We start from the raw sequence: 72089 nt of genomic DNA, 5'->3' as shown, positions 1-72089 counted from the left end.
TCCCTATTAAAACTACTCAACTCAGCTGTTGCAATGCCAAAGCAAATAGAAAATACACAAGCAAATGAGTGTGCTGGGCATGATGTCCTACCTAAAATAGGGAATAAATGTGTATGTTTCTCATTTCCCAGTGACAAAAAGTCAGCTATATAATATGGTCTATATAGCATAGTCTTGGACCTATATTACTTTGTATAACTCTTCAAATTCTGAAGGCATCATGTTCTACAGTTGTGAATAATGTTAAAAAACCATTTACCACATGGCATGAGAAATCCTGCCCCTCAAATTTGTGTGAGGCCTAGAGAAGGAAAGTCCAGTCCCGGTTGCAGTATAAGTAGCCCTGCCTCTTGACCTTCTAAATGTTATATTACTAGAATGTTCTATGGTTTGAAAGGTGATAAGTGGAATTTATGAGGTAGCCTTAAATCAAAATGTAGTCTCTTAGGGTTCAAGGCCATGTCATCTGCATCAGAAAAGTATATACCATTTGAAAACCAGCTCCTAGAATGTGGGCTCAAGTTCAGATGGAGTAGCTAAAAATGGATCATTAAACTACCCTGCAGTGGAGAATATTATAGGAGCTAGTTCTGTTAGATCCACAAAGGCATAGATCAAATGGGTGAGATGCAATTCAGGATTTGGTAGAAGTGTTATATCTGGTGTCAGACATGAGCAGAACCATGGGACCTGGGTATCATTTGTAGCAGGAACCCCACATGTCACCATTGCTGCTTCACTAGTGCCTCTACCACTGCTCATTTCCATGGCTTTATAGGAGATGCTTTATGACCAGATGATGGAGGATGTAAAAAATCTAGCTTGGCACAAAGATGAGTCAATAAGTGTGTGTAATCCACAAATAAGTATGTGTAATCCATAAGCTCAATAAGTGTGCATAATCCATAAATGGATGTGGTTGTACTACGGCCCTCACTTGGAAGAACTTGGGAGACTGCTGTGGGATGATGGCCTCCCAAGTTGCTGCGATGAGCAGTGCATTTGGTCATCCAATATGTAGGAAAAGACAACAGACACATGGTAAGTACACAAATACACTGACTGGTAATAAATCGTGGCCTGACCAGTTGGCCATAGACCTTAAAGGAGAATTAAAGATTAGAAAGATCCAGGAAAATAAAGTAAGGGGAGGAGCCATATTAGATGGAATTATGAAAATATTCATGAAGTGTGAATAACTTTTTAGTTCTTTTTTTTATAAACACCTGAAATGATTAACCAGAAGAAAGCACTAAAAAATTAGTCAGGATGTCAGGACGACTTATTTATTTGACATCAGCCAACTTCTATCATCTGCCACCCCATGTGCCATAATGGGTGAGTGAATGAAGTAATTATTATGTCACAGATGAAGACATAATAACCTGTGTTTACTCACCAAGACTAATCTAGTTATTGATACCACTGAATGTTCAACCAGCTATCCACAGAGACCAACCCTTAGTCCCTAAAATGCATGTTCACCTTTGAGACAAACTATCTACTCACTAGCCAGCTGATTACACTAAACCCTTTCAACACTGGAAATGATCATTTACTATTTTTACTGGAAACAACTTGTATTCTAGATATAAGCTTTTCTTTCCTACCTGTAGCAACTTGCTTAGTTCTACTAACTGAGGAATTACAGAGAGTTTTGCTCAACAACCCAGGATTCCACATAACATCGTCTAAGATTAAGGGATTTATTCAATAGCAAGGAGAAGGGAGAGGGAGTTTTAGGTAGGTAGATAATCATGGAGTACTTGATCTGGTCATATTTCATATCACAATGTATCCACTTGTCTGTTGGAACACTGAAATGTCCCCCCCGCCCTTTTTTTTTTTTTGAGATGGAGTTTCACTCTTGTTGCCCAAGCTGGAGTGCAATGGCACAATCTTGGCTCATTGCAACCTCTGCTTCCTGGGCTCAAGTGATTCTCCTGCCTCAGCCTCCACCTCCTGAGTAGCTTGGATTATAGGCATGCACCACCATGCCTGGCTAATTTTGTATTTTTAGTAAGGGCAGGGTTTCTTCATGTTGGTCAGGCTGGTCTTGAACTCCTGACCTCAGGTGATCCGCCCGCCTCGGCATCCCAAAGTACTGGGATTACAGGCATGAGCCACTGTGCCCGGCCCCTGAAATGCCCTCTTAAAAATGAAGCTGAAATGCCATCTTAAGGACAACTTGTGACGATCAGGCATCTTCCAGGTCAAACTGTATACCCTTAATTATGAGCCTGTAGATGATTATCTGTTCTACATCTACTATGCAGAATACATGCATCTAGAAATAAAAGGGGAGGGGGAGGAAATGAGTTACCACTTAACATTGATCAAGCGGCACACATGGGGAATTTGTTCTTTTTACAAGTTCAGATTTCTGGTTTCCAGAGGGAGAATGTTTCCACCATTGGATACAATAAGACTCTTCTTAAACTTTTCTGCGAAGGGCCTTAAACCCCTTAGTGATGAGGGCTTGAGTGACCTCAATAGTCATACCACCTACATGAGCAGAGCTGCTAACTCAGGGCAAGTGAAAACTTGAAGTTAGGTGACAAGGCAGGTGATAAGTATCAAAAATGGCTTCAAGATCAACTGCAGCAGCATAGCCTTTAGTCCCTTCCATGAAACATGAAAAGGAACCCTAGAGTAGCCCAGTTTAGGACAAATATTAAAAGATACATGTCACTATGAATGATGCAAGGGGTGGACTATAGTGGATACCCTGGTTTTCTGGCCAGATAATCTTCGTCAGGGCTGACACATCCACACTCCTTCCGTTATTTTTTATTTTTATTTTTATTTTTTTTTTTTGAGACAGAGTCTTGCTCTGTCGCCCAGGCTGGAGTGCAGTGGCGCGATCTCAGCTCACTGCAAGCTCCGCCTCCCGGGTTCACGTCGTTCTCCTGCCTCAGCCTCCGGAGTAGCTGAGACTACAGGTGCCCGCCACCACGCCCACGTAATTATTTTGTATTTTTAGTAGAAACGGGGTTTCACCATGTGGGCCAGGATGGTCTCCATCTCCTGACCTCATGATCAGCCCGGCTCGGCCTCCCAAAGTGGTGGGATTACAGGCGTAGCCACCACGCCCGGCCGCCTTCTGTTATTAATATCAGCTGCCAAAAGCTCTCAGTTGCATCCCTCAACAGAAATTAGTCTTAGCCACAGGAAACTGACTCAAACAATGTTTCATTCCTTCCCAAGGTGGCTTTCAGTCATTGTTTGGCTGATGTGGTGCTATCCTATCAAGACCCAGCTGTTTTGCTTCAATTTGAGAAAGACTCAAATCTGAAGAACCATCACAGCTTCAGAGCTGTCAGAACACACACAATTCTTGATTATATTGGTGTAGTTCATGGTGCCCCCAAATAATTAGAATAGTAACATCAAAGATCACTAATCAAAGGTCATCATCAGAGATACAGTGAAAAAGTTTGAAAATATTGTGAAAATTACCAAAATGTGACACAGAGACATGGATTGAGCACATGCTGTTGGAAAAACTGCCACTGATATATTTGCTCTGTTGTGTTGCCACAAACCTTTAATTTATTTAATTTATTAAAAAAAAACAAAAAACAAACAAAAAAACCATGGTATCTGTGAAGCCCAATAAAGACAGGCATGATACAACTAGGTATACCTGTACTTATTTCTGATGGCTTTTTAAGAAGTATATTGCTCCATTTTTCAGTGTCATGAGTCTACCAAATTTTAAAGCAAATATTTTATATTCAGCTACACAGATAAATTTAATTTATAACTTGAAATGCACTCCACAAAATGCTTGTTGATAAAAATCCATTTTAAGTTAGTTGGTACCATGTATTTATAAATAAATGGTAGATTATCTACTATCCCATAAATTACCACTGTAATAGACCATTTGACAACCCTGAGAGATTAAACCATTTGTATACAATTTTCAATTCTTTTGTGATTTTTAGTAATAATTTTTAAAGAAATATTAACAAAATGGTCTTTACTTACTAAAATATGTGCAGTACTATTTCTTTGTCTTCTGAAAGTAATGTGTAGGGAAGAAATGTCAAATTCCAAAACTATCTTAATCTAATACATTAAGTGATTATTTAAAAATCATTTTAATCAGAATTATCACTCAATGTATTACATGTCCTAATATCTTTTCACCATCTATTTTTTCCCCCTTGGCAAAAATAAGAAAAGACAGAAAATGCGGTCCTTTTATACTGAAATGAAAACTTCAAAGGTGTTATTGACCGTTTCACATCACATCAAAACTATATTGATTCTGGTCCGGACAAACTATTGGTAATCAAGAGCAAGTTTAGAGTAATTGTAGAAGATGTGAATTCTTCTACATCAGCAAAAGAAAAAAAAAGGCGAGTCAGGTTTTGTAAGAAGACTTGTAGGTGATACCTCCTTTGTAACGGCAATTTCAGAAGACATTGTGTTTATAAATGTGGCCTCGCCCAAGCAGCACACAAGAGTGTCAGTGCCAGAGATGTGTCCCCGTCACTCACCTGCTTGGGTGATGAGTTTTGCAGTTTCTATACAGACTAAATCTGCTACAGTCTCCAAAAACCTAGAATTTCCTCGTTGCCACACATCATCTCTCTTTTGGTAGGATGATTATAACACCATAGGAAGTTCCTAATTTTGCAATTACATTATTTTTACCATGTAAAGTATGACTCAATTATCTACTGAAATGTCCATTTCTGAATTCTCATATATCCTTGTGAGGCAAAGAAATTATAGCACATTACAGACCCAATATTTAATGAGGTCTAAAGCAATAAAATACCTATAGCTATCTTGTAAAATATGGTAAATTGCGTTTTTTTTTTTTTTGAGACAGAGTCTCGCTCTGTTGCCTAGGCTGGAGTGCAGTGGCGCAATCTCAGCTCACTGCAAACTCCGCTTCCTGGGTTCAAGAGATTTTCACGCCTCAGCCTCTTGAGTAGCTGGCATTACAGGCATGCATCACCAGGCCCAGCTAATTTTCATATTTTTAGTAGAGATGGGGTTTCACCATGTTGGCCAGGCTGGTCTCGAACACCTGACCTCAAGTAATCCACTCACCTCAGCCTCCCAAAGTGCTGAGATTACAGGCGTGAGCCACCGTACCTGGCCTGTAAACTGACTTTAATACTAACATAACATGTCAAAACACTGATAACCACCAGCATTATTTTATAGATTATACATTATATTATATATGCTATGTGTCTCTATTAGAGTATATACACCGTAGTATATTATCTACAAATATATATGCATATGTTTATATGTACCTACATACATAAGTACACCTTCTGTTTCAATCATTCATTCATTTTTTATTCATTAAAAATATTTATTAAAATACTAACATGGGACAGGCACTGAGGTATGAAGTTACCAAGAAAGCCATGTTATCTGCCTTCACAAAATTTACAATTTAGTGAAGATAAGAGTTCATATTATTAGAAGGACTATTACCAGCATATACTCGTCACTGGGTTAAATATTTCCCTGTATTATCTGATAAAATCTTTAAAAGATTATTGGTAAATAATATAACAGAATCTTGGAAAGGAAACCCATCTAGAAGCTTTCAGTTAACAAACAGCATGAAACTAGGTTCATATTAACACAGTCTAGGTGCTCATTCAATAAACAAGGTCTACGGTTATTCAGACCATAGACTGAGGATACTGAGTACCCTGGGCTCAGTAATGAGCTCTAATAATATAAGAATATTTATTAAGCATCTTCAATGTACCAGAGACCATAACAGAATCTGGGAATAGAATACATTAATAAGACAAGTTACTGGTTTTTTTAGAACTTATATTCTAAAAAGAAAGATAGCAGAGTAAACAAATAAAAATAATTTCAGGTACGGATACATTTTATACATGGAATAAAGTGAGGTGAGTGTTAGATAATTTCAAGAAGGTTATTTTATACAGGGTTGTCCGAGGACTCCTCTGTAAGAAAGTAACATTTGAGAGGAGTCCCAAATGATGTGAAGATAAAATTTCTGAGAAAGCCTTGGTGGAAGATCAAGGAGACAGACCTGGAACTGGGAACAAGTTCCCTGTGTTTAAGGAGCACCAGGAAGGCCAGGTGAATGAGTGGAGAGTGATTGGAGATGAGCGACACTCTTCAACACAGATTAGATCATATTGGATCTTGCTGACAATGACAAATGTGTTTAGATTTGACTTAGAGTCAATAAGAACCACTATTGATCAATGGAATTGTTATGACATTCAGCAAAAGGCTTAGTTATATCAGGGCAGAATGAAACAGCTATTGATTATCGAAATGGAAGTAAAAAAATAGGAGGAAGAAAGAGTCATGATCAAAATTATATTTCCTGGATTTGTGATAAACATTTCAGATGATTAATAATAAGAACTAATGATGGTATTAATAATAATAATAGTTTGGATGGAAACATAAAGTCATTGTATGCTAAAAATGCCATATTATCTTCTTTTGGTCACATCATGCATATATGTGAAAAAATATTTCATGACATTAAAAAAAGTTTGCAATGCAGAGAAGTACAAGATAATAATTTAAAAAACATAAAACAAAATAAAATGTTGAAACAGCAACTGAAGCCTGAGGATGGGGCAAAAGAGGTAAAAGAAAACCTTAGAGTCCCACACACTCTGGACTTTCAGTTTTCATGCTCTAGAATGGGGCAGGAAATCTGAGACGGCAAGTAGTTGAAGGCAACTGCTCTTTAAAACTGTGGTCCAGGGCAGTAAAGTAAAGAGAAAGATCTCCCAAAGTGCATGGCCAGGTGTGATGGCTCATGCCTGTAATCCCAGCACTTAGGAGGCCGAGGTAGGTGGATTACTTGGGGTCAGGAGTTTGAGACCAGTCTGGCCAACATGGCGAAACCCTGTCTCTACTAAAAATACAAAAATTTTCCAGGCGTGGTGGTGGGTGCCTGTAATCCCAGCTACTGAGGCAGGAGAATAGTTTGAAGCCAGGAGGTGGAGGTTGTAGTGAGATAGCGCCATTGCACTCCACCCTGGGCAACAGAGTGAGACTCTGTCTCAAAAGAAAAACAAAAAGTGCAGAAAGCTAGGGGTGGGATTAGAGAGCCAGAAAAATTCACCAACTACTCACAAAGTGGTTGTATAGCAGACTCAGTTATAGCCTGTTTTTTTTCTTGCTTATAATGTACTTTCTTTCTTCTTATTCACCATAGGCCTTCATAACACACCAATTTGTATTTTCTGATGAATAATTTTGTTTTTAAAAGAAAAAAAGAAGAATACCATGTTGCTTGAAACTATCTGTTATTCTAGTTTTCAGTGTCAAAACAGCATAGAAAAAGGGTTGATCTTTGGTTGGTGTCATATGAAGCTGGATCTATTATCTGTCTCCCGATTCAGGTCAGGTGATAACTCAGTAATATGACTGGCGATGCCTTTCTCTTTTTTTGACTTAGACAAAAATTCTAAACCTGGCCACCTGATCCTTGAAATCAAAAAAGAACTCTATTGTTACTGTCTAATGTGTCATGGATTATTTAGATTTCTTGTTCTTGGTAGGATTTGCCTCGATTTTCCTGGCCATAAACCTGCCAGAATCTTCAATGAAACCAAGTTCCAGATACTTCACATGTTTATGTTCTGCAGTATTTGGGTCACTTTCCTTCTTGTATGGCAGAGAAGGGGCCAGCCGTGGTAGCCATGAAGATTTTCTATCTTGTTATCTCTCAGGACTAGCTTATTATTGAGCTGCATCTTTAGGGACAGTTAGAAACACTCTATAAGGTTTACATAAGACAAGCACATTGTGATCAAAGTTCTGTAAGTATTTACCTGGTAATTCCCCCAAAAAGTGAGAATTAAAAAAATAAACCAGGATATTCTTGCAGTAGGATAATGGGTTATATTCGAAACTCTCTTAACCTTTCTACTTAAAAAGTGTCATTATTTTGTTTCTTTAGGAGTGTCCACCCTAATCTTCGGAGCCTTTCCAACGTTACTGTTATCTTGCGTTTCTTCTCTTTTGCCTCTTATCGGTAAGGCAGACTGCATAAGGTACACATTTTAATATGGCTTTTCTTATGCTGATTTTAACTTATTTTGTATATTTATATATGAGTATACTTTAACCATTCTGGAATTTGTTTTTCTGTACTGTATGAAATAAATATATATTTATTTTATTGGAACAAATAGCCAAATTTAGAAAATATTGAATGGATCACACGTTGCTCTGATTGGAAATTAGACTTTAATCATTAAATTTTATTCTATACATAGACAACTGATTATAAACTACTATTTTGTTCCATTGATTAATTTGTTCCAATGCTACCCTTGTTTAGTTATTATTGCGTACCTATACAACACTTTATCATAGTTTTTTAGTATGTTTTTATATCTGATCAAGAATGTTCTTCATTGTTTTCTGGCAATACATCCACTACAAAGAAAAGATAAATGTTTAAGGTGATGGATATCCCAATTTTCTGATTTAATCATTGTACATTGTGTGCAGTTATCAAAATATCACATGTAGCCCCAAAATATGTACAACTATTATATAGCAATAAAAAGTTTAGAAACTTTATATTTGGAAGCTTAAAAAACAAAAGTAACTTTTATTTTTCTTGCCCATTTTCCCCTCCTATGAACATCAACATCATAACAGGGTCTACGAAATTTCTGTTGGGATTTTCAGTAACATTTAATTGAATATACAGTTTGATGGGGAGAAGATTGATTGCTTGAAATTAAAGTATTTCTAGTCACAGACATGGCCTATCTCTCCCTCCCAAGAGTCAATTTATTTTTGTCACTTATTAGATATTTATACCTCTTCATATACAACTTCAAGATTTCATATTAAACCTATTTCTAAAAAGTCATCTTTTTTTTTTCAACAAATAGGATCTTTCTATAAAAATATATAGGTCGTTGTGACTTTTTGTTGTGATGTTCTAATTTTGGATATTGATACTGCATCCAACTTATTGGCTAAACTTATTTATAAGACCTACTATTGTGTCAGTTTATTGTTTTTGTAGATATTACATGAAAATTGTGAAAATTTAACAAAATAACCAAAAGGCAAATAAGAATTCCAAAGGGAAGCAAAATTGTACTGCAACTGATAAATATATTTGGGGAAATTTGATAATCAAGTTTAATTTTGTTAAATCCCTAATTACTAAGGTATTTTGTCCCAAAGACATAATTTACAAAAAACAATTGTATGAGAGAAAAGTCATGTTTACTGGATGTCACTTAAGGGCAGAGAGTACCTACAGCCCACTTATACTTCTCTACATCATTTATGAAATGTTTCCCCAGATGTTACCTTGTTTCAATTAAATGCTATTAAATATGAAATATTGCAAGGAACTTAAATTTGTCTGCTTCGTAAGTGTGTATATGTCCATATGTTAATATATCATGTCTTTCTAGTTCTTATTCTTCCCTTGATAAAACAACAAAATAATAAAATAGCAATTTGGGGAAAAGCAGAAAAACACAAGTTCATGTGCAAAGCCCTTTCTGCTCTTTGTACTCTTATTAGCCAATCCGCGTAGTCAAAATCACTGTCCCTCCTAAGAGGTGGTAAATGTGTTCCTGTTGTGTAAATAATCAAGGCATGGTGAGGTAACTGAATCAAGTATTCGTAATGTAGCAACTCCATATTTTGTAGCTCAATATTTTTAAAAAATTAGATTTTATTTCTAAGTGTCATTTGAATTTTGTGGAGAAAGTAAGCTAACTTATTGGACTTTGCCCCATTCAGTATTGAAAGTTACTTTAATAACTTTTGTTAATAAATAAAAAGTTATTTTTATTTTCCAAAATCATCTAAAAGACTAATTGCAACTGTTAGAGGCTTGCTGCATTTATTGTTACTGTAAACTCATTTAGTTATTAGTTCCTTATAAATTGCAAATATTTATAGGGGTAGATAGCCATCTCTTAAGCTGCCTTTCTGTAGCCAGTAGAATGAACTACATACTATCAAAGGAACCAATTTGCAAAATATAATGAATTTACTATGCATTAAAGAAACTTTTTCTCCAGTAAGTTTTCCTCTGACCTGAAAATTACAAAATATTACCAAAAACATTAAACTTATTAAAAATTATCCTTCATATAATGACCTCCAAATAAGTACTTTTTTCAGACTATGAAAAATATGCCATTTTGAAAATGGCTTTTTTATTATGGTAAAACATACAAAACAATTTACACTTTAACCATTTTTAAGGTTACGTTTTAGTGGCTTTGAGGATATTAATATTTTTATAATTAATTAATTTATTTTAATTGACAAATAAGAATTGTACATACTTATTATGTACATGTGCCAAAGACACTTAAATCAAGATAAAGTACATGTATTATTTCAGTCCATGACACTAAAGAGAGATATTGGTTGGAGGTCTGCTTTCTTGCCTTTATTATTATCTAACACCTTGTATCATTAACCTCACCTGGAGCTTATGAGAGCTGCTGAATCTCGAACCCTACCCCAGAGCTACTGAATTAGAAACTCTGATGGTAGAAGCAGCAATGTGTATTCCCAACATCCTTACAAGTTATTCAGACAAACAATAAACTTTGATGAACACTGGACTAAGTAATGATCCACTCTTCATGAAGGAGCTTACATTCCTCGTGGGACGATATAAACAAATGGATACCTAACCAAGAATGGAAGTACAGGCATTACTTCTGAAAGAAAATAGTATGGAAGAAAACAAAACCTCCTATTGTACTCTAGGTAGAATTCACTGACTCATTAATTTCAGGGGATACTATGATAATAACTACTTATTTATTTATCTTTATTGCTGATTTACAAAGCAGTTTTCAGTGTACAGATGTGAAGGCTCAAAGAATTAAAAACTACATCAATTGCCAAAATCACACATCTAGAAATAAAAGTCAGTGTTTAAAACCCATCACCCCTAGCCCACACACCTCTTGCAAATCTACATTCCTTCTGCCAGATTTCAGGGCCTCCACTTCAAGACAAGCTTATGGCAACTTACAAAGACAATTTAAAAGCCCTGTTCAGAATAGATGAGACACTTGTCTGAGGATGGTTTTAGGTGATTATGTTATAGTAGATGTACTGTTAGGTTGTTTTTTTCAACGCACTTCATTTTCTTATGATTGTCATAGATCCTCAAAATCTCCACATAAAAGATCTAGTGTCCAAATTCCACTAAATTGTAACTGCTTGCTTGTCACTATTTCAACCCAGATCCTTTAGCACTGTAACAATCACTTTCTAACAAACTAAAAAATTCCGAGATTTTCCTCCGTCGCAAAAACAATGCATCAACACACACACAAATATGTGTTCCACTAAGATTGTTCATAAAAAGGCAGATCAGTCACCTAAACAGAAAAATTATTGATCACTCTGGGCTCAATGCCTGTGAGGGTGGGGAACTCTGAACCTCACTGTTCTTCTCTTTGTATCATTAGAATTCAATTAGGAGACTTTTCTTTAATGATATTCCAAAGGGCTCATACGATTTGAATTAGGATTTTTCGGGGTGGATCCAAATCAGTTGGTCCCATCTTCATACCATCTCTAGCAATGTGCTTTTCTATCAATTCCACAATTTATTACACTTCATCCCCTTAACTGAGTTTTAGGAAAATGAATGTGTCTTTCCTCTTTTTATCCTTAGCCTAACCTATATGAGGTGTAATACCTTTCTGCTGAGTGAATATTACATAAAATATTTTAATTCCTATTATATAATTATTGTAAAAAATAAAATTGAAAAATTCTGCTATTACATCGGCAATATTCCTCTTCTACCCCGAGATTTGATGGATATAAAACACAAATACCCAGTGATATTATGTTCTGATCATTTATACACTTATTTTATCTTTATATCCACATAATGTAGGTACTGTTACCATCTCCATTCTACCAATGAGGAAATGGAGACTCAGAATGGCTTTGTATACTGCCCAAGGTCATTTGTTCACTAAGCAATGGGGTCAAGATTTGATTTTGGCAGCCTTATTCCAGAATTCATGAAGATTCTAGCTGGACAGTCAACTTTACAATTCTGCCAGTCTGGAATTATTTTCTTGCCTTCAGTCAGAGCTGGAAATTTGTTGGGTTATTACATTTTTAGTTATTCAATTTAAAAAATTATTAACATGGTTTAGGAAGTAATTGCTTATTTTCATTAATAAAATATTGTTATAGTCAATAATTACTTTATGTTTTAAAAATATTAGTGCACTTCTTCATAATCATAAATTTTAATTTCCACCTTAACATACAATATATGGTTTAAATGTTAAGTATAAACTATTATTGAAAATGATGGAACTGAAACACAGCCTTGAAATTCCAATGCCAAAGTGATTTGTAATCTTCTATAAATTACATTAAAAGCACTAACAACTGAATCCATTCACAAAATAGTCAACATGGTGGTTCTATTGCAGTCACCTTCACAATCAATTCAGCCCAATGAGAAAAGATCCATCAATCAATCAGCCAGACATTTAATCAAAACACACAATAAAAAATCTATCAAAACAAGGATCTGAAAGGAACTGAACTTTGATTACTTGAACACCAAAGGTGCATGAGGTTTGAGAGCTGAGTTGCCGCTTTGTCAAACAAAAGACGGAGCTACTTTCTTTTTCTATGAACTGGATTGCCCTGTGTTATTCAGAATGGAGTTTGTATCAACCAATCAATTTTCTAAAAAGCAATTATTTCTTCCCACGTGTTTACAAATAACAAAGTGCATGAGATTAAACGGTATAATACATATTTTGTTTTAAAAAAGTTTCTGCAGAAACTCATACTTTTTTAAAGTACAAATTACCAAATGTCAAATAATATCAAATCAGAAACAAGATGAAATGAAATTGTACTGAAAATATTGATTTCTGGCATGTTCATTTGGCCCAAATTCAGGCAGCAAAGTGTGTGGTTTCTTATCTGAGATTCTAAGAGTCTTACAAGCTTTATTACAAGCTGTACAGCTGCAGGAACATCAACAATTTTGTCACCTCTTTAGTAATAAATTTTTTGTTTGTTTGTTTAGTTAGGAACAGCTTTGTTTTCAATAAGCCAGTAAGTCTCACAACATTTTTAAACACTGGACTGAATATCACTCGATAGCTAATCTTTATGGTTAATCACTGAATTAGGAACAATTTGCATTACTTAAAAGCTAGTAAATAATTACCTTCCACTGCGGAAGTAGCTAAAAGTTGGAGGTGGGTTTGGGCTTCAGTTTTAAAACATAGTGGGAAAATGAACTGAATTCTATTGCCAAACAAATTCATCACACCTTTTGAAAAATATATGAATAACATTGTTCCCTAACTTAATTTAATTTTTCTGCGAAGGGTGCCATATTACTTTGAAAATAAGTGTCTTGCAAATCCAGCTACACAAATTAAAGAAAACTTGAAAACTTGATATGCTACTTCCTACTGATACGGACAGGAGAACGGCAAATACAGGGTAGAAGAGGGCCATTCCCTGGCAAAGGCCCCACCCTTAAGCCTGGACATCTGTGACCCTAAATGGCAACAGGCATTCCTGTTTTTGTACCCAAAAAGTTGCCGGTTGGCCTTCCATGACTCCCTATCCTGTACCCCTATAAACCCCAAAGCCCAGCTCCAGAAGGGGATAAGAAGATGAATAGAAAAGCAGAATAATGGCAGAACAACACAGCAGAAAGAAGTGTCTGAACGCCAAGAGGAGTTCAGCTGGGGGCTGTCGGAGAGGAGATTGTCCTCTGGAGGGCCAAACTCTAGGGGAAGATTATCTTCCCACTCCATCCCCCTTCTAGCTCCCCATCCATCCCACTGAGATCCACCTCCACAACACAAAACAACCCTCACATTCACCATCCTTTAAGTACATGTGTGACCTGATCCTTCCAGGATGCTGACCAAGAGCTCTAGAATACAGAAAGCTGTCACACTGGCCCTCAGAGATACAGAAAGCTGTCACACTGGCCCTCTACCCTTGTGAAAAAGTAGAGGGTCCATTGAGCTATTTAACACTTAAGCCATCTGAGGACAGCAAAACTGAAGGAGTGCACTGTAACACTGCCCACTTGGGCTTTGGCGGTTGCAGGCACCTACCCCTAGATGCTACCATGGGGCCAGAGCCCAGAAGTGCTCACCCCAGCTCCCATTCCTGTCCATCTGCATGCTATCCCTTCTGTAAGGAGTTTGAGCAGTGGTGGCGGCCTAACAAGCCTCACCCCTGTTGAACGTTCTACGACTGGGGTCAGGGAACTCTCCCATTTCACTACTAAACCTATCAGACAAGTGTTTCTCTATTATTGCTTTGAAAACATACTAGTGAAGGGTATAGCACTAAGCAGGGAACTTTGAGGCAAAGGAGCGACCCATGTATAGAGCTACAAAGAACTAAATTATACTCAGCCAGAGACAAAAGTCATATTGCAGCCTTTTGCCTTGGATCTTACCCAAATGCCCAGCATCCTTTTGGCCCTGCCCCTATTTATTTTAGATTTTTGACATATTTTTATTTTGAAAACCTCATCCACTGCCAAATTCTGAATCTGCTTCGGGAAAGTTCCCAACCTTCTCTGTGCTTCAGGGTCACCAATAGTAAAATAAGAGTTATAATGTTACCAGCCTCCTAGGTGATTTAATAAATGTAACCTGTTTCAAACAATACCATAGTAAGAATGATTTCAATCAACATTAGATAGTGCCAGTTTTGTCTTTTACCCTTGTTGAAGCATCCTGCAAATATGAGTGACCAGATTACTATAAAACTGAAAAATTGAGTATCATGGATATTGACCTATTGACCAAAATAAGCATTTCATTCTCAGAGAATTCAAATTACTATGATTTGCCCAAGTGACCAGAGCTTCCAAATGGAGAAAATGAGACCGAGTATCTTTATGCTTGGTCCAATTCTCTTTCTAGAGTACACTGTTAAACCAATATATTAGACATTTTCTACAGTTGCCAAGAGAACCAATCTGTGAGATTCACTATAGGTTCACACTTTCAATTATTTGGTGTCAGACTGCCAATAAGAGGGAAGGTGCAGGCTTTCTAATACCTTATTGTGGATGAGTGTTAGTAGCACCAGTGATAGTAGTGGCAAAAGTAGCTATCTTACTGGTCTTGGGCATCATGTCCTTTATGATAATCTCACAATTGATGCTTGGAATGACCTTGTGAGGTGTATGCTATTACTACTTATCAAATAAGAGAGTGGAGTTTAGGAAGATTAAGTAACTTGCCCACAATAAAATCTGTACAATGGAAGCATCTAAGCCTTGATGAGGTTTCAACATTTCTTACTTCTCAGAGCTGTTTTTCACAAATATGGGAAATCCCTGAAAATGAAAAACGATGTCTAAGGTAAGGGATTTATCTGACTACAACACTGTAAAATTCCTATTAAAATCATAGGATTTAGATTTGAAAAAAAATGAATGAATCATATGATTCTCAACTTTTAATTTAGTTAAATAGAACATAAAGGTAGGAAAGATTGAGCCATCTATACAGGGTCACCCACCTAATGAGTAATAGAAGCAAAATTACAATATATATTCTGTCTTCTTATTAAAGTATTCCCTCTTTATTATATTTCTTCCTTCCCTACTCCCAGAATCAACTTTTTCTATTTCTATGGAAAGCAAGTTTTTGCTTTTGTGAATTTTCACAGAACATGACTCAAGGTAGAATTAAAGTCACTCCAAAACCAAAGTCAATTTTTGACTTCTGGACTGAGTCTATGAGTCTCCCTTTTTTTTTCCCCAAAGCCTTCTTCCCCTCACTAACATCCATATACAGTGTGAAATCCTCTTCAAGATTGTTTACCAGACACATCTTTATATGTCAAGCCTCAAACATGTAGCCCCAATCCAGATCTAGAAACAACCCATGGTTTCTCAAAGATCCACAATATAGGTGTGCAAACTAAATTTTAAAGTAACTTTCACAATGAAACTGGACCCCTATCTCTCATCATATACAAAGTTACTTCAGGATGAATTAATGACTTAAATGTAAGACTTTAAACTCTAAAAACACTAAAAGAAAACCTAGGAAAACCTCTTCTGAATATTATCCAACATTCATGACTGAAACATTGAAAACAAGTGCAGCATAAACAAAAATAGACAAATGGGACTTTAAAAAGCTTCTGCACAGCAAAAGAAATAATCAGCAGAGTGAACAGACAAGCTGCACAATGAAAGAAAATATTTGCAAATTATACATCTGACAGAGGACTAATATCCAGAATCTACAATGAACTCAAACAACTCAACTAAGAAAACCAAATAACCCTATTAAAAATGAGGCAAATGACATAAACAGACATTTTCAAAAGAAGAAATACAAATGGCCAACAAATATTTGAAAAAAAAAAAAAAGCTCAACATTGCTATTCATCAGGGAAAAGCAAATTAAAACCACAATAAAATATCATCGTATACCAATCAGAATGGCTATTAATAAAAAGTAGAAAAAAATAACATGTTGGCAAAGATTCAGAGAAAAGGGAACAGTCATATACACTGTTGATGGGACTGTAAATTACACATTCTATGGAAAAGAGCACGGAGATTTCTTAAAGAACTAAAAATAGAACTACCATTTCATCCAGCAATCTCACCACTGTGCATATACCCAAAGGGAAAAAAAAAAATACTAGCACTCGTATGCTTATTATCACAGCATTATTCACAAGAGAAAAATTATGGAATCAACTGTCCATCAACAGATGATTGGATAAAGAAAATGTGGTATATATTTATATACCATGAAACACTAATCAGCCATAAAAGAAGAATAAAATCATGTCTTTTCCAGCAACGTGGATGCAACTGGAGGCCATTATCTTAACTTAAAAATCCACAGAAACAGAGCGTCAAATATCACATGTTCTTACTTATAAAAGGGAGCAAATAATGTGTACACTTAGACATAGAATGTAGAAAAATAGACACTGGAGACTTGGAAGAGTGGAAGAGTGTGTGTTTGTGAGGGTGTGGGATAAGAAACTACTTAATATGGGCCGGGTGCGGTGGCTCAAGCCTGTAATCCCAGCACTTTGGGAGGCCGAGGTGGGCGGATCACGAGGTCAGGAGATCGAGACCATCCTGGCTAACACGGTGAAACCCTGTCTCTACTAAAAATACAAAAAATTAGCCGGGCGTGTTGGTGGGCGCCTGTAGTCCCAGCTACTCGGGAGGCTGAGGCAGGAGAATGGCGTGAACCCAGGAGGTGGAGGTTGCGGTGAGCCGAGATCGCGCCACTGCACTCCAGCCTGGGGGACAGAGAAAGACTATGTCTCAAAAAAAAAAAAAAAAGAAACTACTTAATATGTACAATGTGCATTATTTGTGTGATGGTTTCACTAAAAGCATGGACTTCACCACTATCTAATATATCCATGTATCAACACTGTATTTATAACCCCTAAATATATACAAATACAAAAAAAATTTATAAAACTCAGTTTCAGGAGATATGTTGCTTGAAATTAGAAAATAGAATTCGTTCTATTATATTTCATAGGTTAAACAATGAAAGAAGAAAGCGAATATAAATTCAAAACACCTTCATATGCAAGTATAGGTAGAAAAACGTGACTATATATAAACTGTAGAAATCACCACAAGAAGGGCAATGAAACAAATGCCATGAAAGAACAGTTTGTTTATTATATGTACTTTAAAATGGTCAATGTTTGATGTAGAATTTAAGACCTTGTCTACATTAGGAATATGAAAAAAACTGTTCTGCAAAAGAAGGAACAAATAGTTTGTTCTTCCAGAGAAAAGAGAAGAGAGAGGATAAATAAAATTCAGAGGCATAAAGCCAGTTGGATGGCAGAAGCTTCAGGCTATAGTATTGGACCATTTCCCTATGTTACCATCTTCCCCAGTGCAATCTGTAAACTCATAAAATTCTTGAGGGTAATGATTTCTGGAAATAAAAGATATCGATCCCTCACTGAAATTATTATGCAGTAGAACAGTGGAATATGGGCACATAGAGTCAGAAAGAAACACGTACAACTAACCTAGAGAATTTAACTGTAACTGCCACAAAGCCACAGCATTGAGATACGGTCAGTTCTCAAAGAAACACGTGGTGATTCTCAGAGAAACAAGAAGCCTCCCTTCAAGAGTTTTCTCCAAGTTGAAAATTCACTTATTGCATCAGAAATTGAGAATATGAGCTCTAGAGAGAGATCTTCTGCATTTTAATCCTGACTCTGCCACTACTAATCTGTAAAACTTTGGTTAATGTTCTTAAGCTCTATGTACCTCTGTAAAATGGAAATAATAATAGTCTCTTCATTTTAACGTTCTTTTAAGTATTAAACAAACCAATGAGAGAGAAGGCAGTTAGAGGCTGGCTAGGCAGGTAGAGAAGAAGGGTCTCGGGAGAGAAAAAACACCTATGGGATCGCACCTCCACTACCCCTGTAGCTAGTAGGGGGAAATATGGTTAAGAATTTCCTCTTAAGCCAAAATGTTTGCTCAGAAGGGACTGTCCCAATTTAGGCGCAGGTGCAGTAAATCAACTAAATGTCCTTACCTTGACCCAGGGCTAATTAACATATCATTAGCATTGCAGCTTTAGCCCCTCCATAGGTTTCGCTTAGGCACTCATGGGTAATAACCAAGATGGAGTAGCTATGGCCAACCCCAGGCATGTGCAGATGCAACACTCCCAGTGGGGAAATTTACCTTTCCTATTTGGGCGGAACCCACAGAAGACTTCCTTGCTTCTGCCACATAAAATACCCAGAACTCAGCCCCATTTCTGGAAACCTTCTTTCAGTCCTTCTCCTTGCTGAGAGCTTTTCTGTCACTTAATAAATCCTACTGTACTCACTGTTTGGTGTCCCTGTGCCTTATTCTTCTTAGTTGTGGGTCAAAAACTTGGAACTCACTAAGGAGTAAGACGACTGTTAACAACCACACACTGCATTTATAAGAGTGTCTGGCACACTAGGAGGCCGAGGTGGGCGCATCACGAGGTCAGAAGATGGAGACCATCCTGGATAACACGGTGAAACCCCGTCTCTACTAAAAAAAAATACAAAAAATCAGCCGGGCGTGATGGCGGGCGCCTGTAGTCCCAGCTACTCGAGAGGCTGAGGCAGGAGAATGGCGTGAACCCGGGAGGCGGAGCTTGCAGTGAGCCGAGATCGCGCCACTGCACTCCAGCCTGGGTGACAGAGCGAGACTCTGTCTCAAAAAAAAAAAAAAAAAAAAAGAGTGTCTGGCACAGAATATACTAACTTTGTTAGCTATTATCATTAATAGTAAAATTTTCAACACCATTTTATAACCTGTTTCCCTACAACTAGCAATTTGGCATACAGGAGTTCAGGCCTCACCATATCAGGTCAATATTCCAATTTAATGGTGCCTTATCCTCTGATTACACACTTCAGCCTATGCAGCTGTGTCACATGGTTACCATGTTATTCAGCTTCCAGATTCCTGCCTCCTTATCAATCCCAAATATATTAAATATATTTTCTTCATCTGTTCAGTCTTTGGACTTACAAATTGCTATGTGTCTCCATTATGGTCGTAGACAACATAATACAGTTTCCCAGGCCAGCTGGGAGGATTGTCACACTGCCTTGTTCTCTAGGATCACCTCTACAACAGTAAAAAAAAAAATAATAACATCTATCCTTCATTTTTCTTATATATTTCTCAAGATTACTTTCCCCAATTGTCACTTTCTTTCACACATAAATTCTCATTTATGACCTTCATGTCTGCTGTTTTCTTTCAGTAACAATCAGATCACAAAACTTATCAAGATGACCCAACCTAAGAATACCTCCTCAACAGTAATTTCTCTCCAGATAACATTTTACTATTATAGTTTTCAATAGGGTAGTCCATTCACCTTTCTTTGCCATCAAATTATTTGGCACGTTGAAATCTGATTTCTATATCAGTAACATTTGGACAGTTGTTAAAACCCATTAGAAAAGACCATTTGTGTGTATAGGTGTGTATGTGTATGCATGAGTGTATGTGACATGAGTACCTGCATCTATGTGTTTCCTTGTCTCATCCTTTCATATCTGTGACATGTGTCATTGTGGACTCAACTGTCCTTTTTGAAACTCTCTTTCCCTTTGATGTTTGTGACACCAGACATTTCTCTCTCTCTCTGACTCCTTTACTTAGACTTCAGAGTGATGAGTTTATTGTAAATCTGCTCCTTACCTTGCTTACAAGATTCATTCTTTTTTTTTTTTTTTGAGACGGAGTCTCGCTCTGTCGCCCAGGCTGGAGTGCAGTGGCGCAATCTCGGCTCACTGCAAGCTCCGCCTCCCGGGTTCATGCCATTCTCCTGCCTCAGCCTCTCCGAGTAGCTGGGACTACAGGCGCCCGCCACCACGCCGGCTAATGTTTTGTATTTTTAGTAGAGACGGGGTTTCACTGTGGTCTCGATCTCCTGACCTCGTGATCCGCCCGCCTCGGCCTCCCAAAGTGCTGGGATTACAAGTGTGAGCCACCGCGCCCGGCCTACAAGATTCATTCTTATTTTGATAACTTCCTTATCTTTTTTAGGTTAATGCTTATTATTGGTTTGAATCATCTTTATATTTTTATCTTAATCACTGAAAAGCTTTAATATAGCTATTCACTGTTAAATACATTTTTTTACTCTATTCAGTCTCCCCTGATACTAGAGCTCTGAGTTACCTGTACCATGAATTGTTAACGGACCACCTTGTTATTCAGGATATGGTCTAAGAGCCATCTAGGAGACATAGCCCAGGATCCTGACAGCTCCCAGCTTGGATGCTGATTCTGGAATCCTAGTTCCAGACACCACTGAACATCTCTCACAGGCATTTTAGAAAGTGACCAGAAAACTGGAAGACCTGGTGTGGCTGCCAAGACATTCACATCCAAGCGAATCAGTGAATGCTTTATATTAACGTGTGTGGCTTTTATTTATTTATTTATTTATTTTGAGATGGAGTCTCGCTCTGTTGCCAAGCTGGAGTGCAGTGGCATGATCTCAGCTCACTGCAACCTCTGCCTCCTAGGTAAAAGCAATTCTCCTGCCTCAGCCTCCTGAGTAGCTGGGACTACAAGAGCGTGCCACCACGCCCAGCTACTTTTTGTGTTTTTAGTAGAGATGGGGTTTCACCATGTTGGCCAGGATGGTCTCCATATCTTGACCTCGTGATCCTCCCGCCTAGGCCTCCCAAAGTGCTGAGATTACAGGCACGTGTGTGTGTTTTTTAAAGATTGTAAGGATGTGAATGAGTTTTCATTTATCATTTTTGAATATACAGGAAAAGTAAATGAATTCATGCTGTGCATTGTCAAAGAAGAATTCTCATAAAAACCCAAAACCTTTTCACGATCCTAATGAAAGAACATTAAGTCTGATTCCATCATTTTACCACAAAGAAGACAGAAAATGTCCAAAGTACTACTGTTAATAGATGTTCTAGCTGACTCAGTTCAGTGTTGCTATGATTAAACAAGAGTGAGTTCCCTAAAAGTAAATGTTATAAGAAATCTTAAGTATTATTTTCTTATGTTTCTAGCCTAATAAAGTGCTTTTATTAAAGCACTTTATTAAAGGCATTGTTGATATTTCATTATGTTCAACAGATGGAGTTAATGTGAATGTTTACTCTTCAGATATATTTTCATTTAATATACAAAGATGCAGAAAACAGAAGAGAATTGTGGGAAAAAATGTATATTATAAATGAAATTTGAGTTGGCTTACAAGGAAAGCATAGATAAGACCTATACTCGCAGGAGAGGTTAGTCAAAACCACACAATAAAAGGCAGTTGAAGAGAAGTGGGCAGTGATACTAGGATCAATTAGCTAAGCAAAGCAGTAACGGATGAGTACTGAACTAGTCTGAATGTCCCTGCAATCACAGTACTAGAAAAAATCAAGCCAGTTGAACGGTATAGATTTTGTGTGCAAGGTACAACAGCTTGGTGAAAGCAGCACTTTTTTTTTTTTTAACAACTTTGGAGTTAGTCACCAAAAATATTGATCAAAGTAACAATATTGTCATTAACAAGACTTGGTCTGAGAAGCATATGAATTTTTCTGAATTTTACAAAAAACAATCAGCATGTGGCTTTTTCATAAACTGTCCTTTAATGAAATATTGACATGATGAGGTCCTGCGGTTGGATGATGAAGGGAGTGGTTAGTTGTTCACTACAGTGATCAAATGACAAGGATCAAGTATCTTTCTCGGATCACTACTTTCAAATTGAATGTTGCTTCAGCTGGTGTTCAGAGAAAAGTAAGTGACATGGTTGTTAGAACTAAACTTTCCAGGTGGGTGGGTTGGACTTACATAGACATCAGAGGGAATGCCTGAAGGGAAAGAAGACTTTCCTCAGAAAGCAGTTGATGAGCTCCCAGCTCACATCCTTGCTTAAACTCTGGGTAACAGAAATAAAAGGTTACAGCTTAGAGTATGCAAGAGCTTCTTTTGTCATTTTGCAAAATAATGAATCTCAGTTAGTCACTGGGGTGGAAGACCATAACAGATCAAGTGATGATCGTTCATTTGTTTTAATAAAAGGCTGGACACTTTATGGTCAAATCTGATATTCTTGACTTCATAGGCATTTGTATCATTAGTGGTGGCCCTTGATGAAACCTGATTGACAGTTTTTATTAGGTCCTGAGGACTGAGAATAAATTGAGCTTCATCAGTCACTCTGCACTTGCTAATTCTGTGGAAATATGTCAGCCAACTTTGAGAAAACCTGGTTAATTGTTAGAGAGTTTCTGTTGAATAATGATTTCAATTGGTTACAGCTAGAGATAATATTCACTGAGAACGGTCGCTGAACCTGGATTTGGGTAGAAGTATCCTGAAAAGTTAAAAGAAGACATTTCTTATTAAAAAAGATTATCTTCAACTAATAAGATTGTATTGTATTTTATTTTATTTATTTATTTTTTTGAGATGGAGCCAAGCTCTGTTGCCCAGGCTGGAGTGCAGTGGTGAGATCTTGGCTCACTGCGAGCTCCACCTCCTGGATCCTCTCCATTCTCCTGCCTCAGCCTCCCGAGTAGCTGGGACTACAGGTGCCCACCACCATGCCTGGCTAATTTTTTTGTATTTTCAGTAGAGACAGGGTTTCACTGTGTTAGCCAGGATGGTCTCGATCTCCTGACCTCGTGATCTGCCCGCCTCAGCCTCCCAAAGTGCTGGGATTACAGGCGTGAGCCACCACGCCCAGCCCAAAAGATTGTAAATTGTTCTTCCGACTACAAAGTTTACTAGTCAGCAAGAAATGAATTAGATTTCTTTTTCTTTGATGAAGTGACTCAGTATTTTTATATATGCTCCGAATAAAAAATTCAGGAAGCAGTGTAAATAATCTTCCAGAAAGAAGTCTTTTCAAAAACAAGGATACTACAATGAAAGTAGTATTGGCAATAGTGTTCTGCTTTCACAGATTTCTGTGTAGGAATATTTTCAATCAAGTAATATTTTTATGAGCTCCTTTCAAGTGTTCATCAATTTAAACTAAATCCTAACTAGATTAGAAAATGCTGTATATTTTAAAGTTATTCTCAATTCTGCAATATTTGCCTGAGATTCTGTTAATTTTTTTTAAACTTCTGAGTTTTACATAGAGTAGTAAATATACCCTGGCTATATTATACCATTAAAATTGTAATATTGGAGGATAAAAATTAAAATCCTTGGGATCAGACACTAAATTTCATAATAAAATATCCTTCCAAGTAGCAATGTGGCATAATAGTAATAAGAAAGCATTTTTAACCTAGAGAGATTGTTTCCCAGTGTTGCTATCTTCTTCATTTTGGAAGGAAATCATATCAGCACAAAACGTATAATTCAACGTTCAGTTTATTGAAAGGTATTTTCTTTAAATTAAATATATGCATAATAATGATTAGCAAATTAAATCATCATTAAAATAAAGTTTTAATCTATTTTATTTTGAATGATATGAAACATGCTCATTACTTCATGTTAAGTGAAGAAATGCACAGAATGACATTTTAACCACAGCCAACCGTGGGAATAGATAGAATTGTTCTTTTCTCCTTTCTTTTTTCTATCTCTTCTAATTCTACCATAATGAACTTATGGCTTAGTAGGTTTAAAATGATGATCTTGTGTTTGTTATAGTAAAAGTAAAAACCCATCAATGTACTTTTTAAAAAGCATCCTATGTTTATGAATACAGTCTCATTCCAACTGGCTCTCACATATGTTCACATAATTCATTTTAGAAATTGTTCCCACATCTTTTTAAAATTAGAGATTGTGATTTATATGAAGTTAGACAGGCAGAGCAGCTATGTATACTTCAATATATTGTTTACCTTACAAGAGCACCCTGCCCTTCATCCACCTGTGAAACCACAGGTTTGCATCTACCCAGGGAGGTAAAGGGGAGAAGTGATTTTTGATAATTTGTACAAAGGCACAGTATAAACTGGTGGGAGCTTTGTAAACAAATATTTTCTCTGTATTAATATACACTTTTTTTTTTTTTTTTTTTTTTTGGAGACAGAGTCTCACTCTGTCAGCCAGGCTGGAGTGCAGTGGCACGATCTCGGCTCACTGCAACCTGTGCCTCCCAGGCTCAAGCAATTCTCCTGCCTCAGCCTCCCAAGTAGCTGGGATAACAGGCGTGTGCCACCACACCCGGCTAATTTTTGTATTTTTAGTAGAGACAGGGTTTCACCATGTTGGCCAGGCTGGTCTCAAACTCTTGACCTCAGAACCTCAGATAATCTGCCCACCTCGGCCTCCCAAAGTGCTGGGATTACAGGCGTGAGCCACCATGCCTGGCCTAATATACACTTCTTAAATCAACTTAAATACAACTGTTTCTAGAATGTAGAATCCCATTTTTATACAAGAATTTCAAAATTGCTTTGGGGGATTGAAATCTTGTAGATAGAAATTCAATGGGAACAAGAGGATAGGGAAGATGGTGAGGGATAATGGACAGATATGGGAAGGAAAGTATGTCACCTAAAATTAGACATTTACAAAGCTTTACAAAGTATTTTTAATTATCAAATGTTGCATTAAGACACAGAAAACATTATACTTGGAAACAGATGGAAGAATGAATGATTGTGTATTTAAAAATCCCAGACAACAGGGCTTACTCAACCATGATTGTTTTGGTTACTTTAATTATCAGTAAATGATACATTTGGTATCTCACTGTAATTTTGATTTGCATTTCTTTTTTTTTTTTTTTTTTTGAGACAGAGTCTTGCTCTGTCTCCAGGATGGAGTGCAGTGGCTCAATCTCAGCTCACTGCAACCTCTGCCTCCCGGGTTCAAGTGATTCTCCTGCCTCAGCCTCCTGAGTAGCTGGGACTACAGGTGTGTGCCACCACACCCAGCTAATTTTTGTATTTCTGGTAGAGACAGGGTTTCACCATGTTGGCCAGGATGGTCTCGATCTCTTGATCTCATGATCTGCCCACTTTGGGCTCCCAAAGTGCTGGAATTACAGGCGTGAGCCACTGTGCCTGGCTGATTTGCATTTCTTTAATGACCAGTGATGATGAGTTTAGAATGGCAATCATTCAAAAGTCAGGAAACAACAGATGCTGGAGAGGATGTGGAGAAATAGGAATGCTTTTACACTGTTGGTGGGAGTGTAAATTAGTTCAACCATTGTAGAAGACAGTGTCGCAAATCCTCAAGGATCTCGAACCAGAAATACCATTTGACCCAGCCATCCCATTACTGGGTATATACCCAAAGAATTATAAATCATTCTACTACAAAGACACACGCACACGTATGTTTACTGCAGCACTATTCACAACACCAAAGACTTGGAGCCAACCCAAATGCCCATCAATGATAGGCTGGATAAAGAAAATGTGACACATATACACCATGGAATACTATGCAGCCATAAAAAAGGATGCATTCATGTCCTTTGCAGGCACATGGATGAAGCTGGAAACCATCATTCACAGCAAACTAACACAGGAACAGAAAACCAAATAGCACATGTTCTCACTCATAAGTGAGAGTTGAACAATGAGAACACATGGACACAGGGCAGGGAACATCACACACCGGGGCCTGTCGGAGGGTAGGGGTCAAGGAGAGGGAGAGCATTAGGAGAAATACCTAATGTAGATGAGGGCTTGATGGGTGCAAGAAACCACCATGGCACATGTATACCTGTGTAACAAACCTGCACATTCTGCACATGTACCCCAGAACTTAAAGTATAATGAAAAAAAAAATTAAAGTAAAAAAATAAAATATTGAAGAATAAAAAAAGATACATTTGTAGGATGACACTTGTCAAAATGTGCACATTTTCCAGTTAATACCTGCAAATGCTAAAAATATAATCCTTTAATGTGAATTTAAGATGTGGAAGTGTTGGGTACAAGTAAAGTTGAATCTGCCTTCACCTCTCACACTCACCTGCATCAGAAGAACTGTATCTTCCAACTAAAAAGAATGGATACATTTCAGATCTCTGTTGAGCTGCTATTTAAATCCATTTTCTTGGAGGTATGTTTTTGAAGATGATTTTTAATATCATGTATGGAGGGTAGAGAAAAGTGTTAGAGTCATCCAATTTACAAGGATGGATTTGATGAGAATTATGTTTATAACAAGGTTTATGTTAAGCACATCACATGCATTCCTACTACTGTTCTAATATTTCTAAGTCATTTTTATACTTATTACCAACATGTTTTCTTAATATTTTCAAATCAACGTAGTTGAAACGCTGAGGATGGTAAGCATTTGCCCACATGCTTATTTCCAATTTGTCTGGCTCATCCCATCTTTCTTTTCAGAATTTTCGATTATTATAGACATCACACAAAATGTGAAGATAGTGTCCCACAGTGTATTGTACTCTATGCTTGCTAACACACAATATCTACAGAAGGTATAAATAAAAATTGATTAGGAAGGGTTTTACCTACCATCTGGAAGTCCACTATCAGGCTTCAATGAATAGCTTTTAACACTTACAGACTCTAATATCCTGGCTCTTTATGATAATATTCTAAGGGCAAATATAGTTCATAGTTTCTTTTTTTTTCCCTTTTAGTCTATTAACCTATTGCAGTTTTGATTTCAATTACCTTGTAATGCATATAAAAATAAATTACAGAGAGAAAATATTACAGAGAGGTTTAACAAGTTAATGGTAAATTAAATGCGTGCTCTTCTTCATTATGCAAATTTTCAATGCTGTGGAACATTTAGCACTCTCTCCTGGATAGCACTCAACGTTTTATATGCAGATAAGTCAGCAGCTCTAGTGAACTTTTCCCTTACCCATGCATTAATTCAAGAAATACATACTGAAGTTTTTCCAATTGCTTTACAAACTATACAGTTAGGGTAAAAGCCAGCTCACTACTTCATACGGAGCATTAACTTCTAATCGTGTCAGTTAGAGTGTTCCTTCTGAAAAAAGATTATTGTGATGAGAAAAGAAATGTTAGTGTTAATTTAAAATTTAAATTTTTGAATGCACTCACTTATTTCTCATTAAAGAGACGATAAGATCATTGAGCAAACAAACACATTTTCTTGTCATAATTAATAGATATTACTTTCTTATCTTACAATAGTTTCCACTTATATACTTTAATTCTGGGGTAGTATCAAAACATAATAAATTAGTTTCTATTTATTAACATTGAAATTTTCCAAGCAACAATTGTTTTTTCAAACTAACAATCTAAATCTTATTCTAAATCTACTTTTTCTCAAATTGGTTTATAGGTTTAGATGCAGAATCATCTTATACTTCTGCTATCAATTTGAAAAATGTTGGTTCTAAATTGCCTTAAAGAGGATAACCTTAACATTTTCTGTATAACTTCAATTAATTTCTTAAAGTTTAATCTCAAAGTCTTCGAAGGACATTCAAGCAACTTGAAAGTATAATAAAGGTTAGTATATTCAGAGGTAAAACTAGAGCAGAACAAACATTTTTTTTCATGGATATTTTAAAAGAAAAATAAAACGGGGAAAAATGAATGAAAGAGAAAGAAAGAGGGAGGGGGGAACAGGAAGGGAGGAAGGAAAAGGAAAGAGGGAAAAAGGGAAATGAAGGAGTGAAGGAAGAAAGGGCAGAAGGAAGGATAGAAGAGAGGGAGGAAGGCAGGCTCTTTCAACGTTACTTTTAGTTTTCAAAAAGTAAAACGGATAAATGTAAATGGATATAGTTATAGTTACAGATATAGATATAGATGTAATTTTAGCTAGAAGATCAGTTACTCTAGGTTCAGAAAAAAACAAAACAACAACAAAATAAAACAAAAAATCCCTGCTTTTTCTGTTGCATATTTTTACTCCCATGGAGTAAAAACTAATTTTTACCATTATCTCTCAATCAGATTACCTCTCAATCAGATTACCCTTGTATCCTTAGTCAATACAACTCCATTTTGACAAAATATACATACTTTTACTACCTTTCCTGATGTTTGCAGATCTTTAGAGCTACCCAAATGAATACTAGTTGTAGTTCTATATATTATTTTTGATTTTGATTACCTACCAAAACTATATCACATTCCACTTGATAAGGTGGACATAATAGAAGATGGGCCTAACTATTTGAATATACAGCCAACATTTGTTTGAAAATTAACTTTACTTTGTCTAAAACACACCAAAAAATTGTGGTTCTCCAAATTTTAAGCCAAAAAGTACAGTTTAAAAGCTAATGGCCATAATTTATTATCAATTTTTGGCCAAAATTTGTCAGTTGGGTAATATGGGTTCTCTAAGTAATTCTCTGAGAATGATTAGTTTTGGAACCGATTTTTTTTTCCTGACATTAAAAATTTCATGCTAGAACATACTTCCATGGAATTATTAGCCATTCTATATGGAGTTTTTAGGCTTTAAAAGTGTTTATAAAACAGAATATATATATCCTCTAATCTTAAGTGTCCTTTGATTCTAATTGTTAAGAATTCTGAAGGCTCCACCAGGCATGGTAGCTTACGCTTGTAGTCCCAGCACTTTTGGAGACAGAGGCAGACGGAGCACTTTAGGCCAGGAGTTTGAGACCAATCTGGCCAACATGGTGTAACCCCCTTCTACTAAAAGTACAAAAATTACCTGGGTGTGGTGGCGCACTACTGTAATTCCACCTACTCGGGAGGATGAGGAATGAAAATCCCTTGAACCCGGGAGGCGGAGGTTGCAGTGGGCTGAGATTGCATCACTGCACTCCAGCCTGGGAGACAGAGTGAGATTCTGTCTCAAAAAAAAAAAAAAAAAAAAAAAATTCTGAAGGCTCTAACTAACCTACTTTCAAACTCAGTTAGCCTGTTACACTGCTACAGTTTCATGGAAGCTGACAGAAGACATGAGATTCCTGGGTCTGGTTTTATTATTCACAGCAAAAGCAGTAACTAAATCGAAGCACATTCACGTCCATTCTGAGACCCAGTTCCCACAAAGAGAATGAAGTTCAGCCTAGACATCTACACACACGTTGGGCTGCGTTACAGGAAGAAACATTTATCTTAGGGAATCTGCCACCTTACAGCATTGAGTAAGTAAGCCTCTCTGGCAGAGAAGAAGATGTTACTTCAGCCTCAGGATTGCTCGCTGCAAACACAACCTTAGAAGTGTCCCAAGTAGAGTGGTCAGAGACTTACATTTAATTCCCAAAATTAAAAGAAAAACTTATATTGTCGACTCTGCTACAAAATGTAAAGTATATAACATTATTCTAACATGATAATATCTTGCTGTTTCTTCTGACACGGAGACCAGAAGTAGATGAAGACCAAATAGAAAGTAAGAGAGAGAGGTAGACTGAGAATGATCACATTTTCTATAATAAGGCAACCATTAATGGAAATCTCTAGGGATCGTGGAGATCTATCTAAAAGGAGAACGAATACTGTCCAAGAGTGATGGCAACAATTGTGTTCTAATACTTTTTATGGAAGTATTCCAAAGTACTATGATTAATTTATTACATGCTAGCTATCTGATTACAGTTAATTCTGATGTTTCTTTTTTCAAAATCTGTATGAAAAAATATATTGATGTCAGTTTTCAGTTCTTAATATGGTGAACAAAACTAGAAGGAAAATAAAATAGTTTTTCAAGGTTGCTTATTTGGAAATCTATAGCTCAAGCTGGGATTGAGTTTAGCACATAGAAAGATACACCTGCATTTTTGTGTTATAGCACAAGAGTTGCTCTGTGGGTTGGCAACTGGCAGAGCTGAATGCTTAGGCATGTCTACAATTAAGGGCAGCAAGCCCTTTCATTGCCTGGCTTTTTGGACACTGAGTATAATGATGCACGTTTAAGCCACTTTTCAAGTCAGGTATTCATACTTGTTTACGTGATGCTCTTCACACAGAAAACTAACAACTTTATTGCCTTTCTTCATTGACCTACTTTTTTTCCTCCCATTTATCCACCTGAATGAATTGAAAAACAGGAAGAAGAGGCATACACCTCTGAAAACAAAGGACTTGTGTTTCATCTTAAATGTTATATTGTTTATAGAATGCAGACAATAATTTAACCTCTTTCCAGTAGCACCAACCTAACTTGCCCCCAGGACATGAAACATTGAAGCACAAGATGAAATTGTATCACTGTGGAACCACTCATGACTGAATAAGCCTGCAAGCCCCTGCATTCACTCCACTGCTTTATTTTGATGCTTTGTTATGAGCTTTGAAGTGGAAAAGAAAATGAGCTCTTTGAAAAATACAAGAAACTGAATGTCATTAACCTCGTCACTTTATGAAATTTGAAAATTAACTTATGGGCTGAGATTGCATCACTGCACTCCAGCCTGGGCGACAGAGCGAGACTCCGTTTCGAACAAAACAAAACAAAACAAATCAAAAACAAAAAGTTTCTCTTTATCATAAAGGATATTTTAAATTTAATGTATTTATTTCTATGATATAGTATTGAAAAATATGCTCTTTAAAATATGTCATGTGTATGTAATTTTCATCCAAAAATCTTGAATTAGGAAATATCTCCTGTCTGGTAGACCAAATGGAATCTTTCCAAAGTACTATTTTGGAAAAGGAGAATATTTGAAATTCAGCAAAATTTGAGGGTAAATAATATTTCCTTGTAGAAAAAAAAAATTGCTGCAAGAGAAAGAAAAGGCAATTAGCTGGTGGTCTCTTTTAGCTGCTGGCTCGTTATTTTTCACAGCAATAATGACATGGAGAATTCAGTACAGTACACTTTGTGTTTGCCTTGTCTTCCCTGCCAGGAGTTTTCTGAACAGAAGTCTGATGCAGTGAGGCTCCTATACTATTATTTTTTAAAAATTGTATATTTAATTATAACCGGCTATCACTAAGGTGAATGAGACTGGAGTACGTCAATATCTGATAAGACTACAAATATACCTCAGAATTTATGTCTTTATGTTTTCAGTTCTATTAAATAAGCTGTAGAACATCCCAGTTCACCTCCAATATACGTCTCAAAATACATGCCCTTTGATTTATAGTTTTGAAATTACATTTCATTGCTATGTCTTAAATCAGGTATTGAGTTTCTTTCTTAAGTTTACAGTGCATTGAATATTCATTATATTTTTTAGAGTACAGCCATAGTCTTTTATGGTGAGTCAAAGAGATTCTAGCAAAAGCCTTCCACATATTGACTATTTTTACCCATTATTAAAGACAGAGAATTAATGTGATTTCTAATTTATTTTCATCTGAAAATCATGAAACTTTTCTTCAATTTTTCAGCACCATTTACTCATGACAGCTTTTATGAAAAGACCATGAGTTTATATATTCATCCATCATAACCAGTAGTTGGAGATCACGTGTGACAGTTTCAAGTATTGGGATTTTCTTTTCTTTTTCTTTTTTTTTTTTTTTTTTTTTTGAGACGAAGTCTCCCTCTGTCACCCAGGCTGGAGTGCAATGGCGGGATCCCTGCTCACCGCAAGCTCCGCCTCCCAGGTTCAAGCGATCCTCCTGCCTCAGCCTCCCAAGCAGCTGGGATTATAGGCGCCCACCACCACGCCTGGCTAATTTTTGTATTTTTAGTAGAGACAGAGTTTCACCGCATTAGCTGGGATGGTATCCATCTCCTGACCTCGTGATCCACCCACCTCAGCCTCCCAAAGTGCTGGGATTACAGGCATGAGCCACCACGCACGGCCAAGTACTGGGATATTCTTTGTGCTGGTAAGAAATATTGCCAATGGCCTGTGCTCCAAACTGCCTGTGCCTCTTCTCATAAGGTATGGTACTAGCATTTAATAGGATTCAGATTTACAATAAATGATAAATACATGTTTAGTTAAAATAAAGCTACAAGTAAGTTATGCAGTGATTCCCACTAATAAAAAAAATAGTGTTTATAACTGCCAAGCCTGGGAATAAATCCTACTGTCTTCTGTGGCATTTTTTTTTTTCCCCAGGAAACAAATTTAAATCCTTTTGGGTAACATTATAAAACAATAGCCAATGTGTTTGTTATTAGTCATTGACTCCTAGCTTCGAACTCACCCTTCATTACTCAGTTCTGTAATGCTGGGGCTGGAATTCCGCAAAACCAAATAATTTATCTTCTGCCAACAGGATCTCTGTTGAGCTCTAGCAATAGGCAGCACTAGGGGGAGACAAAGATCCCCCTTGCCTCTTGTTCCTAAGAGCATTTCCCCAAAAGTTATTCACTGGAGCAGGAGCAGTTGGCTCCAATAGCAGCAGTTTTGCTGGTATTTTCCACATTTCAAAACAAGTCTCATTTTGCCCCCTGAGAAATGATGCACCAGTTACCCTGATCCTCCTTCTTAGAGAACTTGCTCACAATCCCATTGGGGCCCCTCTAGATTCCCAAGGCATCTGTGCTAGTCAGGCAGCACACCATCCTCAGAGATCTCAGTCCCAGAATCCAGAAAAGCCTTCCTCCAAGCACCTGAGGCACAGCCAAGGTGGGCAGTATGATTTTCAGGGGCGGTGGTGGGTTCCTCCAAGCTAGCAAATTATAATAATCTTGGCCTATGTCTTTTTTTGTTGTTTTTCAGTCCATGGAGCTGATATGGTTTGGCTCTGTGTCCCCACCCAAATCTCATCTCCAGTTGTAATCCCGACATGTTCAGGGAGGGACCTGGTGGGAGGTGATTGAATTAAGGGGGCAGTTTTCCCCATACTTTTCTTGAGATAGTGAGTGAGTTCTCATGAAATCTGATGATTTAGAAGTGTTTGGCAGTTCCCCCTTTACTCTCTCTGTCTCTCTCTCTCTCCTCCTCCACCATGGTAAAATGTACCTTGCTTCCCCTTCAGCTTCTGCCATGATTGTAAATTTCCTGAGGCCTCCCCAGCCACGTGGAACTGTAAGTCAATTAAAATTCCCCCTCTTTATAAATCACCCAGTCTCGGGCAGTTCTTTATAGTAGCATGAAAACAGACTAATATCGGGTGCTTTCTGCCTCCTTTTACTATTTCTCCTCATACCTCTGTGTTTCCTGTTTGCCTTTTCACTTCTCCAAAACCTGGTTAACAAATTTTAGATAACTAGTGAAGGTTCTTTTTCCTGATTAATACAGAAATTCATACAGTATCAATAGTGGTCCTAGGAAACAGGCCTTCAAATAGTGATTTGGGATTGATGTATGTCTTTGGGCTTGAACACAGTGATGAGATTCCTGCCTAGAAACCATGTGGTGCTAGTAATCTTAGGCTTGTAGTGGCATCAAATTAGTCAAATTATTACCTGTGGTTGATTGTGATGTATCTGGATGAACAGCTGCCTACTTCATTTGACCATTATGACAGTAACACTAACAACAAGAATAGTAGGATGACATCGATGCAATTGAATGTTTTAGAGTACAATACTTAGAAAATGACAATTTCAGGTCTACAAATTTTGAGCTGAAGTCACTACTGGAGAACCAGAGACCTTCTATGGCATCTCTCAAACAATCTTTTATTTCTTGAAGCAACACAGTCAATTTCACAGAAAAACAGACAAGTAATTTAATTGTGTCGATTGCAGCTTTACAATATATATTGAATTGTCTTTCCAAATGTCTCTCGTGAAAGTTAGGGTATGATCAGGATAGGAACGTAACCATATGCCAGCCAAGGCTCAATCAAAGAAAAAGAACAAGTGACAAAAAAGAATTGGCTTATGTGATTATGGGGATTTGACTGCAAGTCCAAAATTCGCAGGGCAGGCTGTCAGGAAGAAGAGGCCAAAACTCTCGGTTAGAAGATGCAATTCACAGTGGAAATTTCTCGTTCTTCTGGGAATCTCAGTTCTGCTCTTCAGGCCTTTTCATTGATTAAATCATGACCACCCAGGTTATCTAGGAAAGTCTTTACAGAATGTCAACTGATTATGAACTTACATAATATCTACAAAATACCTTCACATAATACCTAGATTTGTATTTGATTTTATAACTAGGAACAATATCTTAGCCAACCAAGCACTTAAAACTCACCATCATAGACTCTGAGATTGGATATGTGGATTTCTAGATTTCCACATAAAAAATGAGGACTTGAACCCTGGTGTTACCCTGAGTCTCTTTTGCCAGTTAAGCACCCACCTTCCCCTGTCTGAAGACACTCACCTCCTCTTACTTAAAAAACAAACAAACAAACAAGAAAACAAACAAACAAACTGTAATAAACCTACCTGAGGCAGTTGCCTTGTAAGGGCATACCTATTTTTCTCAAGATATATCCTTAGCACCCCTTATTACCTATAGATCACCAACTATGGTCATAATAGGCATCACAAATAAACCAACGATGACAGAGATTGGTGGTAGTTAATTGGTTACAATACCCCTCAGAATTCAATGCATGGGCAATCTACTAACATAGTAATGGGAAACCTCAAATTTGAGTGAGTGTTCAAAATCTTGACTTCAGACAAGTTCAATGGGTACTCACTATCTTTCACCAAGTTTTCAGATCTAAGCCACTTCACAGCCATGCAGCCCTTTGACTACAGAGGAGGCCAGGATACATTAAATAAACATCCTGAAACAGATTAATAAGCATATGTCATAAATTTTCTTTCAATCCTCTACTGAAATATCCTAGGATCATTTACTATTGTGATTATTCACTGAGGCAAGGAAAAAACCAACATTTTTCAAGGATTTCTAGAAATTTTGTCTGGATGAATGAACATTTCTGGGGATGCTAAGACTGTGGTGGTACATTAGTCAAAGTAGACATTTATGGCAGCCAGATGATAAATCAATTTTAGAACCAAGATTGAACAACCGTAGTTCTCTTAAGTCTGAGAATACATTTTATGTTTATTTCTCTAATTCCTGAGTATACAATTAGAATAGATTTACTCAGCAATATGCAGAAGTTCTATATAATTTTCTTACTTGTAGTGATAGAATGAGCCAATGGAAATTCTTGGGACTTCCTTTCCCTACCAAAATAGTTGTCAAAAGTGATGATGTATTTGGAGAGAAAAGCAGAGATTAGTTCACCATCAAAGACTTAAAAGATGCAAAGATAGTGATGCCGATAACATTCCCTTTTAATTCACCTGTTTGATACAGATATATTAAAAGTGTTTGTTATCACAAGACAAAATTAGCACTCAGTCCAGCTTTATAATCCACTGCCATAAATAACTCATTCAAAGAAACAAATTCTAGTTGAGAATGTCTGAGAAAAATGTTGCTTTCCTTTCATAGAGCAATGGTCATAAACTAACAATAAGTTGTAACTAATAAATTGCGAAATACCAAGGTAAAAAGAAAAAACTAAAAATTTTCAATGATTTAAGAACCAAAAGTAATCCCTTTATAATATTTAATCACTCCCACAATTTAATACAACTTTTAGGGGGATAATAGGAAATACTATCAAAAATCTTGTAAACTGAAAATAAAATTCTAAGACCCCATCCAGCGGAACAAACAATTCCTTTCTGCTGAAGGCATTCCAAAGTAAACCTGAAAAAGTCTAGTTCAAGCCATGATGTGAATGGGGGAGTGGAAGTGGGAGGATCAGGAATGCCTCATTATAACTGCCCCCCCTTTGGAATTCAGATACAGTTGACCATCCTTAACATTAAAACATAGGTCTGAAGACTGATAAGACTGGCCGAGCGCGGTGGCTCATGCCTGTAATCCCAGCACTTTGGGAGGCCAAGACAGGTGGAGCATGAGGTCAGGAGATCAAGATCATCCTGGCTAACACGGTGAAACCCCGACTCTACTAAAAATACAAAAAAATTAGCCAGACATGGTGGTGGGCGCCTGTAGTCCCAGCTACTCGGGAGGCTGAGGCAGGAGAATGGCATGAACCCGGAAGGTGGAGCTTATAGTGAGCCAAGATAGCACCACTGCACTCCAGCCTGGGTGACAGAGCGAGACTCTGTCTCAAAAAAAAAAAACAGACTGATAAGACAGACTCTTTGCAGCAGTAAGACACCAATTTCCAGCCTGCCTTGATTATAACATCACATGACAACAGGTCCTGAAAGAAAATGAAGTATTTAACCCGAAAATATATTTCTTTGACATTTGAGATGGCCCTGCAAAGCTGACTCTTGTGGGGAAAATCTACATACTGTAGAGAATTTCCTTCCTTTCCATGTCTTTTCCCTGATCTAGAAGACTATTAACTGAGTCTGGTATTATTTTAGGTCTGATAAGAACTCTGAAGCCTGCTACTTGGAGCTTCATCGCATGAAAAAACCTCTGTCTCCACAATCCCTTATCTTAACCCAGACACTTCCTTCTGTTGATTCCAGGTTTAGGTAAGAGGATAATAGCGTAACTCTTTCCACCAACTGCTAAGCCGAAACTCTTTGAGCCTATCTATGAGCTGGAAAACCCCCACCCTCCCACCATGAGCAACTCGGATTCAAGTGTTTCTGCTTTTCTGGAGTGAACTAATGTGTCTCTTACATGTATTGATTGATGTCTTATATCTCCCTGAAATATATAAAACCAATCTGTCAGGCCATTGGGCATTATGTTGTCATGATCTCCTGGGACTGTGTCACAGGCCATTGGTCACTCATATTTGGCTGAGAATAAAAATCCCTGGAAATATTTTCCAAAGTTTGACTCTTCATCAATAGTCTTCATATGTATTAAAATTGTCATCAGAGTTTCATCTAGAAACAGTTGGTTCAAAGAAGTTATTCAAATGGTATTTATAAAAGCAAGAAATTTGAAACTGTGAACTCAAAATATCTGAGACAGGTCTCAGTCAATTTAGAAAGTTTATTTTCCAAGGTTAAAAGTGCATCTGTGAATCTGTGACACAGCCTTAGGAAGTCCTGATGAAATGTGTCCAAGGTGGTTGAGGTACGCATTCTAGGGAAACATGAAAAATCAATCAATATGTGTAAGATGTACATTAGTTGGTTCAGTAAGATGGGACAACTCGAATTTGGCACTTCCAGATTAGAAGTAGGTAAGAGACAAAAGATTGCACTCTTTTGAGTCCTTGATTAGCTTTCCACTGAAGACACAATTTAGTCTGGCTCACTGAATCTAAACTTGTACATAAACAATAGGACAGAGAAAGCAAGCAGATATGCATTTGTTTCAGGTGAGCCTCAGAGGGCTAACTGAGTTCTGTCTGTCCTTTGTCCACAAGGAGATTCCCTGTGGGCAAACTGTGACAAAGGTATGTACCTTCTTATCTTTGTAGCTGTCTTATTTAGAAGTAAAATGGTAAGCAGGTTTGACACATAGTTCCCAGGTTAACTTTTCTCTTGTGTCAGTGATTTTGGAGTCCCGAGACTTATTTTTCTTTCACAAAACAATATAAATTTTCAACAATAAGATATTGGCCATTTCTATATAACTATAGATCAACTAATGGCCAAATTATTTTGAAAATGCTTAGATAAGTGAGAAAATATTCACGATATCCTATTAAGTGAAAAACATGCAGCAAACCAAGTATATGTGACATATATGTGTGTGGGGGAGTAACATAAGTTTTGACTGCAAAAGTTTCCTGCATTGCTTTGTTGACTTTTATTTATGTGCCAGTATGATTTCCCTATATATATATTTTTATTTTTATATAATATGAGAGAGAGAGTAAAGACAAAGCAGAATCTCTTCAATGGTTGCCTGAGAGGAATTGGGTAGATATTTGTAAACTATATCAGGGTGGGCAAATTTTTTCCTAAGGGGCATGATAATAGTTTAGGCTTTATTGGACAAATGGCAAAATCTAGCGTATTATGTAAGTATTTATATAATCATTTAATATGAAACTATTGCCAAATATAAAAGACATTCTTAGGTCACAGGTAGTACAATATCTGGAGACTTGCTGAGGGTAGTTTATCATACCTGTTCTACAACAGAAAAGTAAAGTTAATACAAACATTTATTGTTTACAACAGCATAATTAAGTGAGCAAATTATGTACAATTTGACATTATTTATTATGTTTTATTATCCAAATGTATTCTCATTGGTTTCCAAAATTTTTGCTTTGTTCATTTCAAAATTCCTAGAACTTAATACAGTACTATGTGAACAGAAAGTTCTCAATCAATTGAGTGAGTCAATTAATCAATTAGTCAGTGATAAAATAGGACTCTCAGTTCTCCTCTCTTTGAACTGTCACAGGTATAGCTTTTTTTGGTTGCAAAAGTACCACCACTTCACAAATAACCACTTCCTAACAACAACAAAAAAATATACACAGAAAAAGCATTTGTGGATGCCCAAATATCACAAATTTGATGTTTCACATTGTTAAAAACTACACAAAAATGCATTTTCTATGGGTAAAATCTATACTCAAAATTATTTCTTGGGAAAAGAGTACACCTCAGTCAGATGAACAAAAATGCTTGGAATATATTGAATTCAAAGGTTTCTGCCCTTTTAGTGGCCTTTACTTAAAATAAATATTTCCAATTTATTAAAAAATAAATCTAAGGTCATACAAATATGACCTTATATTGTAATTTGAAAAACGTGTCCCATGGCAATGTGTTCATAAATATAAAAGCTATAAATTCTATTAAACAAACATCATGTAATGAAATACATCTTTTGAAGTAACATACATATACAAAAATACACACACATGCTTTTTTCAAGCTATTTAAAAAGTATAAAGATTCTATGTAATTCTACCAAAATAACATAAAAGATAAATTATAAAGATAAATGTAATATAAATATTTAATCTGAAAATTTAACTATTATTCCCAGGGTTTCTTTTCAATAAATTTTTTAAATAATAGTTTCCTATTTCTAACCCTTCTATAGTTTGAATGTGTCCCCCAGTAAGAATAGTTTGAAAGCTTAATCCCCAATGTAACAGCGTTAGGAGGTGGGGCCATGAGGTGATTAGTCCATGAGGGCTCCATTCTCACTAATAGATTAATGCCTTTATGGGGGAGTGGATTCATGGTAAAAGGGAGAGTTTGGCGCCTCTTTCCCCACCTCCCTCTTTCCCTCTCTTTCATTTCTTCCTTCTGCCACAGGATAATGCAGTAAAAAGGGCTTCACCACATGCTGTCGCCTTGATCTTGGACTTCCCAGCCTCCAGAAACAGGTGCCAGTAAATATCTCTTCATTATAAATTATCCAATCTTTGGTATTCTGTTGTAGCTGTTCAAACAGTCTAAGAAAAATCCCATTCATTTCAAAGCACCTAGAAAAACTTTCTAGTAAAGTAATTCATAAATCTATAATTTTATATACTATCTTGAAGAATAAAACCAAACATCAATATGGTTTCTAGAAAAACAGAAAATAATTTGCCCTAGTTATGTTTGATTTATTGTACCAGCTGCTCTCTATATAACGTTTAACCTCTTTATGAGAACGAAACTTCTCAACTGTCGTCACGGAATCTTCACCACTGACACACAATTTAAGCCGTGAAGCTTTGTGTAATAAGAAAAGGCCCTAGAGATGAAATTCACATAATACTTCAAATTATTTCAGAAGACTTATGTGTCACCAAGGGGAGAAAAACATGGCCAAAAAATAATCCTTGATAGTAGTTGAAGTAAATTACTACAGTGCAAAAGAGGACACTTTTGGTGCTTGATTCTGACTCTAATACCCACAGGATTTCCAAGAATGGGGAAGAAAATTATTTTGAGAAAAGGAATTTTCCTTTTCAAAGGAAATTCTTTGACAAATTCCATGAGCAAAGAAGAAAAAAAATAACAATTGGAGCACAGTCTTTATTATGTCACTATACCCTAATCATTATTCCTTCAATCTGTTCTTTCCTTTTTTTCCCACTATTCATGGCCTAGTAACCCCAGTTTCTTTTAAAAACGGAAGTTGAGTTCTTACCAGTTCCACAAGAAGAAGTTATTCAAATAAGAGAACTGTATTCTGCAAAACCAACAATAAATGTCTGAAATCAAGGAACTTGCACTCTGGTAAATATTTTGTTGTTGTTGTTGTTGTTGTTGTTTTGATTTTTGAGACAGAGTCTCGCTCTGTCCCAGGCTGGAGTGCAGTGGCACGATCTCAGCTCACTGAAAGCTCCGCCTCCCGGATTCACGCCATTCTCCTGCCTCAGCCTCCCAAGTAGCTGGGACTACAGGCGCCTGCCACCATGCCCGGCTAATTTTTTTGTATTTTTTTTAGTAGAGACAGGGTTTCACTGTGTTAGCCAGGATGGTCTCGATCTCCTGACTTTGTGATCCGCCCGCCTCGGCCTCCCAAAGTGCTGGGATTACAGGGGTGAGCCACTGCACCTGGCCGTAAATACGTATTTTTAACAATAAATTAGAAGGCATGTCAGAGGTGTGATGGGGAAAATTTGATGTCAGTAAAAGCATATGAAGTTTATCACCAACAGTGTTGACATTTAAATGTAGTTAGCATAGGACACCTTATTGAGAAGTGACATTTGGACAAGGAATTGAGGTTTAAAGACATTCCAGGAAATGGGAACAGCCAGTGTAAAGACTCTGAGAAAGAAACGTGTGCTTTCCAGGCACAGCAAGGAAGCCAGTGAAGCCAGAACAAAATGAACAAGGGGAAGAATATTATCATATGAGGTCAGTAGTGTAGCAAAGTTCAGAAAGTGTAGACTGTTCATCTTAGTCCACTTTGTGTTGCTATGAATGAAAAGCTGAGGCTGGGTAATTTATAAAGAAAAAAGATTTATTTTAGCTCATGGATCTACAAACTATACAAGAAGCATAGTGCCAGCATTTGCTTCTGGTAAAGACTTCAAGAAGTTTTCCATCATAGCAGAAAGCAAGTGTGGAACAGGCATGTCACATTGTGACAGCGGGAACAAGAGAGAGGTGGTACGGGAGCTGCTATGCTCTTTTTAGCAACCAGTTCTTATAGCAACTAATAGAGTGAGAACTCGCCCATGACTTCAAAGATGGCACCAAATCATGCATGAGATACCTGCCTCCATGACCCAAACACCTCCCATTAGACCCTGCCCCCAGCCGAGAGGATTACATTTCAACATGAGATTTGGAGGGGCACCCATCCAAACTATATCACTGCCTGAAGAGCTCTTGTTAACAACAACAAACCAGAACACTATCCTTAAAGTGCCGTAACAGAAAACTACTATTCTATATCTATCCAATGTTGAGAAACAATTTTCTTTAAGACTCAAATTTCTGCATATATGCTTACTACCCTTTTAAGAATGTGTATAGAGAACAGTCTTGAAAAGATATAGTGTCTTTTTCTCCAATATCTATTTACGTGTATGTATGTGTGTGTAAAATATATATATTCATATATACATATATCTCTATAAGATAAAAAGCAGCCAGTGTCATAATTTTATTGACATAATCTATGTTAGAATTATAAATTAAAAAATTATTATTATGAATGGATAGGATTATATATTAATGATAAAAAGAACAATTCTCTAGGAAGATCTAATAATCAAGTTTGTTCTTAAATGAACTTGTTATAAAATAATATGTAAATATATTTGAATAAAATATAATATATATTTGAATGAAAGTAAAATTTCTACATATTAATATATGTGTGCTACTTAATGCAAATATTAGAAGTCATGATCCTTTATATATTAATGAATTAAGTATTCAAATAATAGTCTTCTATTTAACTATTATTAGAATATTTTTTCTAATAATAGTCAATAGTCTTTCTGTATTTAAATAATAGAGGAAAAACAACACAGTAAATCCAAATAATGCCAAAGACAGAAATAATGCAATGTGGAATAGAAATTAAGGATTATAAAATAAAATAACAATAGAGATTAATAACTTAAAGGTGGGTTTTTCAATCAAAACTATTAAGGTAGGTAAACTGATGAACTCATGAGAAAAAGACAGCAGGTTAAATTAGTAGTAAGAAGAATTTAAAAAGTGATCAAGGCCGGGCGCGGTGGCTCACACTTGTAATCCCAGCACTTTGGGAGGCCAAGGCGGGTGGATCACGAGGTCAGGAGATCGAGACCACGGTGAAACCCCGTCTCTACTAAAAATACAAAAAATTAGCCAGGTGTGGTGGCAGACGCCTGTAGTCCCAGCTACTTGGAGAGGCTGAGGCAGGAGAATGGCGTGAACCCGGGAGGCGGAGCTTGCAGTGAGCCGAGATTGCGCCACTGCACTCCAGCCTGGGTGACAGAGCGAGACTCCGTCTCAAAAAAAAAAAAAAAAAAAAAAAAAGGGATCAAAATGAAATTGAAAAGCAAACTTCTAGAGCTTTCTACCTGGGGCCTGGAAATTAGTATTCTTTGTATTCTCCCATCTTTTGTTATCTAAAATACCATCTACTGCATAGTATGCACTCAACAAATATTTATTGAATAATTTAATCAATGGTTAAATGAGTGACTTAAGAATGTTTTTAAAGAGGTACACTTAATAGAAACACTGTTTGCTTCTACACTTATTAATAGATTTTTATTTTTTTTTTTTTGAGACGGAGTCTTGCTCTGTTGCCCAGGCTGGCGTGCACTGGTGCAATCTCCGCTCACTGCAACCTCTGCCTCCCGGGTTCAAGAGATTCTCCTGCCTCAGCCTCTCCAGTAGGTGGGACTACAGGCATGCATCACCATGCCTGGATAATTTTTGTATGTTTAGTAGAGACGAGGTTTCACTGTGTTTGTCAGGATGGTCTTGATCTCATGATCCACCCGTCTCGGCCTCCCAAAATGCTAGGATTACAGGCGTGAGCCACTGTGCCCGGCCTTCATAGATTTAAATTTTATTATTTTTTCACATGCCATATTGAATTACAATGCTAGAAAGAAAGGAAAATATAAGCAAGAAATAAGCCATGTTAAAGTTGCTAATCTTTTTTTTTTCAGTTCCTCATGTTTAATGTTCTCTCCTTTTTTTTTTTCTTGTTTATGTAGACACCACAGGCAACTCTCATTTCTATTCTTATTACCGTTTTTGTTTATCCCAACTTTTCTGGATATATCATTGGGGATATTATGTTCTGCTTAAAAAAATGTGGAATATCTCCTTCTTATGGATCCTTTTAAATACATGATTATGTCTTATCATCACAGTAAATTTTCATTTAAAAATATTAATTTATTCCCTCGTTAGATCAAGAGTTTCCAAAGCTGGGCCTCCTTATCACTATAATCAACAACACCTGGGGATTTGTTGAAAATGCAGATTCCTAATCTTATCCCCGTCCTACTGATTCAAAAACTCTGAGGTGGATCCCATAAATCCTTTTTTATCAAGACTGCAAATAATTTTGATGCATCCTTAAGTGTGAGAATCACTGTGACAGTTCTTTATGGTAGAAACAATGATAACAATGAAAATCATAAGCTTCCGCATCAGATGGGCATGAGTTTGAGCACATATCTAAACGGTAGATAGTAGTTCTGTAACATTAAGGAGCTGATGTAACCTCAGCCAGCCTAGTTGTCTCATCTGCAGAATGGGCATGGCAATGCAAAACACAAAGAGCTGTTGTGAGGGGTCAAGATAATGTCAGTAAATTGCATGGTTGAATGCACTGTAGTTATTTGTCTAATAAGCACTTACTGAGCACAAACTATCCACCAAATGGCTGATTGGTGATTGAGTTTAGAAAGGTAGAATTTCAATTCCCAAGTTATCTAGGTTTCACAATATTGGGACAGGATGATGGGATCCACCACTGGGGAGCATTAACTCATTCTGAGTCCAGAGGAGGTCCTGTCTCTGAGTGCTGTCTCAGTGCAGAGGGAGAAGAAGGAGTAGGCAGATAGCAGGAAGCAGAGCTCTGAGTAATATCGCACTGCTCTGGAACATTTGTTTCTCCTCACCTGTGTAGAACAGTAGCAAAGAAAAAGAAAAGAAGAAAGAAGTAGAGTATTGATTGTTGAAGCCACTAATCCATGTCCTAACAAGGGAGTGGCATAAGATGTCTCTGAAAGTGACCAAGACCTCAAATCCCAGGAACCTTGGAAGCACTGGTCACAAGATCAGCAAAGAGAATTTTCTTACTGGCGGGCCTCTAGACCTGTCCTTCCCTCTATGCGTGTGAGCACATGCACGTGCACACACAGACACACACACACACAATAAAGGAGAGAAAGCACAACAGGCTACCTAGTTGCTCTATATTTAAAAAATTACTATCTTTAATTTTTTAATGAAATGTTTTAAATTTAAATTAAAGATAATATCTGTCTCAGGACAGTATAGTAAGTCTGTTGTTCCTGGATTTGGCTCTTTGTTGGCGAAAATAAATCTTGTATTCCAGCCTCATATTTGTACTCCAATGAATGGGATTTTTTCCACTACTCATTTCCTTCGTACTAGTGTTTTGCCCTTGTGCCCAGGTACCCTAACTTCTAAGCAGGTCGTATTTGTCTTGTTTCTTTCTTAGGATATGAGTTTTCTGCCTTATGCTCTAGTTCAGTGGTTTGCAAGTGGGACTAACTTTTTCCCCCAGAGGATATTTGGCAAAGTTGGGTGCTATTACTGTTGTCAGAACTCAAGGATACTAATGGCTTCTACTGGATAGAGTCCAGAAATGCTTCTAAACATCTTACAATGCAGAGCACAACCCTATACAACAAAGCACTGCAGTTGAGAAACCCTTCCCTAGTTCTGTGCTGTGTGGTTTTCCTGTCCTCACACTCCTTTCTTGTTATGCTACTGACAGCTACACTAGGCTTCCTGGAAGCTTCCTGCAGGTCTACTGTAATGTTGGCATGTACTTTTCTGTCACTTTGACTCCCAATGGGTGAGCATATTTGACTTGGTTGGCAATGCTATGAAGCTACATTCTGAAGTTCTCTCTTTCTCTCTCTAATCTTCACGGCCTGCTGTCCTGGATTAGCATCAAATCTCTGGGCTCAGATCCCCACATGTAGACCCCAGACCCAATTTATTCATCTAGATTCAGGCTTTATTCACATCTGTGAGTTCCCTTGGTTAGCCCACTAACTTTAAACTAAATGCATCCCAAGCTCGATGTTGTGAAATATGATGCATTGGCCTCAGAAAATTGTTAGACCTTTTAGTGAAGATCAGATATAATGATACTAGAAAAGAAAATTATACCCTCTAGTCTTTATTAGTATATGCAGTCCTTCCAAATAAGACATATCACTTCTAGGTGCTTTGCAACTGTCCAGTTGTTTTGTACAATATTCTACACAATTTGTTTACTATGATCTAAAACCAATTGACTTGAAGACACCAGTAGGCATACTATGACTATCCTGACTTCATTAATTCATATTTGAATCAGATAGAACATTTATACTGAATTAATAACACCAAAATCTCAATGATTTAGAACAACAAAGGTATCCTTGCTCCTTGCAAAGATGCCACTGTGCTTTACAAAACGCTCAAATTCCCATGCTGAAGGAGGCATCAACTCATGCATTAGTAATTTACAGGACAGAAAAGGGGACATGCCTAGTCATGAACTTACTTTTAATGCTATCAATCTGGAAGTGACATCATGTGTGAGTTTACAAGGCCAATGCCAAAGTTCAATCATTGCTAGGAGAACTCACAGGACTCAGCATATAGTTGTACACATGGGCATGATTTATTACAACAAAAAGATAAAAAGCAAAATCATCAAAGGAAAAGGTGCATGGGTCAAAATCCAGAGGAAAACTATGCACAAACTTCCACAAGTCCTCTCCCAGGACAGTCACACAAGATGTGCTTAATTTCTTAATCAATAAGTTTGTGATAGGCATGAATTATTTTCTGAAAAAACTCCTAGCAGGGTGGAAAACAACTCTTGCTTATGTCTAAGTTCTGAACTAGAAATAGTTGGTGAAAAACACTATGATATTGGTTATTATTTTACTGTGGAGTAAAACCAAATTAAATAGACATAATTAAATTTTGATCATTATCACAATCTGTTAGCAATACATAGTAAGTAAATACGCACAGTGATATTTTCACAATTTAGAAAAAAGGCCTATAATCCTTACATTTTTCACATTATCTCCTAAGATAATTTTTTGAGGTTTTTTTGTTTTGATTTTTCTGCAATGTCTACCTCTCAAGATTTCAGCCGGAATTAAATTATCTATGGAAATGGTAATTTTTTTCTACCCATCAATATTATTTTCCTGGAGAAGTCAGAGATAAATGCCATCTGGACATAGTGTTTTATCATCAGATGTTTTAATTTCTTGATCATCTGTTCTGGAAAGATACAGTTTTTCTTCAGTGTTTATTTTTCCTACCTGAGAACTCTTTGTTGCTGGCATTTGTTCCTCTTCCTTTCTCTGTTAACACAGAAGCAAGAAAAGCTTTGGATGTTTTGGCAATGTGTCCATCTGCCATGTATCCAACACCCTTGCTGTATTTCGTAGTTAGGGTCTCTGCAAAACAGCGAGGCAGAGAGCAATACACTGACGGGATCTGGGCTCAAACCAAAAAGACCTGCTCTGTATTGCGGAAAATGGTGCAGTGATTGACATCTGGACCTGCTTTTACAGGCTCCTCTCTGCAGATGAAAGTCTTAGAATGTACAAATTTGCTGCTGACATGTGCACTCCAGTTCATCTTTAAGTACGGTGGGACTTGACATTGCTTGAGCTTTCTTGTTCAGGCTCAGTTTTGGTTTCCATTTTTACATATGCAGGGCTTATGGTGTTTTAATTTTCACTTCATTGCACACTTGCCTCATTTCAGACATCTTTCTTCCTGCCTCTTGTAAAAATGTTGAAATTCTCATTTGTGCTGTTAACATTTTCTCATTTGGAAATTTGTCACTTCCAGTCCAGCATTTTCCTACCATTACATAAAGAGATGGTGATCACTGGCTTTGTGATTTCTTTAATATAATTTATTGTATCATACTTTTCCTTTTGTCTTGTGTCTTTCTTCCAACTTTCCCATTTCTCATCAGAGCAAAACATGATTCCTTTAATTTTTAGCTCCTTTTAAATAGATGCATTTAAACTAATTTGTGAGAAATTTGAAAATGATTCACAATATAAAATACATTAATTCTGATTTATGAAATAATCTAGTGTTTGTTCATTGCTGTGTACCCATATCAATTTTTGTATATTTATGCACACACATATATGTGTGCATGTTTGTGTGCGCATGCACATATATCTTGTATATTTGTGTATTTCTATATCTCTTTTGCCCCTTCATTAGAAATTGTTCATTGTAAACAAAGCCCCCATCACAGCTCATTCTACTCTGACCTTCATGACTTGGTTAAAACACCAAATGTTGAAGGAAACCGTGCCCCTAACTTGACTGCCTGCAAACTGGATTACTTCTATTTTTGCAAGCACTCATGAAAATATCCTTCCTCAAGTAGGTCTTTTTGAACTGATTCGTAAAGAGGTTACTGCCTCCCTACATAATTCTGAGTTTGAGTATAAAACTTGCATACAATATTTTCCTGATTTCTGTCTGCAAAAATTGATTTAGCTATGCAGTATAAGCCTAATCAGCTCTTACACTGGACCTATACTCAAGGTAAACACACCATTACTTATTTCACTATAATGATAACTGCTTAATTAAATATTTACTTATTGTGCAAATTGCTTCACATCTGAATTTTATGCTTTTAAATGAGGTTTTGAAGATTCTCCAAAAAAACTGGCAATGCAGTTTTGATCTGGAGTTGCCAAGGGTATTACTAAGGGAATAAGAAGCTAAGAGACCCTTTCGAAATGAAAAGCAATTTTAAATCAAATACACTAAGTATGAAAAAGTTGCTTCTTGGGAAGAAAAAAATCAGCAAACTTTTACAGATAGCATGAAGTAGGAAAACCTTTTAAAACGAAAGAAATTGAGTTAGTAAGACCCTGTGTTCCAAAGTAGTGGGATATTTTTTATCTTCCCTCATGAAGAGAAAAAGCAAAGAAATATTAGAACAAGAGAATTGAAAGAGAAATGCCAAGTCTCTTTCCTATCTCCTTAATTAGTTTTTCTTGCTACCTGGACTCGTAAACGTTTGGTAAGGTAGAAAAAAGACAATTTTAATGAAGTAGAACAACAGCCAGAGAGCGGACTCTGACACTGAGCACACCAAGCAAAATCAAAAAGTTACGAAGGTAATTGAGTCTAGTATTTTAACCTAAAAATGAGGACTTTAAAACTAAATGTTAAGAGAGAGAACAATTATTTAAGAAGAACTATCTCAACATTTCTTACTGAAACTTTGATTTATTTATTTATTTATTTAAAAACAATTTTTTTTGAAACAGAGTCTCACTCTGTCACCAGGCTCAAGTACAGTGGGGTGGTCTTGGCTCACTGCAACCTCCGCCTCCCTGGTTCAAGTGATTCTCCTGCCTCAGCCTCCTGAGTAGCTGGGATTACAGGCATGTGCCACCACGCCTGGCTAATTTTTGTATTTTTAGTAGAGACGGGATTTCACCATGTTGGCTAGGTTGATCTCAAACTCCTGATCTCATGATCTGCCCACCTGGGCCTCCCAAAGTGCTGGGATTACAGGCATGAGCCACCGTGCCCTGTGAAACTTTAATTTTAAAGACTTGTTTGGCTAAAGATAAAATTTACCTATTTAAAATTAGGGTTTTAAAAAATATATATACATATGTATATACATATACATGTACATATACGTATACATATAATTAATTGGTTATAATTTATTAACTCAAGCCAAGAAGAAACCTCAGGAAGCTATCAGGGGAACCTGCCCCCGATAATTCATCATTATTTCACACAGGTTCTTTTCTATTTCCCTAAGTGTCAGCCGGTCTGAGAAATAAAGGGAAACAGTACAAAAGAGGGAAATTTTAAAGCTGGGTGTCCGGAGGAGACATCATATGTCAGCAGGTTCCGTGATGCCCCCAAGCTGCAAAACCAGCAAGCTTTTATTAGTGATTTTCAAAGGGGAGAGTGTGTATGAATAGGGTGTGGGCCACAGAGATCACATGCGTCACAAGGTAATAAAATATTACAAGGCAAATGGAGGCAGGGTGAGATCACAGGACAGGGGCAAAATTAAAAATGCTAATGAAGTTTCATGTCCTACTGGGCACACATTGTCATTGATAACATCTTATCAGGAGACAGGGTTTGAGAGCAGACAACCGGTCTGACCAAAATTTATTAGGGGGGAATTTCCTCGTCCTAATAAGCCTGGGAGTGCTACGGGAGACTGGGGCTTATTTCATCGCTTATCTACAACCGCAAAAGACATACATCCCCAGAGCGACCATTTTAGAGGTCTACCTCTAGGAATGCATTCCCTTTCTCAGGGCTGTTCCTTACTGAGAAAAAGAATTCAGTGATATTTCTCCCATTTGCTTTTGAAAGAAGAGAAATATGGCTCTGTTCCACCTGGCTCTCAGGCAGCCAGACCTAATGGTTATCTCCCTTGTTCCCTGAACATCGCTGTTATCCTGTTCTTTTTTCAAGGTGCCCAGATTTCATGTTGTTTAAACACACATGCATTACGAACAATTTATGCAGTTAATGCAATCATCACAGGGTCCTAAGGCGACATACATCCTCAGCTTACGAAGATGACGGGATTAAGAGATTAAAGACAGGCATAGGAAATCACAAGAATATTGATTGGGGAAGTGATACATGTCCATGAAATCTTCACAATTTATGTTCAGAGATTGCAGTAAAGAGAGGCGTAACAAATTATAAAAGTATTAATTTGGCGAACTAATAAATGTCCATGAAATCTTCACAATTTATGTTCTTCTGCCATGGCTTCAGCCGGTCCCTCCGTTCGGGATCCCTGACTTCCTGCAACAGGAAGCCAGTGAAGAAAAATTGTTTTTCATACTGTGTGGTCATGCCAAATAAGGCAATGGAGGGAAAGAAGGAGGAGAATGTCAGGAATTGAATATATAGAACTTATGAAGTGAAGGCACTTAAATGTCACTAAAACAGAGTCATGGCTAAGTAAGAAAAAATAGCTGAAGAAAGTGTCATTTATTTATTTTTTATTTAGAAAATTATATATATACGTCAACATTGCTGCATTTTGATTAATGATAATTAAAGTGTTATATTATTTTTAGACATTGTATAAAAGACATTTACTGGACAGTATCTTAATAAATCCTCACAACAACCTTATGAGCATTTATTTTTATTTTTACTCATTTTTATTTTTATTTTGCCACTTTAGAGATGAAGTGATCAGGCTTAAAGAGTTTAAATAACTTGATCAAAATCACATGGTTAATTACAGGAAAGCAACTTTTCGAAACCAAGTAGCCTGAATCTACTATATTTACCCATTATGTTCTTCTACATTTTGATTTGACATGTGAGCTCCTGGAGGGAAGAAAAATAAAAACAATATTAATACAAGATAATTAAGCTAAAAATGTATTTTTGGATCAAAGATAGCATATACAATAGGGTGTTAACTAAATTTTTCAAAAAGAAAACTTCATGCTTTACTAAGAAAATTTAAGAGGAATTCTGTGGATTTCCACTACACGCCTACTTATGTACCAGTGTCTATACTCACACATTCTATTGAGAAAACTACCCATGCTTCAGTATAAAACCACTTCCTCTGTTAGACACCAGGTCGTATTCTATTTCTCAAGGTTACCATACTAGCAATTTTTCATTTTCTCTTTTGCATCCTCATTTTTCTTCTCTATTAGAACATTTCACAATCATAAAATATACTATTATTTTGTCTCACCATTTAAAAGCAAAGCAAAACAAAACAAAACAAATAGCTATCTTCACCCCACCACCTATCCAGCTATTTTCTCAACTCTCTTTCTTCCCTTTGCAACAATATGCCCAGACAAAGTTGTCTATCATAGCTTTTATTCCTTTATTTCCGCTCTCCCTTCTATACCCCACAAAGAGGCATTTTCTTTCACCATTATGACCAAAAATATTCTCAAAAAGCCACCAATGACTTCCTCAAAAATCAAACCACTATTTGCAATCACATTGCATTGCAATCAAAATACATACCACCTACTAAATCGTGATATTCAACGTAAACTATCTAAGCTCAAATTGTTTTCCAAACAGCTCACTCCCTGTTAACTCAATATCAACCTACCCCTTCATCAGGGGTGAGGTGTCTTGTTCACGGTGCCTAGAACATAGCCTGGTACATAGTATGTGCTCAAAAAATATTTATTGAATATATACATGAAGGAATACATGTGCAATTAAATGAATGAATAATACATGAGCAAATGTGGGACCTAAAGTAGCCAAATGGATTGTCATTTTAAAAATGTACTGGCAAACCTATGTCAAGCCACAAAATGATTTAATATGTCACAACTCATTTAACCTCCGGTTATGTTTTTTGGAAGTCAATGCTGAAGGAAAGATTATTAACGAGATCAATAAACAGTGTTTCTTTGGGGTAGGTGTCCAGTCATAATTTTTGTATTTCAATAAACAGTGTTTCTGTGGGGTAGATATTCAATCATAATTTTTATATTTCTCGTGCCTTTCACGGTGCTTGTTAAAGCTGAATAAATGTTTGCGAAGTGACAAAATGAATAAATACAATTTCAGTATTGTAATGAAAATAAAGATACAAGTACATGTAATAACTTTGAAAGTGTTCACTCCTGTAACACACTTGTTTTCCTGTGCAACACCATTATATTTCAGCTCCAGGTGTAGAGTGAATCAGTGTAGAAATCTACTCTCTAAAAGAGAGGTAATACATGCATAGGAAACTGAAGTGCATTTTATCTATACAGTAGTCCCCCTTATTCCTGGTTTTGCTTTCCAAGGTTTCAGCTACCTGCAGTCAATGGCACTCCAAAAAATATTAATGTAAAATTCCAGAAATAGAAAATTCCTAAGTTTTAAATTGGGTGCTGTTATGAGTAGTAAGATAAAATCTAGTGCTGCCTTCTCCCTCCCATTCAGGATATTAATCATCTCTTTGTCCAGCAGATCCAAGCTGTCTATGCTACTGGTTCATTAGTCACTTAGGAGCCATCTCCATTATTAGATTGACTGTCACACATTCTATAGTGCGTGTGTTCACATTCCTTATTTTATGTAATAATGACCCAAAGCACGTAAGTAGTGATGCTGGCAATTCAGAGATGCCAAAGAGAAGCCATAAAGTGCTTCCTTTATGTGAAGGTTCTTGACTTAATAAGGAAAGACAAAAATGTCTAGTGAGGTTGCTGAGATCTATAGTAAGAATGAACCTTCTATTTGTGAAATTGTAACGAAGGGAAAAATACATGTGCTACATTTTCTGCTGTATCTTCAAACTGCAAAAAATCCAGCCATACTGTGTGATTACTTTTATTACTGTGTATTGTCATGATTGTTCTATTTTAATATTAGTTATTGTTTTTAATCTCTTACTGTGCCTAATTAATTAAACCTCGTCATAGGTGATGTATATATAGGAAAAACAGTGGATATAGGATTTGGTACTATTCTCAGTTTTAGGCATTCACAGGGGGTCTTTTGAAAGTACACCTCCCCTGTAAAAGGGAACTACAACAGTGCAACCTTCCTGTTGGGGAAAAATGAACTTTCCAGGGAATAAATAACGCACGGACACAGACACAATTTAGGAAGCAGCTAAAATCAAACTGCATGCAGTTTACATGGTAAAGAAAGATTGCTGATGGGATTGGGAGTCTCACACCTTTAGGCCAACTGTGTTTAATTAAACTGATGTTCTTGGCAAGAGAAAGGAATATTAGTGAGAAACCCATTGGGAGGTGTAGTGGCTACAGTGCCCCAGGAATTCACTAATAAATAGTACACATGCACTGACAAGATAAGGACAAATGAGAGTGGCTCTGACAACCTAATTATGTATTTTTGTAAACTGGGCATTGCAGAGTTCAGTAGTTAGAGGAATGTGTGGTAGAACGTATTGTGAACACAGAGGCATGACAGGGCCAAGCCTGAACGATGTGGAGTGCAGAAGGCCCTGGAATACCAGGCTCCACAACCAGTGCTGAACTCATCACCCAAGAAAGCAATAAACTAACCATGTCCAAAGTCCACTATGTTTCTGTTTTTAATGTGTGAAAATGAGAAACTTTGGAATAAAAGTAAATTTTTTGACATACTGATCTCCTGAAAACAATTCTTTTGACATTTTAAAGCTCCTTATTTTCAGATGCTATTCTGTTAGAAATCTGAGATTCTAAGACATCAAAGATATACTTGTAATAGCTTCACTTGCTATCATACTGTTACTTAATTGAAAAAATCTATTGTTATTTAATATCTTTCACATTCGTGTTTTCTCTTTAGCTTTTAAATGTAAAATTTTTTCCTGGATCATGCAAGTTTAAAATTCAAATATCATTACTTATATTCAAGGCACTATTAAAATGAAACATATATTTAAATATTTCATGCAAAACTGAAAACTTTGTAAAGTTTTTTCCTTAAAATTTCTTTCATCATACATATTTTATCATGCTATAGTAGTTTAAAATGGATGAGGTTTGTTTCCCCAGTTTTACGTTTTATTTTCCCAAAAAAGGTTAATGTGCTATTATAAAAATAAAATAATTTTTGACTTTGTCTGCCGTGAGTAATAGGACCTGCTGAATTAAATTTCATCTTTGCCCCAGGCACATTGTGAATTTAAAGTCTTTGCAATTTCTCATTTTTCTTTTCAAGTCAGAAATGGGCTTGAGGTTTCATAAGAATTTCAAACTCAGATGAAGACTGTCACGCCAGCACCTGCAGCAGCTTTATGCACTATGAAGGACTCATCTTGTGAAATAATCTCACAAGTAACTTTTACCCATCTGATATTTAAAACCTCACTGTTTAAGAAGATACACAAAAAATCTAAATGCACTTTCCTTAACATTACTATCCATTATAAATAGAAATCCTGTAACAAGTTGAGTCATTATTTGAGAGGAATCATAGTATATCCATCTATTTTGTATATTAATTTTAGAAAAGCTTTTATTGTAAATATTTTGAGTTGTTTTTTGAGAATTGTAGCTAAGCCATCTAAAATAGAAATATTTAATATGTAAATGTTACCATTAGATTATTGTTCTATATAGAATGTTTTTAAGAACTGAGATTTTGAAAACCTTAGAGATTAGTTGATAATACAGAAGTGGGTCAATAATATGTATACAAAGTAATAAATATAGATTTAAGCAAAGAAAATGCATTGGTTAACAGGAATATCATATCACTAGTAATTAAAAATATAGAGAGCAACAATGGATAATCATTTATCTATCTACTTATGTGTTCCTCTCTTTTCCCACAAAATTTAGAAAACATCTTATTCTAGTAAAGATATAATAAAAATAATGCACTGCAAGAAAACAGATACGCTTTTTAAAATAAATAAATTTGCTATTATGTCAAGTGCATAAAAGTAAGAGATATTGTAGTTTCTCTAGAATATAATTTTGCTAAAATAAAATAAGTAGTCACAAACAAATATATGAGCAAAAACCAGAAGTTTTATTAGGAGTAGAAACATTAAATGGTCACAATAGTTGTTGAATTGTAGAAATATGAATTTTTTGCCTTGTTTTCTATCTTCTTTATGGCTTTTTAAATAATTAAAATGACAATTTTTAACATTTGTCGAAATATAGAAAAAGTCTGCGATATGATCTTGTCTAAAAACTATGGTATAATGTTAAGCTTCTAAAAATATTTAAAATAGATGAAAATATTGTAAATAACATAAAGATTATAAAGCCAAAAATAAATTAATTTTATTCTTGCTAGAAGTCACCTACCAAACAAAAAATTACCATTGATGAATATGTAATTTCCATACCTTAAGATTTTGTATCCTGAATAAAAATTTGGTGGCATAGTTACATCTTTTTTTTTTTTACTTTAGTCATTAGAATCCTCTTGTATTTGTAGTTTTTTTTGTACCAGAGCTATTTATCCAAATAAGAACTCTTTGGTTATTATATGATTCCATTAGTTATGTGTCTTTTTTGTGAAATATGTAATAAAAACTTGTTCTTGCTACAATTTCTCCTGTTTAGTAACATTTCTTTAGAAAAAGCAAATAATTTATGTAATTAATAAACTACTACATTTAATAATATTAATTTACTAATATTTGAGATGGACTCCAGCCTAAAACTGTATGTTGTTTTTCATAAAATTTGAATAGACTTATTATTAATTTAAACCCAAAGTCATTTAATGCTTTAATAAGAAAAGCAAACTTTTTTGTGCATTCGCTATGTGCTAGGGACTTTGCAACCGTTCTCTTATTTAATTCTAATTTAATAGCCCCCTGAGATGCATCTATCCTTTACCCCATTTTCTTATAAACACTGTCTCAGAGAAGTGCAACACTGTGCCCAAGAGAGGACAAGATATGCTTGAAAGATGTGAAGCTCAATTTCAAATCTGTCTGACCCTGAATTAAGAGATTTAATCACTATACTCGATAATGGGTATTAACCACCCCCCCTTGCCCTTTATCCTCGTTAGTTTGCTGCAGTACTTTTTACAAACCTTTTTTCTTGTTTCTTCTTGGCATTTTTATGATGCAGTTAATCCACTCCCTCATTCAATAAATACCACACTTATACAGTACCTAAAAGAAAGCATTCTTTCCTTTCCTTCTCCATGAAATTTATGCAAATAACTGCATATCTAATTAAAAACCAGAATTTTTCCTTTCGCCCAGCTCAAGATTGATTGATTCTGATTTAAAAGACTGCAGTACGGCAAATGTTTGTGTTATGAGAATAAACAAAGACTACCCACCGAAGAATAAACAAGTGAAGCTGTTTATTTAGAGGTTGCTGTAACAAGGGAGTTGGCTACTATTATCTATTAATATTATCCATGTTTGGTGGAGACTCAAAGACTGACAGACAGTGGGAAAGCTTTCTAGTAATGCAAAAAGAAAAAGAGGCTATGTAGAGACTCTGATGGCAGGTTGTTGTCATGGGAAGGACTGGGGACAGGTTACCTGGACGCATGTCATCTTATGCAATTGATTTTATATTTGGCTTTCTTTTTGTTCGTCCTGATTGAAAGTGATGTTAATAAGTATTTCTAAACAACTAAAATATTGACTAAACTAATTATGTATTATAATATCAACTAGAATAGGCAGTAAATGAACGTGAGCTTACATTTTCTGCGATAAATTTCTAATTTCTGTTGATGCATAGCCATTTCAGTGTCACTTTAAAGGAGAGAGAGAAAAAGAATGTATTACAGATACAACTTTTTTCTCAGACTTTTTGAAAATCAAGATGATGATTTAGCTAAACTTACATATGTATAGGTTTTTTTTCCCCTCTGCTGTTATTTTGTTTAAGCAGCAAAGGCAACACTCAAAATTTAAGAAGGTTTGTATGCCTTCCAGACATACACTCGTACCTTCACAAATACACAAACCCACACACTTTAAGTAAACACTGACCACTGACGATGTGGCTAATTGACTTTACATAATGAAAGAATCAATATAATGTTTGATTTTCCTAAAGTTAATAGTTTGTTACTTATGATCATCTTACTTCACTTTTACATGGCCATTTAGAATTTTAAACACAGCCATATATGCCAGGTTTTGCAGAAAACTTATCTGTTGGTATTAAGAATGCTAATTGATTTGTTCTAGCAGATTTAGCCTTTGATACAGCATTTTCAACCATTAACCATCAAATAATTCATTATTCACTGTCAAGTTGTATTAATGCTTTTCACTGGTTCTTTTGAATTGTTCCATTACCAAAAAGTAACTGATAGAACTGCATACAGCTGTCCTGTCATCCATCTGAACTGACCTAATCCTGACCACTTATCACAACCAGTGCCAAATACCTTGAGGATCTTTTCAAAATGATAGCAATGGGTGTTCAACCTTTAATGTTCAGGGATTGTGCAAGTCTGTGATCAAGATTGTGAACACCTATTGGGAATTGCTATTTGTAGATGGTTGTAATATTAAATATATTAATATTAAAAAATGTGTGTGCTCTGGAGCCAAACATATAAGGAGAAAACTTAAATTGAATTTATGTGCTGTGGAGTCCCTAAGTCATTTCTTTTTAAGGGAGTAGTCAAATTTTTGTTATTATTATAATTAACAATTGTCATCAAGGTAATTGTCATGAAGGCAAGGTATCAAGTTCAAGACCCAGCTGAGATCTGAGGGTAGTGGGTAGATGAGCGGTAGGGAGCAGGAAGAACACTGACGAGACAGCAGGTAGATGGGACATGGCTTTATTCAGCAGCTCACTCACACTGTGGGTGTTTGCATTTATGCACCTCGCAAACAACAGTGGCTACAAGCCACGTGATGAGCCCTCCCATACTATGGCTACCTAGCTGTGATTATATAATGCACAGATTTGTGTGCCTGCAGTCCAATCTCACTGAGTCACACAGGATGTTTATCTTGGCCTATGCCTGCCTGGCTGCAGTGCAGCCATGTTCCTTACACTCCACCCCCTAGGCCAAGGTAGTCCTCTTTGTGGGGACCTGTGCACATAGGGCAGTACCATGGACCCACAGGCCACAGCAACAATACAGACAACAACAACCTACTACTAATATTCCTACTGTGCTACCTATGATTATGACAGCCCAACATAGGCCAGATCCCAGAGATACCCACCATCTCTGCAGGAGGTGGTCAGTAAGGTACGCAACCACCTTAATCTCCTGTGACATCCCTTGTAAATCTGCTATTGTGTTCTGCTGGTTGTCAGGGATGAATGTACAACATTGTGTTCCTACAAGGGCACAGGTGCCATCTTGGGCAGCTGTTACTATGTCTAAAGCCATCCAGTTTTGCAGCACCACCTTCCTGATCTGATCAACCTCATCAGTTAACAAAAGGAGGGTAACTTGGGTGTAATTCAGGGCCCAAGCTGTGTGCACTCAAGGGCTGTAAGCTGCATTTCTACATTAATAACACCTGCTCCTGGGATAGTTATTGCTAAGGGATAGAGCCACCAGGGGGCCCACAGTACTTGCAAAATCCAGGAACGTAGCGCCTTCCAGTTATGTGGGTGACAAGGCAACGTGGAAAGCACAGTGGCAGGCACGTGGGCTACCCCCAGCAACAATATCCAGTCCAGTTGGCTGGCAGACATGGCCATCCTGTGTTCCCAAAGACCCGTAAACTCCCAGGGGGCACAAAGTCCATCGGGGCTTGGGCTTGGTAAGGAGACACACATTATGTTTGCACAGGCTACAGGGGGCAACAATCCCACCGTGACTTTACCACAGTGTTGCTCTATACATCATGATACCTGCAATGAGAGTACCATGTGCTCTCTCATTAGCCAGCACCACCCATCATGGACACTATAAGTCAGCCAGGGGGCAGGCCTGCCATGGGTTTTGCAATGCCCCCTATCCAAAGCTCACCATGTTGCATTCCAACCACTGTCTGTGGGACCCCAAGTCTCTAGCCATGTCTAGTAGTTCTTTTCAGAAACTGGATGTACATTCCAGGGCAAGCCATCCACAGCTGCTGCTGGAAGGGCAGTGCAGATGCAACAGCTGGAGACATTGGTCACCTGGGCATAGGTGTGGGCCCAGTCCACAATGGTGTTGGAGCACGTCAACCCATGGCCGCAACCGCAAAGGAGGCACAAGTATTAACAGGGGTAAGTCATGTCCCTCAGGCAAAATATGGGCCAAATTTTCATCTCTGGAAAACAATGCAGCCTCCAAGGGCTTCTGCCCCGGGCAATGGTACCACAACTTATCAGATCCCTGTGGTTTTTTAGGGTCTTGTAACTGTGCCAAAGTCACAGGGGAGCTCATGATAGACCACACAGGCAGTACATATGTCCCCCCGAAGAGGGTCCCTTCCCTGGCTGTTCCTCTATGAATGGTTAATCGTGATGACCACACATTAAATACCCAAGGAGTAACATGTAAGTCATACTGCAGGCCCTCCCCCCTGGGGGCTATGTTAGCCAATCATCAGCAATGGGGGGCTTGGAGGGCCAACACCAGGTTTTCTGTTCTGCCTTCGGGGCATTGGAGCAGGCAACAACAGATTACCGTTTGTCCCCATAACTGGTCGGTGGAGGTCATCCTTTGTTTGTATCTGTAGCTGGATGGGGGCAGCGGCCCAGTGTAACAGTGCCTCCACTGGGGCTGTGCCACCTTTCCATGGCTGCTCATTCAAGATTTGGAGCACCAGGTCCAACCTGGAACTCCAGCACCACAAAGACTGGGGAGTAAAAGTAACATGCAAAAGTAAACCATTCTTCAGGAGTCCACTATATTGCTCAATCATGCCAGTGGCTTGTGGGTTATAAGGAATGTGGAACCCCCATTGCATGTCCGTCTGCTGTGCCCACTGTTGTACCTGCTGTCCAGTGAAATGTGTTCCCCTGTCACTTTCAATGGCCAGGGAATGGCTGTATAAGGCACCTAAGTGTTGCAAGTCTTGAATGGTGTGTTTCTGGTCAGCCACCCTGCTAAGGTAGGCAAACAACAGGCTGGTGGCTGTGTCTACAGCTGTCAGCACATACGTGTAGCCCTGTGATTTTGGCAGTGGTCAAATGTAATCTATTTGCCATCTTGTCAAGGGCATCTGTCCTACAGTCACTTGTTGTGTTACACTGAGCAGTGTCTCCATTACATTTGAGTACATGACGGGCACTTCTGGCAGGCCTCCCAAAAGCCCCGGGAGGGCAAAGACAGACCCCAGCACCTATTGACCTGCTGCATCAGCTTATCTCCCGCATGTCTCAGTTTCCTGTGTAGCCACAAGGCCGCATCTCGTGTAGGTGCCGACTCTAACCAATGGACATTGACCAAGACATCTGCCTCATCATTACTGGAGGTGGCCAAAGGCATAAGACCCTACACATGATAGATAGTTACATCTTTCTGATGACCTATTTCCCAGAGGTCTTGCCACATGGTTTGGCCCAAAATGGGCCAATGGCCTACAAGCCAATTCTGTAACCTCCAGGTAGTTAACCATAAGGTTAAGCTTCAATAGATTGCTCAACTATCAGTGCAGTTTACCATAGGTGTCTCCTCTTTGGTGATCACCATCCACACTGCCCTGAGTTCAGCCCAGTGGCAGCTTGGTCCATACCCAGTATCAAACCATATATGTCAGTACTAGGCTGGACAGCTATTGCATTCAAGGCAGCAGTAGCGTCCCGGCTGGACCCATCTGTATAAAGTGCCCCATCAGGAATGGGGGGTGCCCTTCCTTAAATGGTGATGGCTCAGGGTCTAGGAGTGCCTCAGGCCCTGTGGCCTTGTCTTGCATTAGGACTATAGGCCCAGTGACCTATTGTAACTCTGCTGCTAAGGGACTAATACTCTGTGAACTTGCTGCTCCAATTTAGGTGCCCCACTTGGCTAAAGTGGATATCTGTGCCATCCCAGTGTGGGGGGTCATTACCCATGAGCACACCCACCCCACTATTGGGTAAACCATCCATAGGATGACCATAGCCCATCCTGTCGTGCTCTTACAGGCCTGAAGGGTGGCATCTGCCACAGCTAATTGCCTCTCTATCAATGAATATCGGAGCTCCGCTCCTTTCCACAGCTGGGACCAAAAACCTACTGGTGTTCTAAAGCGCTCTGTGTGCTGCCATAAGCCTCAGCCAAAACTATATGTAGTAACATGTACATCAAGTTCAAATGGGCGTCCCTGATCAATCACTTGTAAGGCCTGTGCTTGCTGAATAGCCTACTTGGCTGACAGAAAGTCTGTCTCAGCCTCATCATCACACTCCCAGGTAGCCCCCTTTTTTGGTCAACGAGTACAATGGTTTTATCATTTGAGCCAAATGGGGCATGAATGGCCAAAAGGCCTACAAAAAGTCTTTGGGTGTAGGCACCTCAAGAGGCCTACAAGGGACTGCAGCTGCCTCACCATGGTGGGTTGGGAGTATGCCTGGATTTTATCAATGATGGCCTCTGTTATGGCCTTCATCTTACCTGATCGAATAACTCCCAAGAATTCGGCAGACAATCCAGGCCCTTGGACTGTGGATTTGTTGATGGCACAACTGCATACTGCCAAATGTTACCACAAGAGGGGCACCGCCACTTCTAAATGTGCAGAAGAATAAGAGGTTAACATAATATCATCAATATAATGGAACAGGTGGACCTCTTTTGTACATTTCCAGGTGGCTAAATCCATGGCGACAAGACCATGATAAGCAGTGGGGCTATGCACATAGCCCTGTGGCAGCACAGTGAAAGTCCATTGTTGTCCTTCCCATGTGAAGACAAATTGTTGCTGGCTCTCTGGAGCAATGTCAATGGAGAAGAATGCATTAGCCAAATCTATAACATAGTGGTACTGTCCCAGTTCCATTGTCAAGTGGTCCATCAAATCCACAATGGAAGGTACAGCTGCACACAGGAGTGTTACTTTATTCAGTTCCCAACAATCCACTGTCATCTGTCAAGTCCCATCAGGCTTTCTGACTGGCCATACCAGGGAATTGTAGGGGATATTGGTGCTATGCACTATTTGCACCTCCCCTAACTTCTTAATATGTTCAGTTACCTCCGTATATCCCCCTGGCAAATGGTATTGATGAATGGAGGTAACCTGTCAGGGTTGTGGCAGAACTTGGGGCTGGTGATATGTATGTCCATGCAGTACCGGCTTTACTACAGGGACCCGAGTCTGAATTCTCTGGCCATGGTGTACAAGTCCAGACCATGCAAAATGTCCATCCCCAATATACATTCAGGTATGGAAGAGCTATACGCAGTGTATTGTGGAGGAGCCAAGTGGCCAATGCCAAGATGCAGAGACACAGGTTGCACCATCACTGACTGGCCCCCATAAACATCAATAAATGCAGCTCTGCCTGGAAACTTATCTGGGTTCCCATAAACAAGACTGCAGTCTGCACCAGTATTTACCAGCGCTAGGACCCGTTGTACATTAGTGGCGGACCAGTGGATTGCCAACTCCACATAGGGCCTTTGGTTGTCTGGTTCCCCCGCAACCCAGGCACGTCGGCCAGTTTCCTAATCAAACAGGAAAGGCTTCATATCTACGCCCGTCTGCAAATAGTCCTTGATCTGAAGCTTCTAGGTGGGACTGGGTTGAGCAACATTGTTTTGCCCCCGCTTGGGTATTTTCCAGAATTGTTGCTCTGGGGACAATTGCCTCCACGGAGCCAACAGCATTCTGTTGGGAGGTCTGTCAGTTTTCACTGGAGCAACCCAGCTGAAATTCAATCAATCCACATCTTCATGCGGATCACCCACTGGAGCCCTCTCCTATCTCGGGGGGGTGGGTGCCTGTGGATGGAGCATCTTCCTCTTCTTCATGGCACAGTTCCCTGGTCCCGTTGATGGCCTTCTGCCTCCTTGAGGGCTACCATAGCAGTAGTCACTTCATGTATGCGACACCCCACATACGGAGTGAGGACAGCGGCCAGAGAGGCAAAAGCACTTAGGGGCACTGAGCCCAGAACAAGATTCCTCATATAAGAGATAAAATATTCATCATCTGGCCCCCAGGTATTCAGATCAAACATGGCCTTCCATATACCCAGCCCCTGGAGTACCTGCACCAAATCGGTATGCCACTGCCATCTACTGACAGTTTCTGGTATTTCACTGCCATCAGCCACTCAGTGTGGTCACCTTGCCCCTGTGTTCACCAGCTGTAGCCGCTGAGGCAGGGAGGGGTAAGTTGTAATAGAAGCCAGCTTCTCCATCTCAGAGGTGGAGCAGGAAATGCTGTCACCTCCTTCATCCGAAAGACAGAGTAACCAGGCAGGAAGGGGCTCCCCCAAAAGCTGCCCACATTGCTTGCCTAACTCGCGCAGCTCAGTGAGGGTATAGGCACTATAGGAAGTGTGTTCCACCACAGTAGAGGGGGGGCCTGAGCCCGCTCCTGAGGTCCCATTGGCTGCTCATGTTCTACCTTCTGACAGATCACAGGGCGAGCCTGCAGCGGGGAGCCTCTGGCTCCTCAGCGTTAGACCGAACGGGGGAGTTCCCTGCTGGGAGAGCAGGCTCAAGGTCACAGTGACAGCTGTCTCTGTGTTTCCTGCCATGTTGTTATTTGTTTTGTGGTTGTTTCTTCTTTCTTTCCTTTATTCTTTGTTTCCTGTTCCAGGCTGCTTTTCTGGGCCTCTAAATGCCCTGTTTGCACCTGGAGGTCCTTACCTACAGTTTTTGCTCCAAGCTGTGCATTTGAGCCCCCAGGCGCACGGCTTGCACCTGGAGGTCTCTTACCGGCGCAGTGTCCCTTAGGGACTGAGCATGTACTTTCTGCAGTGCAGTCAGAAACGCTCATCTGACTCTGCTGGTGAAGGCGCATTCCTTCTCGTTCTGTGTGCTTCCAGCTGCTTCAGTGCTTTCTCCACACCCACGAGGGACCCATCCACAGCCTCCCACGCTTACCCTGGAGCGCACTGGAGCACCGCTGCCAACGGGTATCTTATGTGCATACATAATGACAGATGTAATCCATGCTGTTGCAAATGACAGGATCTCATTTGTTTTTATGGCTAAGCAGTACTTCATTCTGTATAAGTACTGCATTTTTCTTTAACCATTTATCTGTTGATTGACATTTAGGTTGTTCCCAAATCTTGGCTATTGTGAATAGTGCTGCAGTAAACATAAGAGTACGTACATCTCTTTGATGTATGATCTCATTTCTTTTCTGTATATACCAAGCAGCGGGATTTCTAGGCCATATGTTAGCTCTAGTTTAAATTTTTTGAGAAACACCCATACTGTACTCTATAGTAGTTGAACTAACTTACATTCCCACCAATAATGTACAAAGGTTCCCTTTTCTCCACTTCCTCACCAGCATTTGTTATTGCTTGACTTTTGGATAAAAGGCATTTTAACGGGGGTGACCTGATACCTCACTGTAATTTTGCTTTGTATTTCTCTGATGATCAATGATGTTGAGTACATTTTCATATACCTTTTTGCCACTTTTATATATTCTTTTGACAAATGTCTATTCAGATCTTCTGCCCATTTTTCAATTAGATTATTACATTATTTCCTATTGAGTTGTGACCCTTATATATTCTGGTTATTAATTCCTTGTCAGATGAATAATTCACAAATATTTTCTCCCTTTCTTTGGGTTGTCTCTTCTCTTCGGTAATTGTTTTCTTTGCTGTGCAGAAGCTGTTTAACTTGATTTGACCCTATTTGTCCATTTTTGCTTTGGTCACTCATGCTTGCTTGATATAGCTCAAGAAATATTTGACCTGTCCAAAGGCCTGGAGAGTTTCCTCAGTGTTTCACTGTAGTAGTTTCACAGTGTCAGGGCTTAGGTTTAAGTCTTTAATCCATTTTGATTTGACTTCGTATATGATGAGAGACGTGGGCATGCTTTCATTCTTCTGCATACAGATATCCAGTTTTCCCGACACCATTTACTGAAGAGACTGTCCTTTTCCCAGCATATGTTCTAGATGCCATTATGAAAAATGAATTCACTGTAGATGTATGGATTTATTTCTGAGTTCTCTATTCTGTTTCATTGGTCTGTGTGTCTGTTTTTACGCCAGCACTATGCTTTTTTTTTGGTTCGATAGCTCTATAGTATAATTTGAAGTCAGGTAATGTGATTCCTCCAGTTTTGCTGTTTTTGCTGAGAACAAATGCAGATCATTTATGGTTCCATGAAAACTGTAGGATTGTTTTGGTCAATTTCTATGAAGCATGACATTGGTATTTTGATAGGTATTGAATTGAATCTGTAGATTGTTTTGGGAAGTATAGAAATTTCAAAAATGTAAATTCTTCCAATCCATGAACATGGAATATCTTTCCATTATTTTATTCCCTCTTCAACTTCTTTCATCAATGTTTTATAGTTTTCATTATAGAGATTTTTCACTTATTTGGTTAATTTAATTTCTAGGTATTTTATTTTTTACTTGTAGTAATTGTAAATGCAATTGCTTTCTTGATTTCTTTCTCAGATTATTTGCTGTTGGCATATAGAAATGCTTCTCATTTTTGTACGTTCATTTTGTATCCTGTAACTATACTGAATTTGTTTATCAGTTCTAATAGTTTTTTAGTGGAATCTTTTAGTTTTCCCAAGTATAAGATTATATCATCAGCAAACAAAGATAATTTGACTGCGTCCATTCCAATTTGGATGACCTTCATTTCTTTCTCTTGTCTGATTCCTCTGGCTAGGACTTCCAGTACTGTGTTGAATACCAGTGGTAAAAGTGGGCACACTTATATTGTTCCAGTTCTTAGAGACAAGGCTTTAAGTTTTTCTTCATTCAATATGATACTAGCTGTGGGTCTGTCATATACAGCTTTTCTTGTGTTGAGGTATATTCCTTCTATACTCAGTTTTTGAGGGTTTTTATTATGAAAGGATGTTGAATTTATCAAACACTTTTTCAGCATCAATCAAAATTGTCATAAGGTTTTTGTCCTTATTCTGTTGATACGATGTATCACATTGATTTGCATATGTTAAACAATTCTTGCATCCCTTGGATAAATTGCACTTGGCCATGAATAATGATATTTTTAATGTGCTGTTGAATTTTGTTTACTAGTATTTTCTTGAAAATTTTTGCATCAATGTTCATGAGGGAGATTGCTTGTGGTTTTCTTTTCTTGATGTCTCATTGTCAGGTTTTGGCATCAGGGTAATACTAGCCTCTTTGAATGTGTTTAGAAGTATTCCTTCCTCCTCTATTTTTTGAAATAGTTTGAATAGGATTATTATTTGTTCTTCTTCAAATGTTTGTTAAAATTCAGCCGTGAGGCCATCAGGCCCCAGGGTTTTCTTTGATGGGATACTTTTTATTATGGCTTCAATCTCATTACTTGTTATTGGTCTGTTTAGGTCTTAAATCCTTCATGTTTCATTTGTGGTAAGTTGTATGTGTCAAGGAATTTATCTATTTCTTCTACGTTTTCGAATTTATTGGAATATAGCTGCTTCATAGTAGCCTTTAATGATTATTTGAATGGTTCTAGTGTCTCCTTCTTTTATCTCTGAAATTATTTACTTAGGCCTTCTCTCTTTTTTTCTTAGGTAGTCTGGGTAAAAATGTGCTGATTTTGTTTTCTTCAAAAAACCAAGCTTTTGCTTCATTAATCTTTAGTATTTTTTTGTTTCAATTTCATTTATTTCTGTTCTTATCTCTGTTATTTATTTCCTTTTACTAAACTTAGACTTAATTTGTTCTTAACTTTCTAGATCTTTAAGATGACAAGTTAGATTGTTTATTTGAGTTATCTTTTTAACTTTTTATGTTGTAGGATTTACAGCTATACACTTTCTTCTTAGTAGTGCTTTTGCTTTATCCCATAGGTTTTGGTATGTGGTGTTTTCATTATCATTTGTTTCAATGAATGTTTAAATATTCTCCTTAATTTCTTCATTAATCCACTCGCCATTCAGGAGCATATTGTTGAATTTCCATGTGTTTGTGTAGTTTCCAGAGACTCTTTTATTACTATTTTGTACTTTTATTTCATTGTGTTCAATTTTATTAGAAAAGATATCTGACAAAATTTCAAATTTTTTAAGTTTAAAAAAATTATTTTGCAACCTGACATATGGTCTATCCTTGAGAATTATCCATATGCTGAGTAGAAGAATGAATATTCTGAAGCCATTGGATCAAATGTTCTGTAGTCATTCAAACTTGTATTCTTTATAAATTATCCAATCTGTGTTATTCTATTATAACAACATAAAACAAACTAGTACCCCACATAGTATAATATTCTGTTTTACATAACATGTATTAATAGCTGAAATTTCCTTGCATCTTTATTTTCTTACAATTATAAATCACCCACTTCCTTCCCCATTAGATGTGAGATTTATAGGAGCAGGGAGTCTCTGTATCTTGCTATATTCTTTTAATTTATTTTGTATTTTTTTGAGATGGAGTTTCCCTCTTGTCTCCCAGGCTGGAGTGCAGTGGCGCAATCTCAGCTCACTGCAGCCTCCACCTCCCGGGTTCATGCCATTCTCCTGCCTCAGCCTCCCGAGTAGCTGGGACTACAGGCACCCGCCACCATGCCTGGCTAATTTTTTGTATTTTTAGTAGAGACGGGGTTTCACTGTGTTAGCCAGGATGGTCTCGATCTCCTGACCTCGTGATCCGCCCGCCTTGGCCTCCCAAAGTGCTGGGATTACAGGCGTGAGCCACAGTGCCCCACCTGCTATATTCTTAATGACTTGATAAGTGTCTAGAATAAATAAATAATAATAGTTTTACAATATATTATTGTATAAGTGAATGAGGAAATGCATACATGATTGAACAGTCTTGTATTAATTAACATAGTAGATGAGACTATAATTCTGAAGGATATCTACTAATAAATATTCAATTGTTTATAGTTTTCATAAAGTTGTAGATTCACTGTAAGTCCAAAAGTTAGCAAATTCTTTTTAAATTATGTTTAATCCTAGAATATTACAGTCATAACTAGGTTGGTGATGATCTATACCAGTGGTGTCCAATCTTTTGGCTTCTCTGGGCCACAATGGTAGAAGAAAAATTGTCTTGGGCTACACATAAAATACATATAACATTGATGATAGCTGATGAGGTTAAAAAAATCACAAAAAAAATCAGAATGTTTTTTTTTTTTTTTTTTTTTTTTTGTTTTTTTTTTTTTTTTTTTTTTTTGAGACGGAGTCTCGCTCTGTCGCCCAGGCTGGAGTGCACTGGCGCGATCTCGGCTCACTGCAAGCTCCGCCTCCCGGGTTCACGCCATTCTCCTGCCTCAGCCTCTCCGAGTAGCTGGGACTACAGGCGCCCGCCACCACGCCCGGCTAATTTTTTGTATTTTTAGTAGAGACGGGGTTTCACCGTGGTCTCGATCTCCTGACCTCATGATCCGCCCGCCTCGGCCTCCCAAAGTGCTGGGATTACAAGCGTGAGCCACCGCGCCCGGCTTTGTTTTAAGAAAGTTTGCAAATTTGTGGTGGGCTGCATTCAAAGCCATCCTGGGCTGCACGTGGCCCATGGGCCTTGGGTTAGACAAGCTTGCTTTATAGATCTACTTTAACAATTACAAGTAGAGAAAAAATGCTCATAAATTCTGCTATTCTTCATAGAATCTCTGAATTCCACAATTACTAGAAATCTCAAAGTATGTGCTATATTCAGCATCACATTGAGTATGACTGCTCAATGGTGGGTCTAACGTGCCACACCTGCATAAAAACCAGAGATAGCACAGTCACCACTTACAGTTTCTTCTTATCTTTACTCCCTTCGGATCCTCACTAGTAATGATATTTCATATTGTAATGGCTCCACAAGCTTGGCAGCCATTTCTATGGGGCTCTACTTGGTAAATGGAACAGCATAATATATCTATGTCTTGTCCAGAACTAGGAAGAAGTGTCAGGATAACAAAATGAAAAGGAGGAATTAATGCTTCAAGTATTTCACAATTGCAGTCTTAAGCAGGAACACACAACTCATTTGTTTTTCTTCACAGTAATTCCAAATTTTCTAACATCACTCCTTTTCCGTCCCACACATACACACCAATCTATTAAGTGTTACAGATGATGGTGACACCCCGAATATCCTTCTTTGTGCTGAAGAGAAATAATAAATGTATCAGGAAGAGAAAAAAAGAATCATTTATGCCATGTCCCATTTTTTCCATAAAAGTCAATCTTAAACCCAATCAACCATTTTTAGTTGAAAGCTATGATATGCCCAATAAATGAATAGAGCTTCAAAGCAGATACTGAGCATGGGTGATTTTTCACTCTCTGCACATTTTTTTCCATAATTCTTAATATAAAATCTCTAAATTTCTCTATTGACCTTGATCATTACATAAGCCATCATTAAAACCACAAAAATGTTAACCGACTATGTAATCATATTCAAAAACACTCTATCATGCAGTCCATAAAATACTGAAGATAAACTTAGCAAATGCCAGAGTTTGTAACTTTAAATCATTAAGCATTACAATAAGTATATTCACACTGTGATATTGAAAACCCTGGTAAAACTAATATATCTGTTGTGATATTACTTGATGCATATTAATATTATATTGATAGATACTGATATTTTTGACAGCATATCTCACATATTTTATCTAGTTAATTACCAATTATTTTGTAGAAACTGAATCCTAGATAATGTGCAAAGAGCTTTAAACACAATTTATATATTGTGTTTATATATATATATATATATATATATTATTTCAGTCCCCAAATTAATTTTAAGAATGTTTCATAGGTGAGGAAATTTAAGCTTACAAATGTTTAGAATACATAAAAGATTGTATACTTAGAAAATTAACACAAAAAATGGCATTTAAATGAACAGTTTATTAAATAAGACATTATTTGAGATAGCAAATGAGGATAGTTTTATTACTAGTTCTTTAAGCAATTATTTGTTGACTATTTTATAAGAGTGACAGAGTACACGCAGAAACAACATTGTAATTACAAAGCTACTAAAGAAAATTAGCACTATTGGCACTTTATTTATTGTAGAACTGTATTGTGTGGCACCAACTTCCAGGGCAACACAGCTTTAAGGAAGAGGAAAATCACTGTAGAATACATATAATTGATAGTTTAATTGGGGAAAACTTGAACTGGGCCTTGAGGGAAACATAATTATACTAGGAAAGAAAAAGAGAAAGAAATAAGGCATTGTAGGAATGGCAGAAGTTAAGTGGAGAGGGAGTCTGAGGACGGCCAAATCAAAGTAACTAGAAGTGCATCCCTCCACAACCTTAACTTCTACCATTTGGATTTTCACAAACACCATCCTAATATTTTTATTCAGCTTTTCTGGTCCTCGCACCCTCAAAATCCCTCCACCCTTCCAGAGCTCCATTTAATTGGTCCTACCCCCTTTCTTTGCCCCTCAAAACTGACGTCTCTCTATTCCCTACCAGGCTTAAATATCAGTAATTTTCTTCTTTTCTTCCAATCTAGCTTTGACTCTAAAAACGACCATCAACAATACTTCTTTACACACATCATTTCCTTCTTTGTGCTTTTTTTCCCTCTGTTCACTTTCTTGGCAAAAACATAATATTGTTGAAATCCAATATTCTACCTTCACCTGAGTTGAATATGAATATAGAAAATACACAATAATAAGATCTCAGACTTGCCTTACAAATCTATTAATTTTTAGTTAATTCAAATCTCATACTTTTCTAGACAATTTCACATTTTAATTCTCTCCTTAAAGTTCTAACTCCTTTTCCCACTCTTCACTCACTTAATAGAATCAGATAATATTCACAAGGTGTCAACATCAAATGCTATCAGCCTACCTGCATGTGCTTATGTAGGTGTCTCCTTCACTTTTCTTTTCATATGAGGTGCTCATGTTCACATCTAAGTTCAGCCTCTTCATTTATGCCCTGGATCCATCCCTTCTTATCCACAGATGGATTCTGAACCTGTAATTGGTCCTTCATGTTTCCTGTGTTATCAGATAAAAATCTTGCTCTTCACTAGAACTTTGGCCTTAGTTTGGATATATTTTAGAAAATATTTCCTACCTATTCTTCCTCCAGCTACTCATCCATTTCTTTTCACCACTGTTCAGTCAAATCCTTCAAATTTGTTTGTAGTTTTTCTCCACCTTTCTTCTCATTCACCTTTGATTTTCATCATCAAGCTTTTATATTCTTATCCCCACCAGAACACTTTCTCTCAATGTCACCAGTTAACTCCCCATTACTAAATTTTGTGGGCAATTCTCAGTCCTCTTCTTAGTTCATCACAGCTAATTAGATGTTTCTTTGTGAAATACTTTTCTTCACTTGGCTTCTTAAACCTACTCTCTAATATGTCTCCTGAGGAAAATAGCTGCCATTTTTTTTCTGTCTCCTTTGATTATTCTTCTTATTATTCCCAAATTCTCAACACACTGGAGAATCCTATATTTCAGTCTTAGAGCCTCTTCTCAATATATGCTGGTTAATCTTTTCTAGGTCAATGGCTTTCAATGAAATTAACATATGCTGACACTTCCTATATTTGTATTTCTAGCCCTGACATCTCGAGTGGACCCCAGATTTATATACCCAACTATCTATTTAACCTCTCTGCTTGTATCTTTAATAAGCATATCATATTTTACATACCCAAAACTTATTTCTCATTTTCCTGTGCTAAGCATGCTTTTCCTCAGTCTTCCCCATTTCTGTAAATGTTATTCATCTATTTATTCGGGCCCAAACGTTTAGTCATCTTTACTCTTTACTTTCTTTCATATTACATACTCAATTCATCAGTATTTCTTATAATTTCTACCTTAGAAATATATCCAAATTCCAACCTGTCTATATCACTTCCACAGCTGAGTTTTCCAAGCCACCCTCATAAATGAACCATCTACTACGTCTTCCCATCACTACAGCTATAGGAATACCATAAAAAATAAAGCCAGATATAGTGACTCCTCCACTGAAAATCCACGTATGGATTGCCATCTCACCTAGAGTGGAGTTCAACTTCCTTACTGTGGCCTATGAATCCTTATATGATCTGGTCTTTTCTTGTTTCATTGAGATAATCTACTACTCCCTCTTCACTCTGTATTCCAGATATATAAAGCTCTGATATAAGGTTCATTTTTATTATAATAAAAAGAGGGCTTTCTTTAACTGAGAAAGTAAAAATCTTTATGAGAGGTGCTCCAGTTTTCTCAAGAAGTAAAAA

This window comes from Symphalangus syndactylus, chromosome 5 (assembly GCF_028878055.3).
Source record: "Symphalangus syndactylus isolate Jambi chromosome 5, NHGRI_mSymSyn1-v2.1_pri, whole genome shotgun sequence".
In the NCBI taxonomy this organism is placed as follows: Eukaryota; Metazoa; Chordata; class Mammalia; order Primates; family Hylobatidae; genus Symphalangus; species Symphalangus syndactylus.
The sequence above is the reverse complement of the archived record's forward strand: the minus strand, read 5'-3'. Positions refer to the sequence as shown.